This window comes from Psammomys obesus, unplaced genomic scaffold, assembly GCF_907164565.1.
Source record: "Psammomys obesus unplaced genomic scaffold, mPsaObe1.curated_primary_1811, whole genome shotgun sequence".
In the NCBI taxonomy this organism is placed as follows: Eukaryota; Metazoa; Chordata; class Mammalia; order Rodentia; family Muridae; genus Psammomys; species Psammomys obesus.
The window spans coordinates 1,495,764-1,553,696 of NW_026590511.1; the positions used below are offsets into that span (position 1 = coordinate 1,495,764).

The 57,933-nt window shown below is 53.8% G+C and overlaps 3 protein-coding genes and 3 long non-coding RNA genes across 10 annotated transcripts in view; 2 read left to right on the forward strand and 4 right to left on the reverse strand.

The window, feature by feature from the left end:
* The window catches only part of Diras1 (DIRAS family GTPase 1), a 5,303-nt gene extending 1,078 nt beyond the window's left edge, over window positions 1-4,225 (reverse strand). Inside the window, exons 1-2 of the mRNA XM_055607698.1 lie at window positions 4,171-4,225; window positions 1-1,533 (exon numbers count right to left, since the gene is read on the reverse strand). The exon at window positions 1-1,533 is cut by the window's left edge and continues 1,078 nt beyond it. Of these exons, the coding sequence (XP_055463673.1) occupies window positions 908-1,504 (597 nt within the window). The 5' untranslated portion in view covers window positions 1,505-1,533; window positions 4,171-4,225 and the 3' untranslated portion in view covers window positions 1-907. The remainder of the gene's footprint in view (window positions 1,534-4,170) is intronic.
* Window positions 4,226-4,273: 48 nt separating this feature from the next.
* LOC129677095 (uncharacterized) lies at window positions 4,274-5,233 on the forward strand. The gene is made up of 3 exons (XR_008720168.1): window positions 4,274-4,417; window positions 4,764-4,983; window positions 5,088-5,233. It is a non-coding gene; the product is annotated as an uncharacterized LOC129677095 (long non-coding RNA).
* A 3,972-nt stretch (window positions 5,234-9,205) lies between these two features.
* Window positions 9,206-14,775, reverse strand: Slc39a3 (solute carrier family 39 member 3). 2 transcript variants are annotated; one of them, XM_055607865.1, is made up of 4 exons: window positions 14,708-14,775; window positions 12,864-13,003; window positions 11,891-12,223; window positions 9,206-10,111 (listed from the first exon to the last, which is right to left on the reverse strand). In XM_055607865.1, the coding sequence occupies exons 3-4, from the start codon at window positions 12,098-12,100 to the stop codon at window positions 9,374-9,376; spliced, it is 948 nt and encodes a 315-aa protein (XP_055463840.1). In that variant the 5' UTR covers window positions 12,101-12,223; window positions 12,864-13,003; window positions 14,708-14,775; the 3' UTR covers window positions 9,206-9,373. The 2 variants fall into 2 exon arrangements, with proteins under 2 accessions (XP_055463840.1, XP_055463839.1); XM_055607864.1 differs by having other exon boundaries at window positions 12,864-13,006; window positions 14,708-14,772.
* Window positions 14,776-20,796: 6,021 nt separating this feature from the next.
* Window positions 20,797-35,168, reverse strand: Sgta (small glutamine rich tetratricopeptide repeat co-chaperone alpha). Of its 2 annotated transcripts, none has more exons than XM_055607842.1 (12): window positions 35,097-35,168; window positions 28,245-28,376; window positions 27,152-27,258; window positions 26,915-26,999; window positions 25,509-25,608; window positions 24,970-25,074; window positions 24,256-24,394; window positions 23,752-23,814; window positions 23,236-23,273; window positions 22,595-22,684; window positions 22,369-22,488; window positions 20,797-21,786 (listed from the first exon to the last, which is right to left on the reverse strand). In XM_055607842.1, the coding sequence occupies exons 2-11, from the start codon at window positions 28,342-28,344 to the stop codon at window positions 22,371-22,373; spliced, it is 945 nt and encodes a 314-aa protein (XP_055463817.1). In that variant the 5' UTR covers window positions 28,345-28,376; window positions 35,097-35,168; the 3' UTR covers window positions 20,797-21,786; window positions 22,369-22,370. The 2 variants fall into 2 exon arrangements, with proteins under 2 accessions (XP_055463817.1, XP_055463816.1); XM_055607841.1 differs by having other exon boundaries at window positions 26,915-27,002.
* A 129-nt stretch (window positions 35,169-35,297) lies between these two features.
* LOC129677171 (uncharacterized) lies at window positions 35,298-48,819 on the forward strand. Of its 2 annotated transcripts, none has more exons than XR_008720174.1 (3): window positions 35,298-35,436; window positions 38,538-38,698; window positions 48,426-48,819. It is a non-coding gene; the product is annotated as an uncharacterized LOC129677171 (long non-coding RNA). The 2 variants fall into 2 exon arrangements; XR_008720175.1 differs by lacking the exon at window positions 48,426-48,819 and adding an exon at window positions 39,854-40,258.
* Window positions 48,820-53,106: 4,287 nt separating this feature from the next.
* On the reverse strand, window positions 53,107-54,257 carry LOC129677037 (uncharacterized). 2 transcript variants are annotated; one of them, XR_008720162.1, is made up of 3 exons: window positions 54,152-54,257; window positions 53,874-53,996; window positions 53,107-53,386 (listed from the first exon to the last, which is right to left on the reverse strand). It is a non-coding gene; the product is annotated as an uncharacterized LOC129677037 (long non-coding RNA). The 2 variants fall into 2 exon arrangements; XR_008720161.1 differs by having other exon boundaries at window positions 53,874-54,257.
* Window positions 54,258-57,933: the final 3,676 nt, after the last annotated feature.

Consider the following 57,933-nt stretch of genomic DNA (forward strand, 5'->3'; position numbering starts at 1 on the left):
CCCTCGCTGACGCCCCCTCAGCTTCGACCCCATCTTCAGCACCCCAGACCCCTATCAGGGTCGCCGTCAAGGCCCTGCTGTGCCCGCTGTCTCTGTCTCGGCAGAAGGCCGGTGTCCAGGTGGGCAGTGTCCAGGCAGCCGCCCCACGCTCTGGGCTCAGGGTCCCCACGAGCCTCCCTGAAGGACAGTCCTGGCTGGACAGTCCGGGCTTGTGCTATGGGCGCCTGCCGATCCAGAGGTGGCGCTCAGGGCTAGCAGGGCTCTGCTGTGAGCCCTGTGCTTATTGCCTGGTTCTTAGGCCCATCCACCCTGGTGTGCGGTCGGGAGAGGACAGGGGTGTTCCGGACCCAGAGAAGGCGCAGGCCAGAGGCCACGGGGAGGGACAGGACTGGGTGAAAGAAACAAGATGCGAGTAGAGGCAGATGAGGTCAATGGCACTCCCCAGGAGGGCACAGTGATAGAGAATGTGGGGACGTGGGCCTGGGCGGGAACACCCCGGAAAGGGACATGGATGAAGAGGCCAGGCGGCCTCCCTGATTCTGGCTGGGGCAAGCAGGTCCTCGGGCTCCCTGCTTTCAGATCCACAGGGGACGCTCTCCAGTGTGTGGTTGGGGAGCACAGATAGGAGGGGCAAGGACAGAGAGATGGAGAGGAAGGGGTGAGCAGGGGATGAAAGCTACGGAGGTGTGGAGGGCTGGTGGGCTGGGAGGAGGAGGGAGGGAGGGGCAAGAGGAAGGAGAGGAGGAAGGAAGAAAGGAAGGGGGAGGGAAGAGAGGAGCAGGAGGCGGGAAGGAACAGCGGAGAAGGGAGGGGAGGGAGGAGGGGGAGAGGAGCCGCGAGAGGAGGGCGGAGGGGAGGGAGGACGGCGGGGAGCAGGGGCCCCGGGCCCTGGCCGGCTCTGGAGGGCTCACATGAGCGCGCACTTGCCCTTGATGCGGTCGGCCCTCTTCTGCTTGCTGGAGCGCTTGCCGTCCACGCTGAGGCTGACGCTGCGGCGCGTCTCGAGCGTCAGCAGCTCCTGGAACAGCTCCTTGACGTTGTAGTTCATCTTGGCCGAGGTCTCCATGAAGGCGCACTTCCACTCCTGCGCCACGGCCTGCGCCTCGCGCGTGTGCACCTCGCGCTGCGTCTCGTCGCACTTGTTCCCCACGAGCATGATGGGGATGTCCTCCACGCTGCCCTTGATCTGCACGATGAGCTTGTAGATGGGGCTCAGCTCGTCCAGCGACTGCTTGCTGGTCACCGAGAACACCAGGATGAAGGCGTGGCCCTTGGAGATGGAGAGGCGCTGCATGGCCGGGAACTGGTGGCTGCCGGTCGTGTCCGTGATCTGCAGTGTGCACACGCTCTTGTCGCAGCTGATCACCTGCCGGTACGTGTCCTCGATGGTCGGGATGTACGTGTCCCGGAACGTCCCCTTCACGAACCGGAGCACCAGCGAGCTCTTGCCCACGCCGCCGGCCCCGAACACCACCACGCGGTAGTCATTGCTCTGTTCTGGCATCTTCGCCAAAGCCGGCTGCGAAGACCGACCTGGTGGAGGAGGGGCGGTGAGACAGAGGCCCGGGAGAGCCCCCCGCGGCGGCCCTGCGCCCTGCTCTACCCCAGCCGCCCTCCCCGCGCCGGAGCTCCCAGGGCCGAGGCTGGAGGTGGCGCTGGTGAGGCTGGGGTGCACAGAGCCCACGTCAGCCCCCCGGCCGGCCCGGCGCCCCATCTCGGGCCTGGCTCCCGCCCAGCCCCAGCTCCACCGGCGGCAGGAGCACCTCACGCCCCGAGCCTCCTTCCTGCCCCATCCTGATGTGGGAGAGACCCTGTCTCAGAAAATCAAGGCGGGCTGTCGGCGCTGAGTGAGACCTCCGCGGTCAGAGCCCCAGCTGCTCCGACTGAAGACCTGGTTCAGTTCCCAGCGCCCGCGCGGCCGCTCACAACCACCCGTGACTCAAGGGGACCCGACGCCCTCTTCTGGCCTCCGGGAGCACTGCACCCACAGGCACAGAGGGGAAAAATAAAGCTCGAAGAACCCCATTGTGAGAATCAGGCGTGGGGTCGGCGCTTGCCCGTGAGCCTAGAGCTGGGGAGGCTGAGGCAAGGGGAGAGGAAAGCCTGGGCTACTCAGTGAGACTCTTCCTAAAAACAAACAAACAACAACAAAAGCAAAAGCTTAGAGTCACTGTGGTGTGCACACCTTTAGCCCCAGTACTCCAGAGACAGTAGGTAAATCTCTGTGAGTTCGAGGCCAGCCTGGGCTGAACAGTAACAAAACAAACAAACAAAAAAGCCAAGACTAAAACAGGAAAATAAGCAAATGACAGACCCCAAAACAACCATCTCTCTCACACACACACACAGCACATTTCAGGGCCCCTCAGCCCCAGAGGTCGTGAAGATTGGCTTCAGGCCTGGCCCTGGGAACATGATTAACTGTGGCACTGGGGACAGGCAGGAATTGGATGTGTAAATCCTGACGCTGAGTCCCTGGAAGCGGTTCCTGGGACACGGGGACTCTCGGCTCGGGCTCAGCAGAGAGAGCCCGGAAGCCGCGTGGGGGCTCCCTGTTCCCGAGCCAGGCCTTGGCTTCTGCTAGGCCGCTGTGTGCCTCAGGAAGGCCCTCCCGGCTGGGATTCCCTGGGCTCTGTGCCTGTCTCTCCTCAGAGAGGCTCACGGTGTCAGAGGGCCACACAGCAGGAAGACTCCTAAAGCACCAGGGGTTGGGGGCAGTGTGTGGAGTGGAGAGAGGAGGGGCAGCTGTCCCACTACTGGGGTCCCTCAGCCAGAGCCCTTTTCCTTTTTTCAAGTTATTGTCGTCAGCATGCACACACATGTGGGGAAGGTTCCGAGGACTACCCCAGGCTCAGACCGAGGGAGTGTGACACTGGACAAGTGAGCGTGTCCTTGGGGCTCAGTCTTCTGACCAGTGAGATGAGGGGCACCCAGGTGTAGCCCACAGTGATGGGGGGCCAGTGTTAGGGTAAGTTGCCTCGGGCCCAATCTCCAAGGAGCCCCCCAAAATCATGGCAAGCCGAGGTTCTGGGGTGAGGATGAGGGTCCCCCATGGGGTCTGAAGACACATTCAGAATCGTGGATGCTTCAGATAAAGAGAGTCAACCCAGTGACACACCCCGAAAACTTCTCAGGCTGAAGATGGACAGGAGCTGTGCCCGTATTCTACACAGGTGCTCCTTGGCCTGGGGGAGAGCTGGGGGGCGCCGGCATGGGGCTGCCCCCAGCCCAGCAGATTTGACATGGCTCTGAGGGGTACCTTGAGCAAGGGAATTATGTGACCCCACCCCCGCTGGCCTGAGGGGATCCGAGGTGGCACACGGAGGTGCGGCGCCTTCCTGGTGGTGGGCACCGAGAGTCGCAGTGCCCAGTGGGGATGTCCACACGGACGCTGAGGTCTGTGCCCCGGCTTCGAGGGTCCTGTGTAATCCAGGACCCTCCTTTAGGGACGGGCGGGGAGAGGGGCCTGGACTTGTGGGAAGAGCTTTGCTCAAGGTCATGCATATAGGAGGTGGTTTGTCTCAGAGGGACTCATTGCTGGGCCCTGCTCGGCTGCTATGCCCTGGGGGCTCAGAGACCTCGGCCACCCTGTTTGCGTCAGCCCAGCCCTGACCAGCCTGGCCAAAGCCTCCTGGTCCACAGGGCAGCACAGGTCAGGGCCCTGGGACCCGGAAGTCACCTCGGGTGTAAGAAGCCAGGATGGCCTCGGCCAGGGAGGGGTTTGGGGCTGGGTGCATTGACCGATGGAAGGGGCTGATCTAGGGGCTGCAGACTGATGAGGGGGAGTGATGGAAATTGGGGAGTTTTAGGGACTCAGGGAATGGTAGAGGCTCCCTAGGAGTGAGGAGAGGGCTCAGGAGAGGAGTCCTGAGAGAGGGGCTTGGTCGCGAGGGTGCAGGGCTTTGTGGGTGGCAGTGAGGGACCCGGGCCTCAGCGGGCAGTTTGCAGAGGGCACGGGATGAGGGAGCAGGCCCCAGAGGGTCCCAGGTGATGCTCTGCGTGGCCAGGCAGGGGTGGGGCGGCGGGGAGCTGTCCATGGTGACCGATGGACTCCCAGGGACAAGCGGGGCCTGGCGCGGTGGCCCAGGAGGGTGGGGCCCGAACAAAGGGATCATGGTGGCCCGGGGACCCCTCCCCACCCTCTGTGGCCGCGGCTGCCCCGCCGCCTACCTGGGCCGCTGTGGTCCCCGCCGCTGCGCTGCTGTCCGCGCCGCCGCAGTCCTGATGTCCCCGCCCCAGCCGCGCTCCGCCCCGCCCGCCCCGCCCGCCGGGACCCGGGCCCGGGCCGCTGCAGCCCAAGGTCACCGCCAAGCCCGCCCTGGGTGTCCACCAGCAGCCGGGGGCGTGCAGAGCGCTGGCCATCGGGACACCCACACCCACGCGCACCACGTGGCCGCCTGCGCTCCAGGGGACGCGGGTGGGCGACAGGGCCCATCCTGCAGGGTCCTTGAAGCCAGAGGTCGCCCCAACCGCGAAAAGGGAGAAGTGGGGATGGGCGGGGGATAAGCCTGGTCCAGGGCAGACCAGCGAGGGGCAGAGTGGGCTGATGGAGAGGCTGTGAGCTGGGTACACACACTTCCACAGATGAAGACGTCAGCCACACCAGGGAGGCAGAGGCAGGGGGATGGCTGTGGGTTTAAAGCCAGTCTGGGCTACAGAGTAGAGACCCTTGTGGGAGAAGGAAGGAAAGGGGGAGGGCGGTAAGGAGGGAGAGGGGAATAAAAGACAAAATAACACAAAGAACTCTGTTATTGGGGTTGTAGCTTGGAGGGTCAGTCCGCCCTTGGCAGCTCTGACATCTTCTCCCAGTGTGGTGGTACTGCCTACCTGTCATCCCAACACTGGAGGCAGAAGCAAGAGGGCCAGGGTTCGAGGTCAGCCTCAGCTACACAATTTCTGGAAAATGGAAGACCCAGCCTCAAGTGAACAGAGGGAAGAAAAGAGGAAAAGATGAAATAAGACAAACAGAATATTGTTCTTCTGGTAGGTAGAGCAGGGTGGCGCAGCTGCCCAGCCTACCCGGGCCCTGGCTCCCCCACACACTGCAAGGAAAACATAACAAAACTTTACTTTGTATTTTGAAAAAGGTTTGGGCCAGTGGGAAGGCCCAGAAGGTGAAGGTGTTTGCTGTGAAGCCTGAGGCCTGGGTTGGTTCCCCGGGACCCGAGTGGCAGACGGAGGAACTGACTCCAACAAATTGTCCTCCGACCTCCACACAGAAACCGATAAATAAAAAAGCAACTTCAATTTGTTTTAATTTTTACATTTCCTTATTTGTGTTTTCTCTGTTAAGAAATGCGTTGCCTGCCTGGTGCCCTTGGATATCAGAAGAGGGCATGAGGTTTCCCAGAGCTGGAGCTGTGAACAGTCGTGAGCCACCGAGCGGGTCCTGGGACTTGAACCCGGCTTGGTGTGAAGGGTCTCCATGGCCTGCCCAGCTCTCCTTTGCCATTTGTGCCCCACCTATCCTGGGCTGCCTGGAACTGTCCCTGAAGATTTTACCTCCTTCCTGGCCTGGCCCTGTGGGGGCCTCTCAGGGGTTCTCCGCTACCTGCACCCAGAGGTGGTGGCAGCCTAGTGGGGAGCTGTTTCAGCCAGCCCTGTCCCACATAAGCTGGAAATAACCCCACAGAACGGCTCCATTTCTGGGGTGCGGTGCATGGGGGTTTGGGGCTGGCAGCCAGGCTCCCTCTGCCCGGGATGGCTGCCTGGGTCCCCTGAGAGTCCGGTGGGCTCAGAGCCCAGCTCTGACCAGCTCCCTGGCTCCTTCAGGCACCAGCCCGGGCTGACTCACTCGGAGAAGCCTGTCCACGAGCCAATGCTATTTATAGATGGCAGGCCAGGCTCTGGGCACCAGGAGCCACCGAAGACAACCCCAGTCCCTGCCTCCCTCTCGCAGCCGCACCTCATGTGGCTAGGGGAGGGGGCACTGTGCTCTGCCCCACCTTGCTGAGCCGTGCAGGGCAGACAGGGCATCGGGGCTCAGGAGCCCCAGAGGCCAGCCAGCCGGCCCTGCAATGCGGAGTTCTCTCCTGCCTGCCCTGCACGCCCACCACATCCCACCACACGCCCACCACCTCTTTATAAAGCCCTGCCCTGGGCCCAGCAGCAGAAGTGGGTGAGGGAAGGGCCTGGGGAGGGTGGCTCAGCCCCTCAAGGTGCTTGCCAAAACAGGACCTGACCATGGATTCTCACAACCCACACTGCCAGAGCTGGAAGGGTGGCCCGACCCAGAGGGGCCGACCCAGGAAAGTCTCTGTGGTGCCGAGGGGGTGGTCTGCTAAAGACCGGGAGACCCACAACTCCTGACACTGCACCTCAGAAACCAAGGTGAGGCCTGCGCTTGGCCAAGGCCCACAGCTGACTATAACTCCAGCTCCAGGGGCTAGGAAGCTCTCTGCTGGCCTCCATAAGCGCATGTGCATGCACACACAAACACAGGTAGAGAAATCCCCGCAGACCAGAATCCCGGAGCCCAGTGGCTTGTTGTTAGTTGGAGAAGACACCTCATCCTGCAGCCGTGTCCGGCCTGGGCTCTGTGGAGACTAGAGATGGCGCTGGCTTCTGGTCTCCTTGGGAACAGGGGACCCACGTGGTGCCAAACATCCATTCACAAAAATAAAGCAAATTAGAAATAGCTCAAATTCTTTGTTTCTTTTGAGATAGGACTCACTCTGTAACCCTGGCCAGCCTGGGACTCGGAGATCCGCCTGCCTGACTGCTTGGGTTAGAGGTGGGCACCATGCCCCGCTTCAGAACCGTTTTTGTTATATTTCTGGGGGTGTGAGCACACACAAATGCATGCCACGGAGCCCCTGTGTCGGCTCTGTCACCCGTGGGCTCCTGGGGTCAGACCCAAGCATGCCAGGCGTGGTGGCACCCTGGCCACTGAGCTCCTTGCCAGCCTTGTCCTGAGCGTTCTCTCCTCCGATGCATGCAGTGTTCTGGTGCCGTTTCTGTCAGTGGAGTGACAGCCTGCTCCGCTCACTGGAGGGGTGGCTTACAGGGGTGCCCCTCCCCCGGAGGACGCTGCATGACATCTGGGACGCAGAATTGTCCCAAACCAGGGAGCTCCTGCCCTGGAGAAAGTGGAGCCCGAGACAAGCAGGGCGTCCCCGATGCCCCACGGAGACGCCCCAGTCGGCGCCGCTGGGGAACCCCAAGGAGTCTTCCTCAGGTAGGTGGGACGCAGGACAAAGACCGTCCTGGCCCTGGAGCCGTGTAGGGGTGGGATGCCAGGAGCTGGCTGTGCCCGGCCACGCCTGTACTAATGACTGTGTTACAGGAGCACAAACAAGCCGTGGGAGACGCTGACACGCTGTTATTACACCCAGAGCTCAGCGGTGACGCTGGCCTCCGCTACCGCCCTCCCTCTCACCCATCCAGCTGTGTCCCAGCTGTGTCTCCGCAGGAGGCAGCCTGGGCCCTGCGGCATGCCTGCCGCCTACTCCAGGCCCATTCATGACAACCGTGTCCTCAGCATAGCCCAGGGTCTCCTGTGGCTGGGGACAGGGGCCGTCACCTCAACTGGAACTCTCAGTAGGAGACACAGGAGGCCACGTCCTGGCTTCTGCTTACCCCTGACCAGGCTGCACCAGTGAGGAGGCTAGGGATGGTGAGGCGCTGCCGGCCTGTGCAGCCAGGCAGGGTGGCACATCCCGCTTCTTTGCACTACAGTCTGAGAGAGGTCTGTTCTTGTCACAGAGGGCTGAAGCCAGGGACGTGAGCTCCAGACCTCGACCTGTCACGGTCCCAGCCCAGCAAGGGGAGTCTGAAGGCCTCTGGCGGCGGGGCTAGGCACGCTCCTGCGGCCCTGCACATCCGGCTGACCCTGAGCTGAGCTTTGAGGGCTGGGTGGGTGCTGAGCAGAAGGTGCTCGGTAGACAGGGCGGTGGGCATCTCCTGAGTCCAGGGTCCCTAATCACTATGCTGAGCACCCAGGATGGTGCTTCCTGGACATGCAGATCTGGGCCCATGCAGACCACAAGGCCCCATGGTTGGCATGACCAGGAGGGTCATGGGGAGGGTGCAAGCCTTCAGGCTGGTGTCCGGGTCAGAGCAGCTAGTGCCAGAAGGGGGTGCCGTTTTAGGCACCCACAGGGGAGGCGCAGCCTCCTTGCTGGTGTGGTCGGATGGGGACCTGGCTCTTCCTGTTCTGGCCTGGCCTTTGTCGCCTGAGTCCGCACCTGCAGGGGCATGGCGGCTCCACAGAGCCCACAGGAAGAGCTGCAGAGCCCTTTACGCGTCCTATAGGTGTTACGTGGAGGAAGGGAGGGCACAGTAGGCCCTGTGGGCACACCGGCATTGGGCTCAGCAGGGGGTCCTCGGGGAAGCTGCTGGGAGGGGCTTCAGCCAGCGGCACTGCGGCTCCCTCACTGGAGTCCCAGGCCCACATGTGCCCCATGTCTGGAGGTGGTTTGAACCCTGCTTTAGCACAGCACTGAGGTGGCCCCAGCACGGGGCTCTGGGGCCAGTGCCCAAGGCCCAGGTGTCCCCAAGGCCCTGTCTCTTTGTGCCTTGTGTCTTCTGAGTGGAGCTGGGTAGGGTCCGCCCCAAACAACTCTTTTTGGTCACCTGGCCAGGGCAGCAGTTGCTAGGTAGGAGGCTGACACCCAGCCACCATCGGGACAGCGCTGAGGTGAGGCTTGATAGATAGCCCCTAGATGAGGAAGGTGGTGAGCCATGGCAGGCTTATGTCCCCAGAGGAGAGTCCTCACTCAGAGTGTCCCAAGATGTCGGTGTTGCCATAGCAACAGGCAACATGGTTGCTAGCTGCTGAGCTCCTGCCTGCATCCTGGGAGTTTCTTTGCCGTGTGAGGATGGGGCCCTCACCAGTGTGGTGTGGACACAAGTGAGAAATGAGCACCATGCCCCGCTCACCCTCTCGGCTCCCATGCCTGCTGCATTAGGGGTGCCTCCACTCTGGGAAGCAGCGCAGATCCTGAGGGCCAGGAGGGGACTCCTCGCTGGGACACAGCCCGCCCGTCTCCTTGCTCATCTCACACGCACTGCTCCTTTCATAAACTGTTACCTGTCATCCTGGAGCAACCAGAGAAACTGAGGGTGACCGGTGGGGGTGGGGCCTCGGCTTCCTGGGGACTGCAGCTGCTCCCTCTAAGCCCGTTCCCACCCCTGGCTCCAGTCCTGGCTCAGGAGTGACAGCAGAAACGGGATGGGTGACGGAATATGACATGACATGGCCACATAGCTTTGGTAAAGAACTTTTACGACGGTTTTAAAAGCAGTGTCTATAGGGCCTGGCGCCTGCGGAGGGCGCAGGCAGTGGCCAGCCCAGGAGGCCCCTCTGCGTGACCTCTGGCCCTTGAGCGCGGCTGGCGAGGGTTGTGGTCTGTGTCCTGCGGGCATCCAGGGCTCACCACTTGAGGAAGACCATGCTGGCCAGGACGGCGTAGCCCAGCACCAGGAAGAGCACCTTGAGCAGCTGCTCGCTCCTCTCCTCCAGCTCCTTGGCCAGGATCTCCAGGAAGGTGACGAACAGGAAGGTGCCACCGGCCAGGCCCTGCAGCAGCGCCGAGGCCACGCTGCTGGCCACACTGCGGGCGCTCTCGATGCCCAGCCCCAGCCCGATGCCCACCGGGATCATGGCACTCACGGTCACCACCAGCTTGGCCGCGTCCCTCAGGGGCACTGCGCTTCGGGCCATGCTGATGCCCAGGGCCACGGCCACCAGGGTCTCGTGGACGGCCACGCCTACAAATAGGCTGACCACACGCTCGCCCTCCTCCTGCAGCCCCAGCGCCAGGCCCTCGAACACCGAGTGTGCCGACAGGGCGAAGACCAGGCTGAGCAGCCGCAGAGGCCCCGGGCGCCCCAGCTCCCGCAGCCGCAGCCCTGCACTGTGCGTGTGAGCCGTGGGCTCAGGGTACAGGCCTCGGCCGCCCATGCCCACGAAAGGGCTCTCGTACTCCGAGTCGCTGCCCGCGTCCGAGCCTGCGTTGAAGGTCTCCAGGTCGATGAAGGGCGGGCGCTCCCGGCGGAAGGTCAGCACCAGCTGCTCCACGAACACCGTGAGGAAGAAGCCCACCATCATGAGCGTCTCGGCCAGCGGGTAGTCCGTGCTGATGTGGCCCAGCGCCAGCACCTGCTGCAGCTGCGGGGACAAGGCCGGCTCAGCTGCCGGCCTCCCTCCTGGGCAGGGGCGCTCAGGAGGCTGAGGCCGGGGGGCTGCAGGCTCACGGGGCCCTGGGACCCTCTACAGACCGCGCCTCAAGCAGGCGGGTGCGGCACAGACAGCTGGCCGTGCCAGCGAGCTGCCGCAGGATTCTAATCCCAGCGCTCCGAAGCAGGCCAGGGCCACGCAGAGGGGCGCTGTCTCAACACAACCAAAAGACACAGCCCAAGTCACACCGAGGTTAAAACAGAGACTTCCAGAGTGCGGCTGAGGCACAGTTCTGCCACACACGGGTTCCATCTCCATGGGTGGGGGTGGGCAGGGCTGGTGAGATGGTTCATGGGTTAAGGCGCTTGCCACCAAGCCTGACAGCCTGAGCTCAGATCTGGGGGACCCACATGGTGGAAGGCAGGGAGTGACTCCAGAGAGCCTGTGACCGCCACATGGGCACACAAGAACACACGTGCTAAATACCCATAACATAAAAAGGAAGACAGCGCCCAAGAAACACTGCACAAGGCTGCTCCGTGGCCTCTGCTGCGCGGCCGCAGACATGATTCCAGCACTGTCAACTGCCTGCTGCAGAGGATGCCTGGAGCCCAGCCCTATGCTGGGTGAGCGGGCAGGCGTCCACCCAAGGGTGGACGGTGAGGGCCAGGGCCACTCTTCAGGCATGGGGGGTGGGGAGCTATGTGAGATGCTGGACAAGAAGGCAGGGCTGGGCACACCACAAATGAGGGAAACCAGCAGGAGGGGCTCAGGCCCAGGGTTCCAGCACTACAAGGCCGACACAGGGGCTGCAGAGCAAGACCTTTCACCACAGACACACTTCTCAGTGGCGCAGACACGGCCGCCGTAGCTTGTGGCTCAGATGGCAGAAGCTGGCTCGGGTGGGCTGGGGCCCCACCTGTCTCAGTTCTGGCCCAGGAAAGTGCCCAGCCTCCTGGCTACCTGTGACCACTGTGGCCTTGAGGGAGGCTCCCCTGGGCGACAGCACTGAGGTCCCCAGGCTTCTGACAGCCTCGGCAGCTGCTGGGAGGCTGGGCCTCTTCCCTCAGTGAGACCAAGGCCACTCGGGCCTGACATGACTCCCTTCCTGTGCGCTGAGCTGGGAGCCCTCACTAACCCCACGGTCGCTGACACACCTGTCACCCGAGGAAGGTTCCACCGACTTCTGTCCCGCCTGTGACCCAGGCAGCCATACTGCCGGTGATGGGCTGAGCCAAGGAGAAAGGGGCTCCCGGGCTGACAGATGGCCAGGGTGTGGACCCGCTCACTGAGATGAGGTCCCTGCAGCAGAGGAACTTGGGAAGGTCTGCGCGGCCTCCTGCCTGGGCCCCGGGAAGCACGAGGGGATACGTCAGTGCTGTGTCTGGTGCTGCCTGCTGCAGTTTGGTTTGGCCAGGGTTGCCGGGGACGGGCAAAGAGGGCTAGTCACCCAGTGGGCCAGTCTTGCCCAGTCCCTGGGCAAGGGTAGGGTACAGAGAGGGCAGCAGCTGGCACAGGGTCACATGGCGATGTGCCTTCTCCTTCCCCAAACCTGTCGTGACCCCGGAGCTGTGACACCTAGAAAGGTGGGTGTGCTAGCACAAGACTGTGAGAGCAGGCTGCGGCAGACTCGCGATCCTGGGGCTCCCGGCCAGCCCCTCAGCCACACCAGCGCACACGTTCAGCGTGCCACACACTGTGGAGGGCGCCAACTCTGCCTGTCCGCATTGCTCCTGAGCCCCTGCACACCCGGCCGCCAGGGCGCCTCACCTTGTCCCTCACCGCCGGCAGCAGGGCATTAAAGCAGGTGGCCAGGAAGACGCCGCCCCCGAAGGCGTTGCACAGGGAGAGCACTTTCTTGGAGCGGTGCGCCTTCTCGAAGTCGGCCTCGATGACCTTCACCGGCAGCAGCGCGCCCAGCAGCATGAACACGAACACGCCCACCATGCACAGAACCTTTGCCACCAGCAGCTTCGTCATGGCGGCCGCCTGGGTCACACGGGTCGCCGCAGGGCCCAAGCACAGATGGAGTCACACACAAAGGCCTGCTGGGGGCTACCGGCCCCCGCGGCAGGGCTGCACGCTCATGGCTCTGCTCGGCAGCTGTGTGGACAGGGCAGCCGAGTGAGCCGTGAGGTCATCGGTCAGCCACACTGGGCTGCTCCAGGACTTTGGGGCTCGGAGTGCTTGTGCTCCAGCCGAGGGCCTGGGACAGGGAGGGGGCTGCCCGGGCCACCATGGGCCAGGGAGTTCCAGGTGCATGAGACCCTGCCCCAAAACCACAGGGATTAATGACTGAGGAAGACACCTGAGGCTGACCTCTGGCTTTCAGCACACACCTGGGCGCACACGGACACAGACACACACATTCACACTCATGCACACACACTCAGGCAGGGCACATGAAATTCACTGTCAGTGCTTGGTGGCCACCTGCACTGAGTGGCTTCCGCAGCGAGCACAGGACAGGAGGTCCCCCTCGCTGCCAGCACACACTCGGGGGAGCTGCTGCCCTCACAGGGGCTCTCACGCAGGTCCCCAAGGTCAGGACCAACGTATCCATTGTGTGCCGAAACTCACCTCACAGCAGCCTGCCTGTGCCAGAACCAGGCCCTTTGCAGAGAGCACCCCCTCTGCCCAGAGCCACCGCCCTGGAGTGCCCACACTCGTCTTTCTGTTCTGGCGCTAAGAAGGGCTTCCTCCACACCACCCGACCGCACTCCCGAGTGCATCCCCTGCCCACCTGGACGCCTGGTACAGAGCAGATGCCAGGCCACAGCTGGCTGGGCGGAGGTGGCGGCCGAAGGACAGGCTGTGCTCTCGGGGCTCTCTGGAGGAGGCTTCGCCCTGCCTCACACAGTCAGGGGTGAGGCTGCTCCTTTCCTGCTGCCGAGCACACACCAGCTCTGTCGTCACAGCCTCCCCACGTTCCCTGCCCCGCCCTGCCCCTTCTACTGCCACACAGGAGCTGGCCCATGTGGCAGCTGTGCCATCATGACTCTGGGCTCAAGTGGGAGACCTGCCTCAGGATAGTGCGGAGGCTGCTGTTCCAGAGGGCACGGGTTTGATTCCTGGCACCCACTTGGCGGCTCACAACCACCCAGAACCCCAGCTCCTGGGGAATCTGACATGCCTTCTGGCCTCTACATGCGACAGGCATACATGTGGTGCACAGAGTGAGGACAAGCAAAATGCACATATAGATAAACCTTTACATTAAAAAGTAAAAAACGTGCCAGACATGGTGGCACCTTTCATCTCAGCGCTGGGGAGGCAAGGGCAGATGGATCTCTGAGTTCGAGGCCAGCCTGGTCTACAGTGAGTTCAGGACAGCCAGGGCTACACAGAGAAACCCTGTCTCGAAAAAACAAAAATTAATTAATTAACTTAAAACGTTTATGTGAGTGTGAGTGATCAGGGAAGACACTGACATTAATGTCTGCACTTTGCGCATGTGCACACACACACAAATACAAATAAACAAAATAAAAATAATAAAAAAAATAAAATAAAAATTTTGCTGGGTCTGAAGTCAGCGCATGGGATGATGAGGTAGGAGGATTGCCACAAGCTTGAGATCAGCGTGGACACTGAGAAAAACCATACCTCAAAACAGAGTAATAAACAAAAACTAAAAATAAAATTGAATTAAAATGAAACAAAATAGTGAAACAAAGCTCTTAGGGTGAAGGTGCTGGTACAAGCCTCAGGACCCCAGAAAGATCCAAGGACTCACGAAGGAGAGAGAATGGATTCCCACAAGTTGTCCTCTGCCTTCCGCACTCACCACCCTCCCCAGAAAACAAGTCGAGTTTTAATCCCAGCGCTCGGGATGCAGAGGCAGGCAGATCTTTGACTTCCAGGCCAGCCTGGTCTACAGAGTGGGTTCCAGGGCAGCCAGGGCTACACAGTAAGGCCCTCTCTCCAAAAGAAACATATAAAAATAAATAAAAGAATAAAAGAGAATGGGGCAGGACAGCCGGCTCAGTAGTTTAGAGCACTGGACCCTTCTGCGGGAGACCCAGGTTCCATCCTAGCCCAAGTGGATCTGAGCCCCTCTTCTGGCCGCTTGGGGCACTGCACGCGTGGTGTACGTACAGACGGGCACATACAGATGCATAAAATAATTAAAAAAAGAAAACCTTTTGAAAAATGAAAATAAGCAACAAAAAATTAAGTTAGGATGAAATAAATAAGGTTAAGATTAAGTTAAACTTTAAAATTCAAATATTAGACATGAATGACATAATTAATAAAATAAAAACAAAACAAAAATAACTCAAAAGTACTGGAGTCCGTTGCTGTGAACACAAGGCAAAGCGCATACACTAGGCGCCCAATAGATGCCCAGAAGATCGGGTGGGGTGGGGGTGGCCCTGGGGCTCTCAAAGTCGGGCTGGTCGGGGCGGCCTTGGGGGGCTACAAGGTCGTTCTTGCCTTGAGCATTTACTGAGCACCTACTGTGTGCCCCCGCAGCAGCACTCCGGAGGAAGGACTCCTCGAGCCGGCAGTGGCCGGGCCCCTCGGCTCCGCCCCATCCCGCCTCGTCCCCGCCACGCCCAGGCCACGCCCCGACCCCTCTGGTACCTCCGTCAGGCCCTCAAGCCTCCAGCCGGTGCCGCCTGCCGCCAACCGCCGCGCGGTCCGGAACCCGCCGCAGCGGACCAGCCAAGAGACCCGGGGCTGCAAGCCGTGGCCCACGCCCCGCCCACGCCAGCGTTTATTGGACATTGTTAGGGCCACCAGACAGAACCCGTACCTTACTGGCTGGATCGGCTGCCAATCATTCTGCAACGCCTACGGGCTCCGGAAAGCAGTTTCCTCTCTCTAGAGCTTGAGTGCAACTACCAAATAGTTCCGATAGGAAACTCGCACTTGGAGCTATGGTTCCGGAAGAGGGGTTACATCCCGGAGCTGTCCAGGGGCGCATGGTGCTGAATGCCTGTGGGTGGAGGCAGGAAGCGATTTCCTAGAGCGAATGGAACCTTCTTGAAGCCCTTCCTGATGACTTAAGACAATACATGGGTTCACCAAATATCTGTTGATAGCAAGAACAAATTGAAGCTCAAGAGATACACTGTATCACACAATCACACCTTTAAATAAGAACGTCATTACTGTAACTATTCCTGCCGCCCAGGAAGTGCCTCCTAAAGTGACATGGCATCTACATAGCACCTAAAGACCTCAATGGCATAGTGGCCTTATATTATAGACACCACCAGCATGCTTCATTTTTATATTCATTTCTTTGTCTGAGCCAGGGTCTTGCTGAGCAGCTGAGGCTGGACAGCGTGCAGATAGCTCAGAATCCTCCTGCATCGACTTCCTGACCGCTAGGATTGTAGGTAAGAGCAACCACACACGGCCTCCTGCTGTATCTAGAGCCCCTTACACAACATAAGTGCTATGGAGGCAGTGGTTTTTCTGGGCTAGAGAACACACGTGGCAAAGAAATTTCTGTGTTCAATGCGGATCAAAGTTTTACAGGATTTTTTTTTTCACATGTGGTTATGTAGGTCTGTCATCCCAACACTCAGGAGGTTGAAGCAGGAGGCCCACAAGTTCTAGGCCAGGCTGGCTTATGTAATGAGACTCTGTCTCAAAGACAAGCAGGCAAGCCGGGAGGTGGTGGGGCAGGCCTTTAATCCCAGCACCCAGTAAGCAGAGGCAGGTGGATCTCTGTGAGTTTAAGGCCAGCCTGGTCTACAAAATGAGTCCAGGACAACCAAAGCTACACACAGAAAGCCTGTCTCAAAAAAATCAGAAAAAAGACAACTAAGCAAGGCAGACACTCATGAGGCCATGCAGCTTTGCGTTGCATGAGTTTCTTACTTTTTTTGTTTACTTATGTATTTTTTTGGAGACAGGGTTTCTCTGTGTAGCCCTAGCTGTCTTGGAACTCGAATTGTAGACCAGGCTGGCCTCCAACCCCGCGATCCCCCTGCCTCTGCCTCCTGAGTGCTGGGATTAAGGGTGTGCCCCACTACTGTCGGTCTCGTTTACTTATTTTTGAAAAGATTTATTTGTATGACATTTGTATATAATATATGCAAAACAGATATTTTTGTTTATGAGTGCTTTGCCTGCATGTCTGTCTACAGCACAGCTGTGTGGCTGATGCTCAGAGGTCAGAAGAGGGCATCGCACGCCCTGGGACTGGAGTCACCAATGGTCCTGACAACGCACCCTCTGCAAGAGCAGCGAGTGCCCCTAACTGCTGAGCTGTGTCCAGCCTGGTTTCCTCTCTATTTCTATGTGACATCCCATTGTCTGGATTAACTAGATCTGCTTGTCTGTTGCTGGAGAGTTGGAGTGTTTCCAGACAAAAGCCATTTCTAAGCTAGCAGACTGACAGCCATCACATCTGAAGAACAGTGAAAGCTGGAACTCCCTCCACGGCTGAAAGACATGCAGATGGGAGTTGAATGTACACTTGCATGGCCACACCCCTGGGCGTCTACTCAACAGGAATCAAGACACATTCGCACAAAGACTTGGAGCAAATGTGGCTGACAGCATTATTCAGAGTTGTCTGAACTCATCAACTTGTCACTGTAACAAATAGCCTGAACCAATTATTTATTTTGTGGAGACAGGGTTTCTCTGTGTAGCCCTGACTGCCTTGGAACTCACTCTGTAGATCAGCCTGGCCACAAATGTCAAGATCCACCTGCTTCTGCCTTCCTACCTGCTGGGATGAAGATGTGTCGCCACCACCTGCCTCAACTTGTCTTTTTAAATGGTTCAGCAAGAGTGATGTTGTAGCCTGCCTGCATCCAGGAGGGTGGGGAGTTCAAGGTCAGCTCCTGTTCCTTCCTAAGATCAAGACCAGGCAAGAACACAAGTCAGGGCCCGGGGTGGGGGGTGTTGAGATGGGCCAGTGAGTCAAAGGGACCTGCCCGATAGGACTGGTGACCTGAGTGAAACCCCTGGGTTCTCAGGGTAGACTCTCCAAGGTTGTCCTCTGAGCTCTAAACACGCACCGTGTCCCACAGTCACCTGCACACCCCTGTGCACGCACACACAGTAGCAACGGTGATGAAGTTTATTTCATGAAAGCCGGGATGGGCCAGGCACAGCAGCGTGCCTCTTCGCCCAGCACTGTGGCAGAGGCGGGTGGATCTCTGTGAGTTCAAGGCCAGCCTGGTCTATGTATCAAGTTCCAGGACATTCAGGGTTTTGTAGAGAAACCCTGTCTCAAACAAACAAAAGGAGGTGGGAGTGATGGTTCTCAGCTGAAGCTCAGGCTCCTCAGATGTTGGGGCCAGCCTGTTGTACAAAATGAGATCACATCTAAAAATTTCAAAGAGACGTAAACTGCCGCCACTGAGCATCCATAACTCCAGGGAATCCGACACCCACTTCTGGCCTCCATGCCACCAGACAGACATGCAGACAAAACACTCATACTTATCAATAATAAAATAACTTTTTAAAGACGGTTCCGGGAGGCAGCTCAGTGGTTAACATCACGGTCTGCTTTTGCAGAGGACTTGGACTCAATCCCCAGCACCCACATGGCAGCTCACCACCATATGCAACTCCAGTCAAAGGGAACATGACTCCCTCTTCAGCCTCTGCGGTCCCAGGCAGAAACGTGGTGTGCAGATACACATGCAGACAAAGCTCCCATACATTCATGTAACATATATGTATCTATATAAACAAGAGTGTTTGAAAGGAAACACTCGATGAGTGGATAAAATGCCGTGCTAGGTCCATACAGTGGACTATTAGGCAGCGATCAAAATGACAGAACTGCAGTCTGAATCCGTGCAGCCTTGCGCTAAGAGAACCCGGATGCACAGGAGAATGTGCAGGGACTCTAACTCCAAAACATTCTAGGAAAGGGCAAGATTAGCATGAGGAAAGCAGTTCGTCATTTGGCTGGGGCTGCAGGTCCACGGTGGAGAAAAACTGCAACGAGCACAGAAAAGTTTGTGGCAAAGATCAGGTGCGCGCTCATGTCACGATCCCCAATAGCCAATAGCCAATAGCGATAAGAGGCAAGGAGGCCCCTCCTCGCAGCAGCAGGCAGGTACTGTTGGTCCTCTTCTGTCTGAACTCTGAGACATAGCCTAGTTCTGTAGTCCAGTCTGGCCTTGAACTTGATCTTCCTGCCTCGGGCCTCCCTGGTGTTGGGATGGCAGGAGCGGACCTGGTTCTGTCATTTGGACATTGGAGTGGGGGCGGTGGGGGTGTGAGCGGGAACTCGGCCCTGAGGATGACATTTGAGTTTGGAACCTCCGGGGGCACTGCGCAGGTCTGCCTGCAGGTCCCAGCTCCTCCTGAGCAGGGATCTGTTGTCTGTGGGCTGGTGCTTGCCAGGTTTGGACAGGGTCCCTGTGGTTTATGAATGTCAGATGAGCTACTTCAGGCTAGCGGGGACATCTCTCCTGTGCCTGCGAGGAGAACCTGCCCGCAGGGCACACAGCCCCGCCTGGGAACCGGGACAATTTCTAGGCTGCAGGCCTGGGGGCTTCAGCTAAGCTGTGGCCTTGCTCATGGGGTCCTGAGGCTGCAAGCACAGGTGGGGCTGTCAAGAGGCCTCGAGGGTGAGTGCGGGGCGCCACCTGCTGGCCACACTCAGAAATGCCCCAACCGCTCTAGGTTAAGCTAGGATTTTTAAACATTTTGTTAACTGGCAGAGGCCAGGGAAGCCCACAGGACCTTGGGTCTCTGAGCCACGGTTTCACCATGTAGCAGGGCTGGCCTGGAACTCACTCTGTAGATGAGGCTGGCTTCGACCTCACAGAGACGCACCTGCCTTTGCCTCCCCAGTGCCGGGATTCAGGTTATTTCCTTCTGTGCTTGGGCGATGGGCCTGCGTGCCTGCCATGTACGCTGCTGGAGGCCGGAGGGGCATCACGTCCTCTGCAACTGGAGTTAGGGAGTTCGGAGGCACCATGTAGATACTGGGAACAAAACCCAGGTGCTCCGCAAGAACAGCCAGAGCTCTTTACTGCAGAGCTGCCCGCCTGACAGCGAAAGCTGAAAACCATGGCTGGGCAGCAATGTGCATTTCTTTAATCCCAGCACTCGGGAGACAGAGGTGGACCTCTGAGTTTGAGGCCAGCCTGGTCTACACAGCGAGTTTTAAGATAGCCAGAGCTACAGAGAAAGTGTCTTGAAAATCCAAAGCAAAGCAAAGCCAGGCCAGCACTCCGTGGCTAATGCCATGCTGGGGTGGGTCAGGTGCTCTGCTACTTTCTAACTCGTCTGGGGCCCCGCATCTCCCTGGCCTACACACATTCCAGGCCAGGAGGGGACTCCGGTGCCACACAGCCACACCCCCCAGACCCGGCCCAGTGTTCACTTTTATTCCCCAGGCAGTCTGGATCCCAGGAGAGGCTGTGAGAGCTGGCCCCAGTCAGGCGTGCCTGCTATGTGGGCAATCCCACCAAACCTGGCTCCCCCCTAAGGCTGCTCTGGGAACTCTGGTCCTTGTCCTCCTGTGTGCAAGGGAAATGTTCCTGAGCCCCTGCCTTTTTCTTCAGCCCTCTTATGATTGCAATTGTCACTAAAGCTGGGCGTGGAGACCCAGTTTCTCATCCCACCAGCCAGATTGCCGAGTTCAAGGTTAGCCTGGACTGTACATGGAGAGCGTGTCTTACAGGGGGTCACAAGGTTCTCACGGGCAGAGGCTGAGCCAGGGTTGAGCTTGCTAGAGGCAAGATTTGGAATGGACAGTGGCCTGGTGGGAAGCCTGGAACACAGGCTGCTTCAGGTGAATGGAGCTTGCATTTGAGCATGTTTCTTGTTTTCATTCCCAAATGAGGACCTTCACACAGATGGACAGAAGCCCATGAGGTGGGGCAGCCATGATGGCTGTCACCGGCAAACCTGATGGCCTTAGTTCCAGCCTTGGGTCCCACACAACGGAAGGAGAGAACTGAGTGACCACATACACACACTGTGGCACAGACACAGCTTCACAAAAATGTTTTCAAACTCTTCTTTTTAGGAGATGCTTTCTCTGTGTAGCCCTGGCTGTCCTGAAACTGTAGACCAGGCCTTGGAGAGCACCTGCCTGCCTCCCGAGTGTCTGGGCCAGAGGCGTGTGCCACCATTGCCCAGCCAATTAACATGGAAGAACAAAGGGTTGCCATGGCTTGACTCGGAGGACCGCACGTGAATGGCTTGCTCAGTATGTAGCAGGGACTCAGGTGGAGGACAACAGCCTCAAACTCGGGGTGCCTGTTCCTTGCAAGCCTCCCTGCAACGCAAACTACCACACCGCCAGCCTCACACTGCCACTCCCACCAAAGATGGTCAGACACCAGGGACTGACAGGTTCGGCCCAGGGACCACCCACCCCAAAGACTGCAGACACTCAGAAACACAGGCAGCTTAGGAGAGAGCCTGACCTGCCCTGCCTCAGTGAGCAGGTGCCCCACAGCCTGCGGGGCGCTGGCCTCCACCCCACGACTTCCCTGTCTTCTGTGGGAGGCAAGGGAAGGGCGGGGTGGCGTTCAGGCTGATGTCCTGGCCCTCAGGTCGAGGGGCAGGAGCCCGGCTCCTGTGCAGGGCGCAGGCCACACACTCAGACCCCAGTCGCCTGCGCCCGCCCCAACGCAGACGTCCCCACGTGTCTGAGGCCCTGCCCTGTGTACTGCATTCAGACGGACCATGTGCTGTGACATCAGGCCGGCGGGACACAGGCAGACACGGCGGCCGAGCATGTCGTCTTTATTCCCCATGCGGCCTGTGCCCACGTGGACACCACTGTCACCTGCGGGTGGACGGCACTGCCCACGGGGCCCATCTTCCTACTGGCTACTACGACACACACAGCCCTGACACTACCTGCCGCCAGCCTGCTGCCATCACGACCCCCGGGTTCCGCTGTCCTGGATCCTTGCTCCTAGGTGGGTGTGAGGCTCTCCCTCACTGAACAGACTGGCCCTCAATAAAAATGGTTCCGGTGGCTGTTTCAGGCTGACAGCATGGGCCAAGGGCCCACACCTCATGACTGCTTGACAACCCCAAAGACACTGAATTCCCATGAGCTCGAGGACAGAAGGGGCTCGGACGGGTAGGGATGTCCGTATCTTCTGCCCAGGCTGAGGATGGAGCTGGACTGGCTGATGACTGTGAAGACGGGAGGAGAAGCTGGGAAGAAGAGACCCGGATGGTCCACACCCTGGGCAGAAGTCACAGGCCTCGGTCCTATGTGGCACAGGCCACTGGGATAAGGCAGGCAGGGGGACCCGCTGGGACCTGCAACCCAGGTGTGGGCATGGGGTGCTGGCGCCCAGCTGGGGCTGGCAGTGGATGCTTCCCAGGGGCTGAGAGTCAGCTACTCAAGTCCCTTAGGAGGAAGCAGGCAGGGTGGGGCCCGAGACCCCAGGCCCAGGCTACCCACCCCCATGGCTCCCACACCCCAGCCCTCTCCGCAGCTCGCCTAGGCAGCTGGAGGAACGGGTGCTGGTGTGTAGTCAGCTTGCTGACGTGACTCTCTTCCAGGAAGGCATGGGCCGGGGACAGTACACAGACAAGAGGGTGGAGGAGGGAACACGGGGAGCTCGAGTCCGTCTTAACATGCAGGTCCAGTTTTTCTCTCTTGGGCAGCCCGACTGAGAAAACGCTAAAACACCAGGAGGCGGCGAGCAAGGGGACCACGAGGGTCAGCTGCAGACAGATGAGGCAGCGAGACAGCCAGCCTAGGGGCCCAACAAGGAGGGGTAAGTGGGGACACTCGGGGGCGCCACGGCTCCAGCACAAACGGTATGGGTGGCACACACCTGTCCCCCAGCACTCTAGAGGAGCAGGCAGAAAGACCGGGAGTTTGGGGACAATTTTGGCCACTTGAGACCAAAACCCAAAACCACGAGAAACTGAACAGCAGCGCTGGGGACAGCTGGCCTGTGAAGGGCTGGCTTCCCCAGCCCCAGGCCCCGCACCGCCTCTCAGGACCCACGTGGGCAAGCACTGTGCCATGGGCCAGGAAGCCCCATGACGGGAGGAGGGAGCTACACACGGGAATCCCCATGAGCCACCATACGGGGGGGCGCGGGGAGGGGTCGGAGAACTGAACATGCAGGCACGCAAGCACACAAGGACTAAGAAGAGGGCGGGGGTGAGGGCAGGGGTCAGGCAACTGCACACACAAGGGTCCTCCGTACTCCTGCGATGCAGTGAGGAAAGGGTAGAAGCAGGGCCACCGGCCAGCTCTGGACAGGCGCCATCCCACGCGCCTGCCCCAGGACGGCCGACAGCAAGCCACGCAGGGCAGGCGGCCTCACCGTCACTCCTGCTGCTCCTCGTGGCTGGCACTGGGCGTCCGGCTGCGCACCACCTGGCTCCGGATCTGCTCCACGAACTCTGGGTTCTGCTGCTGCATCTGCTGTGCAAACTGCTGGCCCCTGCGGATGCCCAGGAGAAGCTGTGCCCCCCGCCCTGTGGTCCCTCCCCACACTACACCGGCGCCTCCCCGGCTCCTCCCGCACCACAGCCAGCAGCGGTACTCACGCCTGGATGAGGCTGGCCAGGTCGCTCTGGGGCGGACTGCTCCCCGGGGTGCCCAGAGGGTTGTGGCCCCCCGAGATCATGCCCGACATCCTGCAGGAGAGAGGACTGAGCACGCAGCCCGCAGCCCTTTCTCAGGCTCTAGGCTGACAGTATGTGGACTCCGTGACTAACATGGTGGGGTCCTAACGGGACGTGGACCTTGGACACCCCGTGCAGAACAAGGCAGCAGCACCAGGGCCGGTGCCGAGACAAGGCTCGGAGGATTCAGGCCCCCCACTCCTCACCAAGGCAGAGCTGCCCCTGGTGTGGCAGGACCTGCCCCACGGCTCCCAGTGAGGAGTCAGACCCCACCACCAAGTTCACAGTAGTCAGCATCAACAACTCAAGGACACTGAAATATTATGCTGCCCTGAACAAGAACAAGACTCGCGCGCGCGCGCACACACACCATAGCACAAAGGGACCCCCAAGGACACTGTGCCAATGCAAGGGCCAGAGCCAAAGGGCCTGAGCCCTCTGCTGGCCTCAAGGGGCACTGCACCCATGTGTACAGGCTCACACACAAGCAAACACCCACACACGTCAACAAGTGAACGTTGTCCTCATGTGTGCACAGAAGGACAAAGAGCAGTGTCACTTACAGCTGCTGCAGCTGGGGACTGTTCATCAAGCTCGAAGCCTAAAGAGAACAGAAGGAGAAGGCACACGTGTCAGAAGTGCCGAGCTGGGGCCGCACCGCCTTCCCCGCAGCAGGCAAGCTGGCAGCAAGGCCCTGCCGTGCTCAGACAGCGCCCGGCTCTCAGGCCTGTACCACCGTACCCAGCTGAGTTCAGCCTTTCAAGGTGAAAACCACTGCTCACAACCCAAACAGCCGAGCTTGCACCCTGGGGACTCCCGGACAGAAGAAATGGTTCTTCAGTCACCAACTGACTGGCAGAGGGCCGGGGGAGGCACAGGCCCCATACCCAGACAGATTCAAGAGTGGTCTCTGTGGGCCCAGTGTGCTGCGCAGAGTGAGGCGCCGGGGATGAGCACACTAAAGGGCCTGGCAGGGGCCCCAGCAGGCATGCCGCACTGCAGGCTGGCTGGCCTCACAGAGGGTCCCTACTAGATTCCTCCCCAGGAGGCTGGCTGGCGGCCTGAAGCTGTCTGCCTACCATGGTGATGAAGTGGGGGTTGTTCAGCAGGCCGGCGATATCCAAGCTGCCCACGCCTCCCGTCTGCAGGAGAGACACAGGTCAGCTTCGTCTGAAGCCAGGCTGGCCCCTCGGGAAAAGATGACTGGCTGCAGCCCCCAGGGTCTTGGATGCTCTACAGTACTCAGGGAGGGTCCTACCAGGGGCCCAGCATGCCTGCCCGTCACTGTGAGCCCACCGGGCAGCCTGCACCTTGTCTGTGGCCCACACCTGTTTCCCTCACACAGAGCATGGGGGCTCCGTTCTGCATGTCCCAGCTCCGTGACCACACGGCCCGTATGGCCTGCTCCGCCCTGTGTCTGAGAACAGGAGGACCCCAAGAACACACTCTACCCGCCATCCCTGCATCTGCTTCTCCTAATCACAACATCCGGGTTTCTTCGCCAGCCTCAGCGCCACCCTTCCCGCCTCAGCACAGGAGCTCCAGCCTGGCCTCCCATCAGCCCCTCCCGTGTGTGGGCTCACGGGGCTCGGTGCCTCCCGTAGCTTCAGCTCTGCAATCTTGAGGTTGGACTTGTATGTGTCGTTGTCAGGGTCCAGCTCCAGGGCCTTCTTGTAGTAAGCCACGGCCTCCGAGTGTTTATTCAGGCTGGAGAGCGCAAGGCTGGGGGCCAAGGGCAAGCCAGGTGAGCCACAGCGGGGCACGAAGGACCCAGCAACCCGCCTGTCTAGGCTGGGGACAACGCTGAGGTCACACGAGGACAGACCCACACATGGGAAATGGGCTCCACAGCCGAGGAATCAGGGTACCACACCTGCCTGTCACGCGTGTCCCTGACACCACGTGCTGATACCCGCGGCCCTTCCTGGGTGACTCTATTCAAGAGCCCTAGGCCCCATCTGGGCCTTTGCTACTCAGGGGACCTGGAGAACCTGAGGCTGGTCTCCGGAGAGAAACCCGGGGCTGGGACGCAGACATACACCTTGCTCACTGTGGGGATGGCTTGCCTGCTGGCCCCTAAGGACAGGGCTCCCGGCGCCTTGCCACCTGCACCCCTACGACCTGCCTGGGCACAGGGCACAGGGCACAGGGCACAGGGCACAGGCACCGAGTCTCCGTGATGCTTCGGCCGAGGCCGCTCTAGCAAACGGTGGCTGCCTAGGTCGGGGAGGCTGGCAGTGAGCCCAGCATGTGGAGCACCGGCCCGCGCCGTGCGGCCAGCAGCGCACTGCTCTTACCCCATGCGGCCATAGGCCTTGCTGTAGCCTGGGTCGATGCCGATGGCGCGTTCGCAGTCCTGCACAGCCCCCACGTAGTTCCCCAGCTTGCTGTAGGCCGCAGCTCTGGGGAGAGGGGGCAGTCAGCAGAGGTGCCCTGGCTCGCCACGGGAAGCCCGCCAGGGGACAGAGGCCTCCCCAGGCTGGGCTGCCGGAGGGATGTGGGCACAGAGTCGACTGTGGTGGGAAGGGGGCACTGCACGGGCCTACACAGGCATGCCGGCCTGTGTGAAAGCTTGCCCTGAGCGGAGGGACAACTGAAGAGCAGGAGGTGAGCAGAGGCTGCGGGGTAACAAGAGTGCCCAGGGCAGTGCGTCTGAGTGCCCGGCCGTGTGCTGCCCGGCTGGCTTGACCGCACAGCTCAGGGTCCTCAAAATGACGCCACACCTGGGAGACTGCCTGACCCCGCTCCTCACTCAGAGCCGCAGGTCCTCTTACACAGTCCACCCCAAATGTCAGCAGGCACTGTGGCGCCGTGGCCCTCTGGGCCTGACGGGTACCTGTTACAGAAGTAGACGGCGTTGGCGGGGTTGAGCTCAATGGCCTTGCCATAGAGGTGTACGGCTGCCTCAAAGTTTTCCAGCTTCATCTGTTCGTTACCTGCAGGGAGAGCGAGAGGAACCAGGCTGGCCCATGCTGCTGCCCACAACCCTCAGCCCCCTGCGCTCAGATCCCCAAAGGGAGACCGGACACTCAGGCCACACTGGAACGCGTACATTCAGCTAAGGGGTCACATACCCCGGGCCGGCCTCAAACTTATGTGGCCAAGCCCTGACCATCCTGCCTCTACCTCCCCTGAGTGGCATGACAGCTGAGACAGCACGCCTGGTCAGCGTGCTGCTGGGAACAGAAGGCAGCATTGTGTGTGCTGGGTGGCCCTGAGTCAGTAGCAGTGTGGCTGTACTGTAGCATTCTGGGTGACAAGAACAAGAATCCAGGGCTGGAGAGATGGCTCAGAGACTAAGAGCACTGATTGCTCTTCGAGAGGACCTGAGTTCAATTCACAGCACCCACATGGCATCTCACAACTGTCTGTAACTCCTCACAGACATTCACACAGTCAAAACACCAACATACATAAAATAAAAAATAAAAAAAAGAAAAAGAACAAGAATCCAGCCTGCTCATCCAGCCAAACAAATCCCATGCAGAGCTGCAGACCCGGAGGGCTAGCCTGGCTCTGACACCAAGGCACCTCCCTCTGGGACCCATCACCAGGCTGCTGGTCCCCTCCTAAGCACATGGTTCTTCTTGGGGTTTTCTGAGATCTACTTTCCACACAGGCCATTAAGTTTTCGGCTGTCCTGGAACTCGCTCTCTAAACTAGGCTGGCCTCAAACTCATAGCGATCTGCCTGCCGCTGCTGGTTTAAAGGTGTGTGCCATCACAGCCAGCAACTTCAACTTTTGAAAATGTATTTTTAAAAGCATTTGTTTGGTTTTGCTTTTGAGACAGGGTTTTACGATGTAGTCCTGGGTGGCCAGAACTTGTCTTGAACTCCAAGATGTGCCTAACTCTCCCTCTTGAATGCTGGGACAAACACACATGGTTCTGAGTTGTACACGTGTGTGTGTGTGTGTGTGTGTGTGTGTGTGTGTGTGTGCGCGCGCGCAGGCACTCAGGGGTGTGTGCAGGTGCCGTGCCCACAAAGGCCAGGAGAGGGCACTGGACCCCAGAGCTGAGCTGGGAGCTGGCAGCCTGATGAGGGTTCTGAGGAGCCACCTCAGGCCCCTGCAGGAACAATGCACGGTTTTACCTGCTGCACTCTCTCTCCAGCTCCCCAGAGCTGCCCTTTTAAAAGACAGAACCCACCCCCCCGCCCGTTCCCACTAGCCACCTTGCTGACCTCAGCTGCTCCCCTCCTGCACCGTGCCCAGGGCCCAACTGGGACATCTGTCTCCCTCACCTTCAGTTTTGAGTCGCTCTGCCTCGGCCGAGTCCTCTTCAGAGGGCGGCGTCCTGTCAGGGTTCCTCGAGTCCTGTGGCGTCTCCTGCTAGGGGCCAAACAATGCCACTGTGACCAGCCAACCCTGCCCTTGCAGGACGCCACCCAGCTCAGAGTGCCGTCAAGAGTCCACACAGGATGGCCAAATGCCCACGCCCACTGCCATCGTGGGCACAGTGGAGGGAAGCCCAGGCTCACCTTGCTGGCAGCGGCTGCTTCAATGATCTCTGGCAGAGTCTGGGGGAGGGCGAGGTCACTGTCCTCCAGCGTCACCCCGAAGGCTGTCTCCAGACACTGGATGGCAACTGTAAAGAGGTGACATGAGCTGGCCACCCCAGAGCCCCTGGAAGCTTTGGCAACTTCTCTCCAGATGGGGTCTCACGAGGATGGTCCAGCCTCCACCTCCGCGTGCCGGGAGCGCAGGTGTGCTCTACCATGGCTGGGTGTGCTCTACCATGGCACCTCACACAGCCAAGTGCGTGCGCTACCTACCTGCTCCCAGCCCCCACCCAGGGGTCTTCAACCATGGACCTGATGGCCCTAAGCAGCTGGCCGTGCCTCAGGGAACTCAGGCGGCCTCTCAGACATGCTCGCCTGCCCGTGCTGTGGACCTGCAACTCCTGGGGCAAACTGCCATGCTGCAGAAAGCTGGTGAGGCAGGAAGCGAATGGCTCGAGCTTCCGGAAGCCTCTGACCACACTGGATGCAGCAGGCCCTCTCTCGCACATAAGCGGTGGGCTCAGCGCTCAGAGGCAGAGGAGAGACTGTGCCCTGCCCCGCTGCCTCAGGCGCTGGGCTGCGCTCCAGGGAGGGAGCCTGGAAGCTCCCATGCTGTGGTGGGCCTGGCTGATACGGTGTCTCAGAGTCACTTCTGCTCCTCTAGTGACCCCAACGGCCTCACTGGCTTACCAAGCAGGGCTTTGGTGGCACCTGTATGTTGGTCTATCTGAGACAGACAGACATTTGTCACATCTCCCCAGGAACAAAGAAGGAGGCCCAGGCCACACCCTCAGCAAAGGAGACCCGCACAGGAGCCAACCAGCCACTGAGGCGGCCCCCAGGAACCACCACCCTGTGACCCTGGTGTCACAGGCACACTAGGGGCTGGGGATTCAGCCCACAGCCAGAGAGGACCAGCAAGGAGAGCAGGGCGCCTGCCGCCCCTGCACGAGCCTCGGAAGGTGACAGACGCCCAGGCCGGGCATGCATGCTGGCTGGCCCCAACTTCTGCGGTTGATGGGCTGGGTGTCCTGGGCCCTGGTGGGGCTGGAAGACAGCATCCCACACTCACCCTCTAGGCTCTCCTGGGCATCGGGCGAGAGCCCGCCGTGCTGCAGCTGGCCGTGCAGGAACTGGATGATGGCATAGGCCAAGCGCTTCCTGTTGTCCATCTTGAGGCTGCTGAGGTGCCACTGCTCAGGATCTGTAGGCACAGTCCTAGGGTCACGGCCTTCAGGCAGAGCCTCCCATCTGCCTTGTGGCAGGTGGGGACACTATGGCAGGGAACCACAGGCCTGTCTGCCACATAGACATGACTGTGTCCCCAACCACACTGCTAGGGATGGAGAGTTAACAGTGCTGCCTCTGGGTACTCTTTCCTCAATTTACCCTTTTGAGGCATACCAGCCAGTCAGTGCCGCCTGTCCTGGGGCACGGTGAACAGAGCTGTTTTCTGGGACCCCAGGGCTTTCAGCTCCCTGACCCACCCTACACTCAGAGCTTGGGAGGTGCTTCAGCTCACAGCCCTGGTCCCCAAGACCCCTGCTGGAATGGCAGTTGTGTTATGTAAATATGTTTTTGTTTTAATCCAGTGTGGGATTCTAGTTGGGCTTTAGTTTGTCCCCAGCTGTTGTCTCGTGCCGGCATGGCTTTTGCCAGCTGGTACCGGCCCGCCTCTGGCGACAGGGAGAGGGGCGTGGTCTAGGGCTCTGAGGATATAAATCTGAGCCCAGAAATAGGGCGTACGGCCGGCATGTGGCGGTGGCGTGGAGCAGTCTGGAGACTAGTGAGACAGACGGTGTGGCAGTTTGGAGCAGACAGACGGAGAGAAACCCAGGACAGCGGCGTGGAGGAGACGGCTGCTGGGTTTGCTGCTGACAGAGACTGGCGTATCCCCAAAGACCCTTCGACCCTAAACAGCCGGAGAAGTAAAGGGGTCTGCGGCCCCTCTCCCCACGAGCCTGTCTCCTATCTAGGGCTGGAGGCTGGACGGAGGAACTAGAGCTTAAAACTGGGCACTACATGGCGACACGGTACGGTTACACGGGGGGCTCCGGGCTCTAGAGGGCAGCTGAGTGGGGCTCTCCCAACCAATTCCGACTGACGTCAGCCCGAGACTTCAGGGGTGGCAGGTGAGCTCGGTCCCCTGGAGATGAGCTGACTGCACACCAGGCGAGCCAGCAGAGAAGCAGGCACGGTGCTGCGGTCACATCCTCGGGCCTAGAAGGAGCCGTGAGGATGGGCTGGCGCTAACAAACCCTCGGAGAGGAGGCGTGTTTGGATGCAGCACCAGAGCGACACTGTGTGACAGAGGCTACAAGCAAAGGGAGCAGGGCGACAGCAGCCCCGGGGGCGGGCGGGCAGGAAGAAGGGCCGCTGGAGGTTTGAGGCCTACTGTGTGCCAGCTCAGACTTGTGGCCTTTAGTCAAGACAGAAACTGGCCTCAAGTTCTGGCGTCTGGCATGCGATCATGACAGCCAGCGCAGCACGTGGCTCCGGGTCACAGTGAGATGCCCGGCTGACCCCGAAGGCCCACATCAGCGCTTCAGTCACTGCCCCTGGGGAGTGGGGCTGCTGGAAACTTCACAGCTGCTGCACAGCTCTGGGCAGCCCTCGGCACTGTCCTTCAAGCCATGATCCCTCAGCACAGCCCCATGCTGGCAGCAGACATGAGCTCAGCGCCCCAAGCCTCAGAGCCCGTCTCTGGTGAAGGACAGACTGCAGGTAGAGCTGCAGGTCCTCACAGATGGTAGGGAAGAGGGGCCCAGACCCTGGGTGGAGGCGGCAGTGTGGGTGCATTCCCCTGTGGCCTCTGTCCCCGGGGCTGGGAGCCTGTCCCTCCTGCCAGGCTGGGTGAGCCCTGGCCGTGCCTGCCCGGTGCCCACTGCCTTGCTACCCCATCCTCCTTGCTGACCAGGACCGTGCAGGTCATCTTGTCCCTCCCCAGCACACAGCAGGCCCCTTCTGCCATCACCTTCCGGACAGATGGGTTGCTCTCAGCAGTGCTGAGCTCCTGGCCACGGGCCGCTGCCAAGCACTCCAGACATGCTTGCTGGACTGAGATACCTCGGCGGAGGACACACTGCCATGCTTTCAGCCTCAGCCCAGGATTCAGATAGCAGCCTTGGAGCACAGCGGAGAGGCGCAGAGAGGGCGCTATGGGGCCTGCTCCCAGGCCTTGTTCCCAGCCTCACCGGCCACACTGTCCCTTTCGCCTCTACAGAGAGCCCTGAGCACCCAAGGCCAAGTGTGACTGCCTTTGGAGATAGAGTCTTTAGGGAGGTGATGAGGTTAAAGGAGGTCAAGAGGGATTCTGATTCACCTTAAAACAAGCATAATAAAAGGAAAAGACTTAGAGGGCAGGCGGCAAGGACTGTGATCCCTGGTACTTGGGTAGCTGAGGCAGGAGAATGATGTTGAGTTCAAGGTCGGTCTAAGTAGACCAGTGTCAGTGAGGGACTGGGTTTGAAGGTGGTTGGTGCACCATTATGGGGAAGCAGAGGCAGGCAGGTCTCGAGTTTGAGGCCAGCCATGGCTGCACGGAAGACCCTGGCTCAAGATCAGTAAATGCAGGAGTGAAGCAGGGAGATGGCTCAGAGGTTGAGCTGCTGTTTCAGAGGACTGCACCCCCGCTCTCGGCACCCCAGAGCACCCGCAGCTTCAGCCTGGGCATAGGACACCCTGTGCAGGCAACACGTGCACACAGATAAACGTTCCAACCCAGCGGAGGCCAGGGGTGTTGCTCAGTTCCAACTTTTTGCCCAGCATGTACAAAGCCCGGGGCCTATCCCCAAATATTACTCTAAGGGAAATATTTGACCCCCATGGGGGACCACTGTGAAGACACAGGGTAGGGAGGCCTGCCACAGAGGGAGCCACCCAGGCTCTGGGGCTGGAAGGGCAAGCGCTGCCCCTTACCCAGAGGACCCCTGTCCACCAGCACCAACGGGTGATGGCTCTCAGGGTCAAACTGAAAGGACAGACAGGCTACCAGGGTCACAAGCCAGGATCAAACGAGGGTAGTAGGCTGTACAGCCCAGAAACTGGAGGCCAAGGCCAGACCTTCAGCTTCTCCAAAAGGAAGCTTCATCCCTCCACGCCAGCCTGCCGGGCATGAGAAAACCACTACTCATTCCAGTGCTCAGGAGCTGAGGCAGGGGACACCAAGTTCTAGGCTGGCCTGGGCTATGACAAGTCCCTGACTAAATAAACAAATGAATAAAAACAGGAGCAGTGGGCCAGCAAGATGGCTCAGTGGGTACCGAGCTTGCCGCCAGGCCTGCCAACCTAAGCTCCATCCCCGCATCTCAAGGGAAGGAAGGAGACCTAGCTCCTGAGCTGTATCTGACAGGACAGTGCCACGGCACCCACAGGACTGGGAGATGGCTCAGTGGGTATGGTATGAGCTGCAAACACGGGGGCCTGAGTTCAAATCCCTAGCACCGTGTAAGAAGCTAGGCATGGTGACACACCGCAGCCCCGTGCTGGAAAGGACACAGGAGACTGTGGGGGATGTCTGACTAGGGCCAGCCCCTCAGAGAACAGCATCTGTCCTCCGTGGAGGCAGAACATCTGCACTGGAAGACACATGAACCGGTGTGTGCCTCTGCAACAACACTGACCTCCCTCTGCAGCCATGAGGCCCCACTTCTCACAGCCCAGGCCCGGGAGGCTGGGGAGCTTCTGCCACAGGACTAGGCTCTCAAAGGCCTATTCTCTCAGAACACTGTGGCTTTATGAGCACGGCTGCCCACCACCCAGGCCTGCCTGGTGGGGCACGGGCTGAGGGGAAGCAGGGCCTAGGAGTCCCAGGGTTCTCCTGGGTGAGCGGCCTGACACCTCTCAGTGCTGTTCCACACTCCTCCTCCCACCCTCTCTTCCCGAGACACAGCGGGACCACGAAGCCTACGGGTGGCTGGCCCTTGCCTCAACCCAGCTCGCTCCTTCATCTCAGAATCAAGCCCCAAACCTGTGGACGGGTGAGGTGGCTGAGCGGGAGATGGCACCGGCTGGGTAAGTGGGAGGCCGATCAGAACTTCCTGGGCACGCAGCTACGCACTCAGGTGTACAGGGCGCACATCAAGAGCCCTAGCTGGGCCCGAGCCTCCGCTCCTACCAGCACTTGGGAGGCTGACACAGGAGGACTGCCACAAGTATAAAGCTGGCCTGGGCTACACAGTGTGTGTCTGCTCTCCCACCCTGAAACTTCCCAAGCCAGGAGGTCAGTAAGGCAACTGCCAGGCTTGGCTGCAGAGCTCAGATCCATTCTAAGGAGCCTGGTGAGGTCGCCTAGACCGGGCTCCCGTGAGCGGAGTGTCACTCAGCACGCAGGAAGCCCTGGGAACAATAGAAAGCCCAGCTGCGGAGCTGATGCCTGGCCACGAGCAACAGCTGGGCCTCAGACAGCGGCTCCGGGGTACAGAGTCCAATGGACAGTCCCTTACCCACGAAATGGGGTACACACAGTCTTGGAGCCCACATAACCTGCAGAGGCCTCAACAACAGGACGCCACTGGGCTGGGTTCCATTTTAACACCAGAGCTCCCTGCACCCGTGGCGGGCCTCAAATTTAGGGCAATCCTCCCATGTCTGCCTCCTGAGTGCTGGACTACAGGTATGCCTCACTATGGGTGCACCTACGCACACGTGTGCACAAACACGTGCCTTGCCTCACCCCCCCCACACACACACCCGGAGTGGAGGTAGCTCAACCCTGGGTGTCCTTCCCTCATGCTTCAGAGACAGTGTCCCCCTAGGAAACAGGGCTGAACGACAGCGCTAGGCAGGCTGTCCAGACAGCCTGGATCCTCCTGTCTCACGCCTCCACTGCACGGGGGAGCAGCACCTCTTGCGGCTTTCTACACGGGGGTGGGAGGACGGGAGCGGAGGGAGTGTAAGGAATCAAGGCGGGACCCTTGTGCCAGACACTGTGCCCACTGAGCTGTCTCCCCAGCAGGAACATCGCTCTCTCAGCAAGTTTCCCAACCTCCAACCAGGGCCACAGCGATCACAAATATCCCCACACACTGTCCCCGGTCCCTGGGGACAAGAATGGCAGAGAAAGGAAAGACCACTCAAACAAATAACCAGGACCAAAAACGAAGCAGGGAAGTCATCTCCATCAACTGGTGGGGATTCTGTGTCATCCCCGACTCACCACGAAAGCCTACAGGCATGCAGGATGCTAATGGGCCAACGTAGGAACAATTCACCCCCAGGTGACAGAGGGACAGACATATTAACAACAATTTCAGTTGGCTTTCTTTTTGTTGTTGCTGTCATTTTTTTGTTTGTTTTTGCTTTTTTAAAATTTTTTTAAGACTTATTTATTTTATGTATATGAGTGTTCTATCTGCATTTACACCTGCCAGAAGAGGAAATCAGTTCACATTATAGATGGTTGTGAGCCAACATGTGGTCGCTGGGAATTGAACTCACAGCCTTTGGAAGAGCAGACAGTAAGTACTCTTAACCACTGAGCCATCTCTCCAGCCCTGCTTTTTTTTTTTTTTTTTTTTTAAGACAAGGTTTTTCCAAGTGGCGCTCACGGAACTCACTCTGTAGACCTCGCTCACAGAGAGCCTCCTGCCTCTCCCTCTTGAATGCTGGGATCAAAGGCCTAGGCCACCATGGCCTGTTTCTTGTTTTTGTTTTGCTTTGTCTTCCTAGACAGGGTTTCTCTGTGGCTGTCCTGGAACTCCAGCTGTAGACCAGGCTGCCTTCAACTCAGAGATCTGCCTGCCTCTGCCTCCCAAGTGCTGGGATTACAGGCCTGCAGTTGGCATCCCTGGTTTTTGAGAGAGGAAGATAGTATCATGTACCCCAAGATGGCCTTGAACTTCACTTCCATCGTCCTGCCTCAGCCTCCTACATGCTGGGGTGACAACCAGCAACCCCGGTTTACAACTAAACTACAGGGCCATATTAATATTAACATCGGTTTAAAAACTAATTACGATGCCAGGTGTGGCGGTGCACACCTTTAGTCCTGGGCAGAGGTGGGAGTTTTAGGCCAGCCTGATCTATGTAGCGAGTTCGAGGACAGCCAGGGACACATAAAGACTCTTGTCAAAAAGTGAAGCAACTAAAATTAATGAAGGCTTCTTTTGTTTTGAGAGAGGGTCTCTCAAACTGTGGTAATTTCAACATTTAGGTAAGGTCTTGAAACTCAGTAGGTAGCCCAGGCTGGGCCTGAACTCGTGGAGATCCACCTGCCTCACCCTCTCAAACGGAACACTGGATTTATAGGTGATGGCCCAAAGAGCTAGGCTATTCTTTGGGGTCTTTGCTTTTGATTGTTATTTTTGTATTTTGAGGCAATGTATGTAGTCCTTGCTGGCATGGAAGCCACCACGATCCTCCTGCCTCTGCCTGTGTCAGCACACCTGCCTTGCCACGATTTTAAAAGAGAGCAGCTGCTCAGAGACGGCAAGCGAGCCGGCCCTAGCGTGCACAGCAGGTGGACAGGTGGCTTCTGCCCTGCAACCCCAAACTTCACCTACTTGCCGCACCCTAACCAAACACACCCTCCAAATGGGAACGAGCACCGACAACCGCTCAAACAGACGGTGGTCGCCCACTGTACAGAGGCGGGAAACTGAGGCCCCGAGCAGGCTGTGGGAGGAGCAAGGTCAACAGCGTGGGGAGTGGTAGAGTGGGAGGGCCCTGCGCCGAGGGGTCCTGAGGGAGCGGAGGTAGCGCCACCCCACACCTCAACGCCGGCCTCTTCCAGAGAGAAAGCGGAGGGGGGGTCGGGAAGTCGCCAGCCTCAGTTTCCCTTCCGCGCTGCTCGCTCACGTGACCCCGCGGGGCGAGGAAGTCCCGACCTCAAACCCCTTTGTCTTAGGGGGGGTCCCCGAGCGCCGCGCATCCCGAGCAACACCCCCCACGCCCGTACGGGGTGCGCCGGAGACCCCCGACTCACCTCTCGGCCGACCGAAGCCCCGACCCACCGACGACTGCGCCTGCGCACCCCGGCGCAGCCAAGCCCCGCCTTCAAGCCCACGACGCCTGCGCAGAAGGAACCCACTTCCTGTGTGTTTTGCCTTTGCGCGTGCGCTTTAATCTCGGCTTTAGCCGCTCGCGGAAGTGATGTCACGTGAAGGCGGGCACAAGGGGGTCGTTATGGAAACTGGGCTCTGAGACGTCACGGAGACCGAAAGTCTGTCTGACAGGCACCGAGAGGGCAGACGCGAAGCATGATGGGGCGGTGGCGGACCCCAGTAGCTCCAACTCCTACCACGTGGTATGGTACCGGGCACGCGGTGCAGCTGCTTTCCTCACGACAAATCTGAAGCGCAGTCACCGCACCAAGTGATGCTGTGAAATTTTGGGGTCTGTTTTCTCGCTTTTTTCTTTCTCTCTCTCTTTTTTTTAAATGACAGTCTCACCACCCAGGCCAGCCTTGAACTCCTGGTGCATCTCAGCAAGGCTGGAATACGGGAGTATCCACTTTCTGTGAAAGAGCCACGAGTACGCTTAACCACGAGGCGATATACTTCAGTTATTTTATTTTATACTTAATCCCTTTCGAAAGATGTATCTGGGGGCTGGGGAGATGGCTCAGAGGTTAAGAGCGCTGGCTGCTCTTCCAAAAGTCCTGAGTTCAATTCCCAGCACCCACATGGTGGCTCCCAACCATCTAGAATGAGGTCTGGTGCCCTCCTCTGGCGTGCAGGCACACATGCAGGCAGAACATTGAATACATAACAAACAAACAAATCAGTAAAAAGATTTATCTATTGCATATCCCCCCTTCTTCTGATGCCAAAAAGAAAAACATTTTAAAAACATTTATCAGGGGGCCGGTGGTGGCGCACACCTTTAACCCCAGCACTTGGGAGACAGAGGCAGGCGGATCTCTAAATTCAAGGCCAGCTTGGGCTACAACCTGAGCTCCAGGACAGACAGCGCTACGCAGAGAAACTTCGTCTCAAAAACCAAAACAACCCAAAACGAGGCAATCCCCCTGTCTCAGCCTCCCAAGTGCTGGTATGTCGTATGTCGTGCTGTCGCCATCCCCCCCCCCACCACCACCGTACTTGCGGTGTAGTTATGATTACCAAACAGTCTCCTGGGTTGCTTAGGTTTTTGAACTGTGTATACGTCGGGATAGAAAATGGGACAACTCTGAGGGACATAAGAGCCAGCTGGTCACTCTAGCAGAGAATTGCATGGCAATTACTGTTTAAGGCTTTTCTTCCTTCCAGGCTGAAAACATACTATTTTATAGAAATGTCACCAAAAACTCCATTTACAGGTGAAGGATACAAACTTAACAGAACACGTTTGTTTGTTTGTTTTGGTTTTTGATACAGGGCTTTTATCTGTAGCCCTGGTTGCCCTGGAACTCACTCGTTAGACCACACTGTCCACGGACTCACACAGATCCACCTGCCTCTGCCTTCTGAGTGCTGGGATTAAAGGCATGCATAGCCTTTAATGGCTTAATGGAAACCCTTTTGTAACCTGTGATTTCTGATTTTACCTCATCAGATCAGTTGTAACTGTCAAATTTGACGCAACCTAAAATCACTTAGCAAGAGTCTTCATGAATTGTCTAATCAGACGGGCCCATCTGTGGGTGCTCAATTTTATTAAGACTAAGTGATTTGAGAAGGCCCACTGTGGGTGGCACCACCCCCTAGGTGGTGGTGGGTGAACTGTTAAGGAAGGAAGAGGGATGCTGACAGGAAACAGGCAAGGAAAGATGCCTTCATTTGTCTCCCTCTGCCCTTGAATGTGGTTGTGAAATGGTCCTGCTCCAACTCCTGCCTTGACTCCCCTCCTCCTGCCCCATGGTGGCCTACATCACCTCACCTCATCACCTTACCTCAACCCCAACTCTGCTTTACAAACTAACCACTCCCCAAATTCTTTGCACATCCAAGTCACGAATCTCTGTGTAGTCTGTAGCCATGTCCTGAGAGATGAGGGGCCTCCTCAGGCTGCAGTGTGGTGCCTTGTCTCTGATCCCTCATGACTGACAAAGGGAAAAAAATTGAAAAACAAACAAACAAACAAAAAATGAAAACTACCTAAGACACAGGAAACAGCAGACATGAATATTAAACTAGGATTAAATGAAAAAGAGAATGAGTCCCACATGGGGGCTCCTGGGTGAACAGGGGAAGTCTGAGGCGTGAGGATCTCTGGGTGTAGGGGTACTGAGTGTGTGCCACTCCCCACACAGACACACAAGAAAACCAGGAGTGGTGTCTTAGTCACTGTCCTGCTGTGAAGAGGGCACAGCAACTTTTTTTTTTTAAAGATTTATTTATTGTTTATACAGTATTCTGCCTGCGTGTGTGCCTGCCTGCCAGAAGAAGGCGCCAGATCTCATTATAGATGTTTATGAGCCACCTTGTGGTTGCTGGGACTTAAACTCAGGACCTCTAGAATAGTAGCCAGTGCTCTTAACCTCTGAGCCAGCTCTCCAGCCCAAGGAAAGCAATTAATTAGGGTGGGTTTACAGGTTCAGAGTTTTGTTTGATCCGTTATCGTCACAGAAAGAAGCATGACGGCATGCAGGCAGACATGGTGCTGGAGAAGGAGCTGGAAGCTCAACATCCAGGCAGCAGGCTGCAGGACATTGGGCTTGGCCTGAGCATCTGAGACCTCCAAGGCCCATGAGGCCACACCACCTAACAGTGCCTTATGCTATCTTAGGGAGCCTCAAAGTCCCCTCAAGACCCCAAAATGAAGTTCTTAGCACAGAAAAAGATTTATTTGACCCAGAGGGACAAAGGGCAGGGAAAGAGACCAAGACAGGAGATAGAGAATGAAGGAGAAGGGGAAGGGAACAAGGAAGAGGGGTCAGGGTTGTTTATCCCACGACAGGGACAAAAGACTACTTCAGGATAGAGAGGAGACAGATGTGACACATAGGAAAATGGTAGTTTATAAAGGATGAGGTGTTTAATTTTAATTGGCCGTTTTAATTAGGTGAGCCAAAGGGGGCTTTTTGATTGCTGGAATAATTTTGGCTGTCCTGGAACTCCTTCTGCAGACCAGGCTGGCCTCTAAGTCAAGGAGATCCACCTGCCTCTTCCTCCTTGGATTAAAGTCATGCGCCACCTCCCGGCTGGACTTTTGTATTTTGATAGCTGGATCCATCATGCTAAGAGGAGGAAGTGACGGGAGTGACCTTGGTGGCTAGCTTTAGGAATATGATGTAGAATTTTTTCTAGCAAGGCAGAGGGAATGGGGGAGAAGGCCTGCCAGAGGGTGTTGGCCAGCCAGGGTCCCTTTGCCTGTGAGCCTCTGGGGCCATTGTTATTCAAACCAGCACAAGGGAAGAGAGCTCCCCAGTCTGATACAACCCCCCCCACCACCACCAGTGTTGAAGTTGTTCTAATCACCTCAGCCCAGCAGGTAGAGCGCCTGCTGGGTTTGCATGAAGTAAGCCGTGGGTCGATTCCCAGGACAGCAGAAACCAGGTATGGTGGTGCACACCAGCCAGTCAGCACTCTGGAGATGGAAGGAGGAGGCTCAGGAGTTCGAGGCCATCCTTACAGCAAATTTCAGGTAAGCCTGGGATATTGTATAAAATTATGTTGTTGTTTTTTTTCTATGCCTGCTCTAGCTCCCAAATGAGACCTCTTAAATTTATTAATAATCTTCAAGCCAGCCACCTTAATCTCACCCTGGCTCCTCCTGCTCCATCTATGTCCTCATAGCAACTCCCTCATGGTGATCCCTCATCGCAACTTTCTCCTTCTCTGTCTCCTCCATCTGGGACCCTCCTCCTGGGATTTTAAATCCTGCCTCAGCCTTACTCTCCTGCCCAGAAATTGATTGTTCAGCCCTTTATTAACCGATCAGATATAGTGGAGAAACAATTTTTATAAAATATTGAGACGAGAGATGCTCCGTAAAAATAACAGAGCCAACAAATCTGGGCCCAAGGGTCCTGGAGAGACTGATGCACCAACCAAGGACCATGCGTGAAGAGGACCCCCGTGCTCAGAGGTAGCAGATGGGGAACAGGGGCCGTCTCTAACATGGACTCTGTTGCCTGCTCTTTGATCAATTTCCCACGCGGGGCAACCTTGCCAGGTCAGAGGAACAACTTGCAGACAGTCCTGATGAGACTTGATAGTCTATGGCCTCTTGGTAAAGGGAGGAGGGCTCTACCTTTTGGAGGACTGGGGGGGAGAGAGATGGAGGAGGGGGAAGAAAGAGGGTGGGTAGGACTGGAGGAGAAAAGGGAAGGGCCTATGATCAAGATGTAAAGTGAATAAATTAAAAAGAAGGAAAGAAATGACAATGCCCAAGTCAGGCCTGCAACCAGATCTCTGGGTCCAGAAATCAGCATTTGAATACATAGTGCACAAAACCATCCCCAACACTATAGACCCCGTAACCGGCCCTTGTTGCTTTGTGGATTCTTCTTTCTTTCACGTTTCTGCACCCCTTTTCTTCTTCCCTTAATCCCCTAACACTAGATAAAAGAGCAAAAAGGAAAGAGGCAAGGGAGGAGATCCTGAATAAAGCCAGGGGTCAGAAAAGGGGTAACTTTACTGGTAGACTATTTCTTGCTGACTAGGGGTGTTGAGTTCCTTCAGGTAGGTTTGATCTTTGCTGTCAGAATATCTAATTTCTGCTTGTCTTGTTGTTGTCTCTTCTTCTTCCTTTTCTTCCAATTCTTCTTTAAGATTTATTTATTTGTTATGTATACAGCGTTCTGCCTGCAGACCAGAAGAGGACACTGCATCTCACTATAGATGGTTGTGAGCCACCGGGTGGGTGCTGGAAACTGAACTCTGGACCTTTGGAAGAACAGTCAGAGCTCTTAACCTCTGAGCCATCTCTCCAGCCCCTCGTCGTTTCTTCTTTGAACATGACTATTTAACAAACCACAACCAACAACAACCAACAGCCCATTAACCAACCCCTCATCTTCTCAGGCCCTAGCATTTATGTACCCTCTGAAAAGACCCCAGAATTCCAAAGGTCACACAGTCGCAGAAACTATCTGCCTCTGGCAAATAAATAAATAAACAAACCTAGCGCTCCTAGAGCACAAGGCAAATCATAGTCACCTGCTGTGAAACATCCCCATACACCCATCCCTGGGATTAAAACATAAACATATTCCCATGATATTTCTGTGTCTTTTAAATAAAAGAAAAATCCAGACCCCTCAAAGTGTCACTGTACCCCCTCTGTTCTAAGCCATTAATTATGCTGTGTACGGTAGGGATTATACACTGAGATGCTTTGGGTGAAAGAGCACTTTTCAGATCAGTGCGTCATGCCACAGTCACCAAAGCAGTGGGTCAGAGGGCAGAGCCTTAAGCAGCTGCATGGCAGGGTTTTTATTGGGGTTTGAGGAAGGACGGACTGTCCAGCTTGACAGTTACATGACTGGGTGACATTCAGCAAGGGCAGGCTTGTTACAAAGTGATTAGCTGAACACTGTTGAGCTACCCATAGACCTCAGGAATGTTAGGTCAGTGGGCTGCCCCACACAGATGCCCCAGCTGTTCCTTGGGTAGGAAACTATGGTTTTCTTATGCCTGGAATTGGTGACCTATGGCCTAGTTCCTGGGACTGATGACTCTTTTTTGGGGGGGGAGAGGCGGTCAGGCGTGGTCCTCTCATTCCCCCCCAGAACAGGATTCAATCTCAGATCTTTGAGATGTGTCCAAGGGCTGGTACTGAGGCTTTTTTCTAATGCTCGGCATAACTGTACAAGGGGCACAAAGCATGACTAGAAGAAGCAGAACTAAGGGTCAATTTTCTAGTATGTCAGTTGACATTATAGGAACCCATTCCTTATGCCAGACAGCCCCCCCCCTTTAAAGTCTCATACTCCAGACTGGGTTTTTAAATTTTTTAATTTTTTTATGTACATTAGTGTTTTGTCCGCATGGGTAAGGGTGTTGGGTCCCCTGGAACAGAAATTATATGTAGATGTGAGCTGCCATGTGGGTGCTGGGTCCTTTGGAAAAGCAGACAGTGCTCTTAAGCACTGAGCCATCTCTCTAGCCCGAGAGAGCCCCTTTGACTTAGCATTTCAGCCTGTCAGGTAAGATAAAGGCCAATGAATATCTCTTCTTCTATAGCTGCTTCAGTCTGACATTAGGATGAAGATGCTAGTCAAAAGCTAGGCAATGAGGCACCATCTAATTAGCAATCCTGTTGAAGAGACAGGGAGCCATCACATCGTCTGGACTGGTTTACCTCAGCTTCCAGCAACTCCAGATCTCAGCTCGCAATCCATAGTTGATCCCTGAATGGAGTCTGTCAGCCAGATGAAAATCTGCTGAGGCAAATTTAGACTAGAGACAGAAGTTAAAATTTGTCTAGTAAATTGGGAACAACAGAGATTCCCAAGACCAGGGAAAAACTCATCTGGGGTCCACTTGAGCTATGCCAGAGCCAGGTCTCATGACTTTCTGATTTCCTGAAACTCATATGAATTTTAGTTTACAAAAGGAATTATATCAGTATCACCATTGTATTGAGATCCATACTTTAGGAAAAGCAGGTAACAGGTGTCTGCAAGACAGCAGAAATAGACTAATGCCATTAAGACCTAGTAAAAGCTATGGCTTTTGGGTCAGAGATATACACATTAGACAGAGGTGGTTTTAGCATGATGAGAAGCACCTTTAAGTCTATCTCCAGAAGACAACCAGAGGGAAATTAAAATCTCAAGCTTGTGACTGAATAGTAAGCAGCCAGTGCTCCATCAGCTTATCAGAATTCTACTGATCAATGTCAAAACTCTGAACCTCTGAAATCTTATAACAATATAAGCACAACAATAGCATAGAGGGGAAGAGAAATCTGAAGTATCTCCCAATTTTAATATGCCATAAATTCTGTTTTTATATTACAACTTTAATTCATATACCTTAAAACATCTTAGACCTATAAACATTTTACAGCTTGTATTTACCAACCTTAAAATACCTTCTTAGAACCTCGAATTTTTCTTGCATGTACCAACTTTGAAGCACCTTCTTAGAGAGGTTTTCTTTCATAACTTTCATTCACCAACCTTGAAACATCTTCCTAGACCCTCCAACAATTTTTTTAGATCTTCATAACTTAAACTTTCATATCCTCAGACCTTACATAAACTTTATATCTTTCTATCCAGCTGTTCACCATAAGACATGGGTAGTTAACATGATGCCTGTGAACAAGGCAAACCTGTTTGACTTTCTAAATGAGAGATCTAAAACTTTGTAGTTTCAACTAGCCAGTGAATCGACTAATGAACTAGCAGTGGATCTAACTGTCTGTTCTTTAGCTGAAAAGCTGCCATTAGCTTAGCTTAGCCATCAGTGTTATCAGAGAACTGAGAAGGATGAATTATAAGTTAAATGAATCTATGTACCAATCAAAATGACGGGGTTGACTGGTCAGTCCGCCATCTAGGCATTTGACCCTGGCTCCTGTGCTCTCATGGCATCATGAGCAGAGGCAGCCTGGCCATCAGGCACAGAAGATGAGAGACCATATGAGACAAAAAAAAAAAAAAAGAGAGAGAGAGAGACTGATGTTGTCTTCAGCGATTTGAAACAGTGACTCTCCAGGTGTCCACAGTTTTGTCCACAGTTTAGGCTGGGCCTTAGCAGTGGGCGAGTTGGGGCAGCTTTTGCCCAGTGGTCAGCATACCACAATCCAGAGTTGAAGTCATCTGTCATTGTGCCCAAATCTTCCCGGGGACCTGGGGGAGCTACTGCCAGGATTTTGTGACTCTTGTCATAATAAAACTTACATACATTAGATGCCACAATTCATCAGATCTCTGACAAGCTTGAGAGCCAGCATATCTGAGTTAGTCTGTGTCTGTCTTTAGTTATCTTCTCTAAACTGCATCCTGTAAAACAGAATGTTATAATCTCTAACTCTGGCACATTCTGTAGTTAAGTGCCTTAGGACCATATCTATTTCAAGTAGATCTACACAGGCAAACTTTGTAGTTACCCAGCCTAAGCTTAACCTTGAAAACACCAACAAGAGACAAGGTTGTGGAGAACTGCTTGTTTGCCAAGCTGCTTAACAGAGCATCGAAAAACATGTTTTCACCCTGGCCTTCACCTTGAGACAGAGAAAAGAGGAAGTTTACCAAATTCCTTAAAACGTGTTGGTGTGACCCTGGACCATATCTGCTACCGGGAAGTAGTTTTAGAAAACAAGTTTGGCAGTTCCATGAATCTCTTTCTAGAATTGATGTGGCTTGTTTTTGCGCTGCCTATAAAAAGCAACTGCAGAATAAACTTACGCTGCGGTCTTATTGACAGTCCTCTCAAGCTGATCTCTTGTGGAGTGTGATTTGCTTTAATTATTTCAATCTTTACTCCCCACTTAGGAACAGATCGACTCTGCCAGCCCTAGGTAAAGCTCAATCTTGTAACCAATCTTGTAAAGTCGTTAGCATAACTTTAAATATATTTCTGAACTAAAAACAAAACTTTCAACAGAAACAGTTCGTGGAGGGGCTGGCAAATCTTGCTGATCCTACCATATCACCTTATAAAGACCAAACAGAAAAAAAGCTTAAAGGATAGAATTTTCACTTAGTATTGAACAGGGAACTGAACACAGCTGGCATCCCGCAACCAAGATGGCGGTAAAAGCACAGCTCCACCCTCTTTATCCCTGAACCAACATGGTAGCCAGCCATGTGCTGTTACAGGCTGTGGCCGGCAATTTAAAACATAGCCATTAGGTGTCGCTGATGGTGTCGCTGCCTCTCTCAGTATAGCACTGTGGAGCAGTTACAGTTTCCTGTAACCAAGTTCTAACACCCTAATCAAATAAGTTTTGGAACCAACTGCATAATAGAACAGTATAGAACAATTTTAAAACTGCACTTGAACTATTTTGGCCAGACCAAACCTATCAGCCAGAAAGAAACAGCGTTAATCCATTCATTCAGGGACTGGCACACCCTTCAAGTCACTGTTAATCTGGAGAGACCTTCACAAACTGAGAGACCAAAAGATAAATTAGCAGCTGTTATTAAGACCTGAAGTAGGTGAGTGGAGAAGTCCAGTAATGCCCTGAGGGAAAGGACCGCCTTACTACATTCTTTCCCAACTCACTAGAGATACAATTGCTAGGAAACTGGCCCATCCCCCTAAGGAGGGACACTAGATCATTAATGGCCTGGGAACCTTCCTATAGCCAATCGATTCAAAATGTAGCATTTTGACCAATAGATGTTTGCCAGGCAGGAATCGCCCCTGCCTGGGGCATGCTGGGATGGACCAGAATCTTTAAATCACCCAACTTATCTGGGGACAGGACGCTCGGCTCCCACCACTTTGGCAGTGGGGGTGTGTGGGTCCAAGCTGCAGCTTGTAATTTACAATAAAAAGAACCTGATGTATTTACAGCGGAGTCTAGTTATTCCTGGTCTTTTGAGGTTTGTGAACTGGGCAGAACATTTTGGGGGCTCGCCCTGGGACCCAAAGACTCCAGGAACCTGACCCGGAGGTTTTTTTATGCCGGCCGTAAGTGTCTAAATGATTCTGCGCAATGTTTGTATGTGCAGTGTTTTCTGTTCTCTGTTCTGAAAATTCCTCGGAGCTCATGGTGTCAGTGTCTGGGTAGCAAGACGTGATCAATATGGACACACTGGTGGTCACAGCTGCCGAGGCTAGGGGGACGCCCCTAGCTTCAGTATTTTCAGTATTTTGGTGGGTAATCTGTACTGCCTGGTCCCAGTGAGTGCCACTCTGTGTCTCCTGAGGCAACAGCCCACTTTCGGTATCTCCTGGGGCATCAGGGCCCATTCCTCCTGCACCCAATGCAGGAGGAGATCACCCAATGCAGGAGGAATCAGTATATTAGGCCTGCCCCAGAAGAATCAATTTTGGTCCCGGAAAATTTGGTCAGTTGGTGAGTGTTTTTTGTCTCAATGTCTCTGTACAGTATTTGTTTGAGTCTACCTTCTGTTTTCTGTTCTGAAAGGCCTTATGAAACTTGTTTAAAATGTATATGTGTGCTTATGTGTTTATAAGGTCTATGAACGCATATGTGATAAAAAGCAACAATATAGTTTACCACGTGGTATATGAAGTGCCTCAGTGCCTCACCGCCATCAGGACTTTACCATGTGGGTTATAATGTGACCGCCATCTTGGTATGGGTAAAAAAAAAAAAAAAAAAAAAAAAAGGAACCTTAGTCAAATAATTCTCATTTCCTTCTAGGTTAAAAGGATGAGTTATTTTAAATTGGTATTGGTTTTAGAAATTAAATTGTTTTCACTGGTAAATTCTGGTTTTAAAATCTGGATTTGACTTTTAAGATTATGGTTATGCCTTATGACTTCTCTCCTACAAAAGGGGTTCTTTATTTTGATATTGTAAGAACGGGTTTTTAAAAAAGTTTAAATGTTTAAGGCTATAATAAAACATTTAAAGTTTATCAGGCATTTGTGTATGACAATGATCTTGGGTAGTCTAACAGAAAATTTGAAAGTTTCTCAATCCTTTGGAGGAGAACAAAAAACATTGGTATTTATTTATTTTACTAAACCAAGCCATATGGTTTGCACTAATTGAGAAAATTGCAGTTTTTAAAATGTATCTTGTGGAGAGCTGTTTGTTTGTTAAGCTGCTTGGTTTATGGAAAAACATGTTTTCACCTAGTTCCGTAAAACTTGTTCTAAGTTCCTTAGAGTTTGTTTATGTTACCTTTATGTTATCTGCTACAGGGAAGTTATTTAAAAAAAAATTTGGCAGTTTCAGAACTTTTTGTATTAATGTAACTTGTTTTTGCTTTGCCTATAAAAAGCAAATCGTAGAAGTTTGGCTCCAGCAGGATCATGTCAGAATGGAAAGGATTTTGATGAGAGTTTTTATGTTACATAAAAAGCAAGAGAGAGAGAGCAAGAAAGTAAGAATGTCTGGTTAAGCCAGAAGAACGAAGCTAGGAACCTGAAGGTATATAAAATGTTGCAGAAGGTTAGTGGATGTATTATAAAAAGCCAGAGAGTTAATAATATGATTTGAAAAAGAACTGTATTTAAATATGTTATACTTCATTTAAAAGGCTAGTGATTATTCATTGCAAAATGTTTTCTTATGCTCTTTTAAGGGGAAAGAATTCTGGCTGATAGGTTTGGTATGGCTAAAATAATTCATAGTTTAAAATTGCTCTGTACTGTTCTGTTATGCAGTTGGTTCTAAAACTTATTTGATCACTATGTTAGAACTTCTGGTTGTGGGGAGTTGTGGATGCTCCACAGTGTTTGCTGTATCATCATCAGCACCTAATGGCTATGTTTGGTATTGTCAGTTGCAGCCCATGCTAACACATGGCTAGCCGCCATGATGGTTCAGGAATAAAGAGCACGTGAAGCTGTAGTTTTGCTGCCCTATTTGTTTAGGGATTTCAGCTGAGTTGAGTTACAGATGGCCAGCCACCATGCTAGTCCAGAGATAAAGAGGGTGGAGCTATGAGTTTTTGATCATCTTTGTTTAGGTATATCAGTTATGTTCAGTCCACTGATTAGTGTTAAGTGCAAAGCTTTTACTGTTCAATTTCAATGCAAGTGGTAGGAGCAGCAAGATTTGCTAGCCTCTCTATGAACTGTATCTGATTAAAAGGTTTGCTTTAATTTTAGTTCAGGAAGAGCAGATTTAAAGTTATACTAACAACTGCAGTTGGTTAAGATGTTGAGCTATACCTAGTATCTTTGTTTAGGTTTTTTTTTACACAGTTTAGAGCAGATGATAAAGACAGACAAAGAGTAACTCAAATATGCTGGCCCTCAAGCTTGTCAGAGATCTGATGAATATGGCATTTTAACTGTGGAAGCTTATTGTGACAGAGAGTCCCAAAATCCTGGCAGTAGCTCCCCAAGGTCTCCAAGAAGATTTGGGCACAACAGCAGATGACTGTGACTCTGGAGTGTGGTATGCTAACCACTGGGCCATACTGCCTCAACTGGCCACTGCTAGGGCCCAGCCAAAACTGTGGACACCTGGAGAGTCAATGTTTCATGTTGCTAAGGGCGAGGTGAGGCCATTCTTCCGTTTCTTTCTCCACAGAATCAGTATCTTATCTTCTGTGCCTGGCAGAACCGCCTCTGTTCAGGATGTCGTGAGACACAGGAACCAGGGACACTGCCTAGGTGATGGACTAACTAGTCATCTTTGTCATTTTGATTGGCACATGGATTGGTATATTTATTTAGCTTATAATTTATCCTTCTCGGGTCTCTGAACACCTTGATGGCTATGCTAAGCTTATGGTAGCTTTGCAGCTAGAGAGAAGACAATTAGATCCACTGTTAGCTCATTGATCAGTTCATTAGCTAGAACTACTGGGTACTAGATCTCTTATTAGAAGAAAAACAGGTTTGCCTTGCTCACAGGACTCATGTTAGTTGCCTGTGTCTTAACATAAATAAATGGAGCCTATGTAGGAGCTGATGAGTTATAAAGATACAAAAAATAATTTAAACCACATTAAAAATGGGAGATACTTTAGATTCCCCCCCTTTTGCTACTGTTGTGCTTATGTTATGAGATTTCAGAAGTTCAGAGTTTTGGCATTAATCAATAGAGTTGATGGAGCACTGAGATTCAGTCACCAGGTTGAGATTTTAATTTCCTTTGGTTGTCTTCTGGAGATAGACTTAAAGGTGCTTCTCATCATGTTAAAAACATCTGTTTAATGTGTGTATCTGACCCAAGAGTCATAGCTTTTAGTATGGTATTCTTAATATCTGCCATTTCTGGGGTAGACTTTGACACAGCAATATCTTAAGCCTATTCCATCTAGTTGCTTTGTTAAGGAAAATTCAAGCATCCAGGGTTTAGCACTAAAGCCAGTAATATATTTCTGCTTAACTTTCCAGTGTGAACATGGAAGTGGGGGCTAAAAGTAGATGCTGAGTGTATAAAAAATGGCCAAGCTCCATTCATGGCTAATTACCAACAGCTATGCCCACAGAAGTGTTAAAGAGTTCCAGACCATGGACACACTTAAGTTGTTTAAAAAGGTTATAAAACAAACAGCTAACTGATACTCTTTCAGTGGGATGCAGTTTTACCTGTTACTCTCAGAATGTTATGTTAGATTTGCTGAATATATATTTCCTTTTGTGTACCAAAAAAATTCATGAGTTTCAGGATGTGACCTGGATCTGGCATAGCTCAAAAGGATTGCAGATGAGATTTTTCCCTGATCTTTCCCATTTAATAGACAAATTTTAACTTCTGTCTTCAGTCTGAATTTGTCTCCGCAGATTTTCACCTGTTTAACTCTATATTCCAGGATCAGCTGTGGACTGCAAGCTGAAATCTGGACTTCCAGGAAACTGACATGATTGCTCCCTGCCTCTTCGGGTGGATCAACTAACCAGATGCTTGAGACTGCCCCATTGTCCAGCCTTTGACTGGCATTTCACCCTCCCTAGCCCCTTATGCCAACGGTCTAATGGTCAGCACTGAAGAAGCTCCAGAAGATGGATCTTCGCCCAAATCCCCCCTAGCAGGCTGAAATGCTAAGTCAAAAGGGGCTGGCTCCCTGGCATTAGCTATTATCTTGGGCATCTGCTTAGCTGAAATGGAAATTAATATTGCAGCAACTGGGCTAAAAGCCTAGAAAGAACCCACCGCTTCGGCGGTGAGGGGGTATGGGCCCAAGCTGCAGCTTGTAATTTACAATAAAAAAGAACCTCATGTATTTACAGCGGAATCTGTTTATTCCTGGTCTTTTGGGGTTCGTGAACTGGGCAGAATAAAACCAGGTTGAATCACACACACAGCATGCTGCAAAAATACAACCCTGAATTTTATATATATATAAAAGATCCATAAAGACATTATAAAAGACCTGATAAATTTTTAAATGTTTCATAGCCTTAAACATAGTTTAAAAAGAAATCTGTTTTGGCAATATCAAAATGAAGTACCCTTTTCAGGAATGAAGTCACAAAGCATAACCATAATTTTAAAAGTCAAGCCAAATTTTACCAGTGTAAGCAATTCAGTCTCTAAAATCAATACCAATTTAAAATGAGACTTGCCTTCTTAGTTTAAAAGGAGATGGGATGATAAACAGAATTCATTACAACTAAGAGATTCTGGGGGAAAAAAAATTTTTTTTTGTTTTTTTTGCCCTGTGCCACACTATGTGGCAATTTCAAGATGGTGGAGTCACAGCTCAGGACAGGCCACATGGTTGCTATTTTAGAACATTTGTGTTTGTGCAGACGTTATAAGGACATGTGCACACATATATATGTTCTAAAGAGGATTTTGAATTTAAACTTTAAACATATCCAGTAACTGTTAGTCTATAAAAAACATACATATTAACCATTTAAGATCAGTCAGAAATAAACATGTAAAGGCCACACATACATTTAAAACAGACAGACAAAACTTTCCTTCCTTCCTCCAGCTGTAATCTCAAGCATTTTGTCATCTGTTGAATCTACGGAGGAGTTGGGGACTTGCTTGCAGTGTTTCCTGGGGCGCGGGATCACGCAGCCATCCCTTGGCGTGTCTCCTCGCCTCTGCCCTCTCATGCTGACTCCTGGAGAAGAAGTGGGTACCACCACCATTTTTCTCTCCCGGAGGCCAGGCTTGTACATCTACAGCCATTGTTGCTGGCCTGCCTGCTTTCCCAGCAGGCTTTTCCCACCCACAGCTAATGGCTAGAGTGAAAGATCCCCGGAGGGTATCTTCCGTCTGAGAGACCCCCTCCCAAGGAACAAGGAGTCCATTCGGATGCAAACAGCAAGAGGCTTTTATTTTGATACACGAGTACTCGGGGCGAAAGTCACTCGAAAGGACTTTGCGCGCCCCCTAAATGGGAAGCTGGGGTTTTTATAGGGTTTTAGAGCAGAAGCACTGGTACAGAAGCGAGAAGCATGGTTACAGGGGGCTGATTGGTACGTTTACATGAGACCACGGTTTGCGTCAAAGTTTGGCAGGGACACCAAGATTGACCACCCCTTAACGTGGCCACCTGTTATTTTGTTTTTCCCTATCTCAGCTGGAACAACCTCTGATAGATATCCCATGAGGGTAGTCACAACAAGTTGTTTTTAACTCAACAGGGGCAGCCTGACCACAGATATCCCAAGTGGGTGACACAGCTAGGATTTCTCAGTAATTTTCCAGTTTCTCATCTGGCCTTCAGAGTTTTAAAACAGTGGTGTCTCACAAAATGGCGTTAGCTATGTTTAACTTAGGGTGAGGCAGGGGTCTTTCAAGAAGAGCAGAGTTTGTGGACCAAGGCTCGAGCAGTCCTGCCAGGGACCTGTGGCTTGTGCCTGAGCCACCAAGACCCATGGCTCTGTTGGCCTAGAAGTAAACTCGAGTTTTACCCATGGTTAAATTAATTCAAGAAGACCCACCATAAAACATGACAAGAACAAGGACAAGGACACTCACGAACAGACACCGACATTCCCAGGGAAAACTTGGTCTACCAGAGAATTGTGGAGGTACCGTTCACTGCATCCAGAACCAAAGAACCAATTTGAAAGTTGCCAGGCTCTCCCCAAAATTAAAACCAATGAGAACTGAGGTTCTCCCGAAGAGCTGGCAAGAATGTCTTCTGCACCTTGGGCTGGGGGATTTACAGGACATTCGCCAATCCCAAGGACCAGTTCCAATTTCTTTTGCAAAAGGAAAACAAAACCAAGAAAGTAGACACCAGAAACAAGAACACAGACACGAAGAAACACAAAACATAAACCATTATCTCTGAGACACAGACAGACGTGGACAGACAGGGACTGATAGGAACAGAGCGCTCACTTGCCAGTTACTTTGGCTTTCTCTCTGGGACCTACACTCAATGGTGCCACACAGTCTGCACACCCTGGAAACCCAGCCCCTCTTTCTGGTTTATAGTCGGAAAAACCATTACCCTTAGAGATGCCTTGTTCACAGTATCGTTTTACAAATGACCAAATTTCCCACAATTAAAGAACCGAGCATTTTGAGGTATGAGACATTTAGTGGCTCAGTCACACTTTCTCAGCAAGTGGCCATGTTCCCCACAGTTGAACCACTACTCATTTTGAGATCTTGAGACAGAGAAGATGACATAAACTCCATTTTGTCTCCATTTTAGGACCAGGCCTGACTTTAAAAGAAAAAAAAAATGAGGCCATAGGTCATCAATTCCAGGAACAAGACAATGAAATTCCCTATCCAAGAAACAGCCTGAGGATAACCACAGGAATGGGATGGTATCTTATCTCGGGGCGGGGGGGATCTGTGCTGGGCAGCCTAATCTTATCTTGTAGTAAACATTCATGGCACAGGAAAATACCTAACATTCTTGAAGTCTCTAGATAGCTTGCTCCACATTAGTTATGTTAGTTAGCCAATCACTTTCTAACAAGCTTGCCCTCGCTAAATGTCACCCGATCCTGTAACTGCTAAGCTGGAAATTCCTGGTCCTTGCTCAAACCCCAATAAAAACCCTACCTTTCAGCTGCTCAGGCTCTCCTTTCTGATCCACTGCGCTGGTGACAGGTGAGGGTCCGAGGTTAAGCTCGAATAAAGCTATTTGCTCTTGCATATGTGGTCTGGCTCCTGATAGTCTTTGGGACCTAATAGCTGGGCATAACATGACCTCTAGCTATAGCTTGATCTATCATACTATCGTTGTACACATTAGGACCAATATTGGTCAGATCAGTTATTCATTTGTCCATAGAGGCTGCTTATGCCTTTAATGGTCTAATACAATTTTTACATTCAGTATTCTCATTTTCATATGCCGTGGTCTCTATCAACACCTGCCTTGCATCAGGGTCTAATATGGCTTTGTGCACAGCTGAGACTAATTTTTGTAAAAAAAAAAAAAAAAAAAAATCAGTGACAGATTCTCCAGAGCCTTGTACAATCTTTGTAAATATAAAATGGACTCTTTCCAGGACACCTCAACTTTGTCCTAAGCTCTTAAAGCTGATGAGACATTGTTCTATGTAATGTCATCAGATTGGATCTGTTCTTGTATCTCAGAGAACCTCCCTTTACCCAGCAACTGATCTTTTGCTGTATTCATTCCCCTTGCTCTGTTTTGCTGCTCAATATTCGTGGCTTCTTCCCTCCACCACGTTAATCATCGTAACTGCAGACAATTTTCTAGTACAGCAGTCACCAGCCCTTTCCAGTCTTGGGAAATAATTCTATTTTGAGTAGCTCAGTCAGCTATTTAGAATTTGTTTCACATAAGGTGAGTGCATCCCATATGAAATCATGGCCCTTTAAAAATGCCTTAGATCTGTCATATCTTTCTTTTTTTTCATATCTTTCTTTTTTTAAATATCTTTCTTTTTCATATTTGTTTCTTTTTCATATTTGTTTGTTTGTGAGACAGGGTTTCTCTGTGTAGCTGTGGCTGTTCTGGAACTCATTCTGTAGACCAGGCTGGCCTTGAACTTAGAGATCTGCCTGTCTTCCACTACCTGGGATCAAAGGTGTGTGCAACTACTGCCTGGCTAGATCTGTCATTTCTATAGGATGTCATCCTATCTCGTCCTAACCTTGTCTGACACCCTTAGCAGAAGAGTGCTGTACAGCTACGGGAAAAGCTGATGGTGATCATAATCCTAGGCCGTCCCCCTTCCAACCTGGTGGCGTGGCCCATTTGAGATCAACCCTTCTCTCAAAACAGGCTGTATTGTCAGACTGGCCTTCCACCTTTTCAGCTTTTCTCTGACCCGACCTGCCTCCGCTGCGGTTTCTTTCCCTTTCTCCTCTCTCACTCTTTTTGCTGTCGTAAGGACTGAGTCTTTTTAGTCTAACTTTTCAGGTGCTCTTCACTTCCACAGGACTTCCCCCTCCACCTGCAATGTTTTCACTACGAGGCCCTGCCTCAAATACAAAACAAAACCAAAAAAACAATGAGGAGCTTGTAGTCAAACTTTTGTCATTTTGGTTTCTTTAAAAAAAGAGAGAAAAGAAAAAAAAAGAGCACAGAAATATTACAAGGATATGCTTTCATTTTAATCCCAGGTGTGGGGAATGGGATGCTTAAGACTGTCCACAGCAACTATGATTTGCCTTGTGTTTCATCGGAGGCATGGCTTTGACAGTTGATCTGGCTTTGATAGTTTCTGCGAGTGTGTGACATTAGGAATTCTGAGAAATTTTCAAAGGGTGTATAAATGCTAGAGCCCCGATATGTGGGTTGCAGGTTGGTGGTCGGAGGCTGCTGGTTGCCACTGGTTATTGGTTGTTGTGGTTGTGGTTTGTTGAGTAGTCCTGCACAAACAAGAAACAGCAAGAACAAGAAAATACATTTTCTGACAGTGAAAATCAAACTTGCCCCGAGGAGCCTGGGACCTCTAACCAGCAGGAAGTAATCTAACTAGAATGACGTCCTTTCCCCCTCTAACCTTCTTCCACTCCTGTTAGAGTTAGGTGGTTGAAAGGGCAGAAGAAAGAAGAATACACAAGGCTGTAAAAGCCAGGTTACAGGGGCTAGAGAGCCAGTTCAGCCATGGAGAGCGCTGGCTACTCTTCCAGAGGCTCAATTCCTAGCACCCACATGACAGCTCACAGCCATTTGTTATTCCAGATGTCCAGGTGTAGGCTTAGATTTTTCACCAAACTTACTTTATTTGGGGTTTTTAAATATCTTTACCTCCCTTCCAATCCCTGACCTTAGATAGCAGAGTAGAAGGGAGAAGGGCTGTAGACCTCTCTTATCTACTTCCTACTGATTCAGATCGATGGGTCTTTAGATTACCACACTCATTCGTCAGGATACCAGCAGTCCAGTCCAAAGGCCAACACCAAGCAGCAACACGTGGTCAGTAAAAAGCTGCAAGACTGAGTTGGATTGTCCCGAGAAGTTCTGGAATGCTTCTCTCTGCAAAGTCGTGTGTCAAAGCAGGAAGATCAGCACAGCAATGTCAATTTAAAAATCAAAGCCTCACTGTCTGTGGGCCTCTCTATATCGCCTCCCCTCAGAGTCTACCCACAGCTGGCCAAAGTCACACACGCCCCTCGGTTGAGAAAGCTCACAGCCAAACATCATGTGCCCAGCTCGCATGACAAAACTGAGTCTTCAAAGAAACCGGAAACTTCCACTTCATCCAGATGCTGTCTTCTGGCTCCTGTGAGGACTGCATGCAGCTGGTGCAACAGAAAAACGCCCGGTTACCTAAATTATTCTCTCTCTCTCTCTCTCTCTCTCTCTCTCTCTCTCTCTCTCTCACACACACACACACACACACACACACACACACACACCAGGGGCCTGGAAATGACTTGGATAAAAGCACTTGCCACTGAGTCTGAGAACCTGAGTTCCGTTCCCAGGACCTACATGCTGCTGAGAGAGAGCTGGCCCACAAGCTCCTTCACTGACCTCGCCCTTTTGCTGCCCCCTGTCAGCAGGTGTTGGCTGGCGCTGTTTACTTTGCGTTCATTGGCCCCTGTGTTGTGTGTGTGTGCTGCAGGGTTGTGTGACGTATGTGTGGCAGCCTGAGGTGGAGGTCCAGTGTCGCCTTCACTCTCTCCACCTGTTTCTGCAGGCAAGATCTCTCAGGAGAGCCAGGGCCCGCACTTATGCTGGTCTAGCCTAGGCACTCGCTCCTCCAGGGCTTCCCAGTCTCAGCCTCCTGCCACCTTTGTGGTTGCTGTGGATTTGAACTCCTGAACACAGTGATTGCTCTGCCTGTAAACATCCATCTCCCCAGGCCCAGGATGTTTCCCACCATAGGCACCAGCGGGGACAAATGTCAACTGTCACTTTGACTGGACGTGAGAGCCCACCCGAGAATTCAAACAACTATAAAAGAAAAACAGCTGTGACTGCTCCCATCCTTGAATTAAAGCTAGAGGCACGCGGCAGGTCTGCAGCAGGGTGCTGCCAGTCCCTCCACACCGCCCTGTCACCACCAGATTCCAAAAGCGAAAGCCGTCCGTGGGCAGGAACTCGGAGCCGCCGAGCAACTCAGCCAGGCTCCACAGCCCTTCCTTTGCGGGCCTATGGGCCCCCTGATGGCGATGGAAACCAACCCCTTCAGTACTGGCCTTTTTCATCAGCCGATCTCTATAACTGGAAGGCCCCTAACCGCCCCCCTTTTCTGAAAATCCCCAAGCTCTAACTGATTTGTTTGAATCTGTCCTATTCTCACACCAGCCCACTTGGGATGATTGGCAGCAACTCTTGCAGGTCCTCCTCACTACCAAGGAATGGGGATGGTCCTTCTTGAGGCAAGAAAGAATGTGCCAGGAACGGACGGGAGACCCTCCGTCCTCCCTAATGAGATTGATGATGGCTTTCCCCTCACCCGCCCCAACTGGGATTACAACACAGCTGGAGGTAGGGAGCACCTGAAGGTCTACCGCCAGACTGTAATGGCGGGTCTCCGTGGGGCCACTCGAAAGCCCACCAATTTGACGAAGGTAAGAGAGACGGTTCAGGGGCCGGATGAATCTCTTGCAGCCTTTCTTGAATGGCTCATGGAGGCATATCGCTGGTTTATGCCCTATGAGCCTACCTCAGATGAGCATAAGGCAATGGTAACTATAACCTTTGTAGACCAGTCAGCCAGAGATATTCGTAGAAAGCTCCAGAAAATAGAGGGTTTGCACGACAAGTCGCTGAAGGATTTAGTGCAGGTAGCAGAGAAGGTTTTCTATAGCCGGGAGACAGAAAAACAGGAGGAGGAAAGGAAGCAGAAAGAGCAGGAAGAGAGAGAAAGAGAAAGGGATAACAGACAAGACAGAAAGTTGACTAAGATCCTGGCCACTGTAGTGCAGGAGAGTCGTAATGATAGGGGAGAGTTCCTGGCAATTGGAGGGGCCCTCTGTCTAAGGATCAGTGTGCCTATTGCAAGGAGAAAGGACACTGGATCGAGGATTGTCCTAAAAGGAAAAAAAAAAAAGCCAGAAAAACCAAATGCCTGAGCCCTGGAGACCCGGGTCCTAACCCTGGGTGATGACAGTGACTGGAGGGACGGGGTTTGGCCCCCCTCCCCGAGCCCAGGGTAACCCTTAAGGTGGAGGGGAAGTCAGCCCACTTCTTGGTGGACACTGGCGCCCAGCATTCTGTTCTCTTACAAGACTTTGGAGCTAAAAAGGGGAAGAAATCATGGGTCCAAGGAGCCACTGGATGTAAACAATACTCATGGACTACCCAAAGAACAGTGGGCCTTGGAGTGGGCCGGGTATCCCACTCATTCTTAGTTGTCCCCAAGTGCCCGTACCCACTGTTAGGGTGAGATATCCTAACTAAGATAGGGGTCCATATTCATTTTAGACCAGATGGCCCACAGGTGACAGACAATAAAGGGATCCCATTCAGGTGCTGACGATTCAACTGGAAGATGAATACTGCCTGTTTGAAAAGGTGGTAAGTCTGGAAAAAGACATTGACTGGTGGCTAGGGAGACATCCCAGGGCATGGGCTGAAACGGCTGGCCTAGGAAAAGCAGAGAGACAGCCCCCAGTTCAGATAGAGCTGAAGCCTCAGGCTACCCCGATCGCGGTGCGATAATATCCAATGTCTAAGGAAGCCCGTGACGGGATCCACATACAGCGGCTCCTTGACCTAGGGGTGCTCAAAAGGTGCCAATCCGCCTGGAATACTCCACAGCTGCCAGTTCGGAAGCCGGGGAGCAACGACTATCACCGTACAGGACTTGAGGGAAGTTAACAAACAGGTCACGGACTTACACCCTACAGTGCCCAAGCCGTATAACCTGTTGAGTTCCCTTCCCCCTGACAGGGTTTGGTTTACAGTCCTGGACCTTAAGGAAGAGACCGGTGGCCTATCTGTCCAAAAAGCTTGAGTCAGTAGCGGCAGGATGGCCAAGCTGCCTGCGAATAGTAGCGGCAGTGGTGGCACTGGTAAAAGATGCAGACAAACTGGCTCTGGGCCAGGACCTCACCCTCTGTGCTCCTCATGCCCTTGAGAGTATCATAAGGCAGCCACCTGATCGCTGGCTCAACGTGGCCTATAGGAGGCTAAAGCAGCTGCTAGAGTGGCCCGTCCCTCGGGCTAGTCAAACAGGGTCCACCTGAAAGAGGGAGTGGAAATTGGGGGACAGAGACGCGAAGAATGGAGACAAGGCAGATTCCTGATCAAGTCTCCGTTTACTGAACGTGCAAACACTTATAAAGCAAAGGGCACAAGCAAATTTTTCTCACAGGAGCTACACATGTGTGCCACCTGGCGAGGCATGCCGGAATTCACTCAAGGTCACACAAAGTCTGCCGTCTGGTTCCCAAGGTTGCAGGGAGCTTGCTATCTATTTCTCAGGCTCAGAGCAACCCGCCTGCAGAGACCACCAAGGACAGTCTCTGAGAAATGGAACTATGGATAAGACCTGCATCTGTCAAGGCCAGGAGGCAGAATTCCCATTACCAGACTCCTTCACTAGAGGAAACTCTGTCCCAGTGGTACTAACCGCTGAACTGCCCAGAGAAGAACGACTAAACTACTCAGAAAGTGACTTAAAGCTAATACGGCAAAAACAGGGGATATTTGACACCGATGTGGGGGCATGGATTGACTCCAAAGGTAAGATCATTGTACCACAGGAAGACACTGAGAGATTAATAACTCAGATGCATAAGTGGACTCACTTGGGGGCAAAGAAATTGGCTGAAGTTGCCCGCCGATCCCAGTACCGAATACTAAACCTCACCGCCCTGACTGAGAGAGTGACTAGGGTGTGTGAACCTTGTCAGAGGGTAAATATAGGTAAGAGTTTCCAGAGCCCAGGGAAGCGGCTGAAAGGAACTGGACCCAGAATGCATTGGGAAATGGATTTCACTGAAATTAAACCAGCCAG

What these genes read in the sequence shown, in the direction of transcription:
- Sgta (XM_055607841.1), bottom strand. Translation starts at nt 28,344, where the DNA reads ATGGACAACAGGAAGCGCTTGGCCTATGCCATCATCCAGTTCCTGCAC. An exon ending in ACCCCCACTTCATCACCATG is followed by an intron (nt 23,274 to 23,751) that starts GTAGGCAGACAG and finishes TGTTCTCTTTAG; the next exon opens with GCTTCGAGCTTGATGAACAG. An exon ending in AGTCCCCAGCTGCAGCAGCT is followed by an intron (nt 22,685 to 23,235) that starts GTAAGTGACACT and finishes TCTCTCCTGCAG; the next exon opens with GATGTCGGGCATGATCTCGG.
- Slc39a3 (XM_055607865.1), bottom strand. Translation starts at nt 12,100, where the DNA reads ATGACGAAGCTGCTGGTGGCAAAGGTTCTGTGCATGGTGGGCGTGTTC. An exon ending in TGCCGGCGGTGAGGGACAAG is followed by an intron (nt 10,112 to 11,890) that starts GTGAGGCGCCCT and finishes TTGTCCCCGCAG; the next exon opens with CTGCAGCAGGTGCTGGCGCT.